General features: G+C 42.1%; 2 protein-coding genes across 5 annotated transcripts in view; both read right to left on the reverse strand.

Annotated features, from left to right (window-relative positions):
- Positions 1-20086: 20086 nt before the first annotated feature.
- Positions 20087-47634, reverse strand: LOC133633563 (beta-1,3-galactosyltransferase 1-like). Of its 2 annotated transcripts, none has more exons than XM_062026123.1 (2): positions 47435-47634; positions 20087-21732 (listed from the first exon to the last, which is right to left on the reverse strand). In XM_062026123.1, the coding sequence occupies exons 1-2, from the start codon at positions 47518-47520 to the stop codon at positions 20616-20618; spliced, it is 1203 nt and encodes a 400-aa protein (XP_061882107.1). In that variant the 5' UTR covers positions 47521-47634; the 3' UTR covers positions 20087-20615. The 2 variants fall into 2 exon arrangements, with proteins under 2 accessions (XP_061882107.1, XP_061882108.1); XM_062026124.1 differs by lacking the exon at positions 47435-47634 and adding an exon at positions 22446-22558.
- An 18037-nt stretch (positions 47635-65671) lies between these two features.
- The window catches only part of LOC133633987 (zinc finger protein GLIS2-like), an 83563-nt gene continuing 77145 nt past the window's right edge, over positions 65672-72089 (reverse strand). For all 3 annotated transcript variants that reach the window (XM_062026857.1, XM_062026856.1, XM_062026859.1), the window contains exon 7: positions 65672-70077. In XM_062026857.1, the coding sequence (XP_061882841.1) occupies positions 69395-70077 (683 nt within the window). In that variant the 3' untranslated portion in view covers positions 65672-69394. The remainder of the gene's footprint in view (positions 70078-72089) is intronic.

The raw sequence follows: 72089 nt of genomic DNA on the forward strand, positions 1-72089 counted from the left end.
TATTGGTAACAATGACAACACAGGCAGTTACTATTTAGCCCTTCATTAACTACTGTGCTATATTGTAGGATAGAATTGAGACTTTTATGTCGATGTATGATATCATAGTAATCAATTAGTCTAATTTGATATAGTGATAATATTTGGAGAAATGGACAGAAATAAAGAGTTTGTATGTTCACTTGAAATATCTTAATTTAAATGTTGAATTTCCAATTATTATTTGTATGGACGCAAAATTTGCCCATTTACAGTGAGGTCTCAGGCATAAGAAAAAGGAAGTAAAATAAACAGTTAACTTAAGACACAGACGTACCCAACAGTTAACCATGATAAATATTTTTAAGAAAATAATTTTAAATAATAATATCATTGTTTTTTTCATTTTTTATAATATGTGTTTTTGTACATAATAATAATATTATATTTTTAAATAGTATTTATTATCAAAGTCAAAGTCAAAGTCAGCTTTATTGTCAAACAACTGTTTGTACAGGACATACAGGTGGACGAAATTACGTTCCTCTCACAACCACGGTGTCTATAAATATAAAGTGTAAAAGAAGAATAAAAAAGACAACAATTTAAACAGTCGCATGAGGGGGGGGGAAAAATATACAGGGGAAGAAGATATTACCAGAATATCTATAATATCTATCTATTGTATATACAGTATTGCAACGTAAGTATTCAAGTATTTAGATGGGAGTGCAAAGTGCAATGTAAACAGTGTAAACAGTTAAAACAGTTAGCAGCATTTTGAGTCCGGAGTAAAGTGGCTAAGTGATAGATGGTGTGTGTGTGTGTGTGTGTGTGTGTGTGTGTGTGTGTGTGTGTGTGTGTGTGTGTGTGTGTGTGTGTGTGTGGGTGTGTGTGTGTGTGTGTGTGGGTGAGTGGGGGGGGGGGGGTGTAGTGTCTCAGTTCACAGTTCAGATCAGATTGCAGGGCAGAGTGAGAAGGGGGGGGGGGGGGCCGGGAGAGAGTTCAGCTTCCTGACAGCCTGATGGATGAAGCTGTCTCTCAGCCTACAGCTTCGAGCTCGGAGGCTTCTCAGTCGTCTGCCGGATGGCAGCAGTCTGAAGAAGCCGTGTGAGGGGTGTGTGATGTCGCCTGCCACGCGGAGTGCTTTGCGTGACAGGCGTGTGTTGTAAATGTCCTGGAGGGAGGGGAGGGGGGCACCGACGATCTTCTCAGCTGCCCTAACTGTGCGCTGCAGCGTCCTGCGGCAGGACGCCGTGCAGCCTCCGTACCACACAGTTATGCAGCTGGTCAGGATGCTCTCAATGACGCCCCGGTAGAAGGAGTGCATGATGGAGGCTGAGGCTTTTGCTCTTCGCAGTTTGCGGAGGAAGTAGAGGCGCTGTTGAGCCCTCTTGGCCAGTGATGCAGTGTTGGTTTTCCAGGAGAGGTCATCTGTGATGTGCACACCCAGGTATTTGGTGCTGCTCACTCTCTCCACCACCGCACCGTTGATGGTCAGAGGAGGGTGCTGGGTGTGCGCTCTCCTGAAGTCCACAACAATCTCCCTTGTTTTCTCTACATTGAGAGAGAGATTGTTGTCACCGCACCATGTGGCCAGTTGGCTCACCTCGTCTCTGTAGCCGGTCTCATCGTTATTGTGGATGAGACCTACCACAGTTGTGTCGTCCGCAAACTTGACGAAGAGGTTGGTGCTGTGCTTCGGCGTGCAGTCGTGGGTCAGCAGGGTGAAGAGAAGGGGGCTCAGCACACATCCTTGAGGGGCCCCTGTGTTCATGATGATGGTGCTGGATGTGTACCTGCCGACCCGGACTGCCTGTGGTCTCCCAGTCAGGAAGTCCAGCAGCCAGTTGCACAGCGACGTGTTCAGCCCCAGCCGGTCCAGTTTGTGAATCAGCTGCTGTGGGATGATGGTGTTAAATGCTGAACTGAAGTCTATGAACAGCATCCTGGCGTAGGAGTCTTTAGTGTCCAGGTGGGTGAGAGCTGAGTGGAGGGCTGTGGAGATTGCATCATCGGTCGATCTGTTGGCCCGATATGCAAACTGGTAGGGGTCCAGGGTGGGGGGGAGGATGGACTTGATGTGCTGCAAGACTAGCCGTTCGAAGCACTTCGTGATGATGGGCGTCAGTGCAACGGGACGGTAATCGTTGTAGCTGGATGGGGAAGCCTTCTTGGGAACCGGGATGATGGTGGTGGCTTTGAGGCACGTGGGAACAGCAGCTTGGCTCAGGGAGGTGTTGAAGATGTCCGTGAAGACATCTGTGAGCTCCGCTGCACAGTCTCTCAGCACACGACCAGGTATGTTGTCCGGGCCTCCAGCTTTGCGTGCGTTGACTCTGGAGAGGGAACGCCTCACGCTGGCCGAAGACAGGGACAGCACCTGGTCATCCGGAGGGGGTGGAGTCTTCCGTGCAGGCGTGCTGTTTTTTGCCTCAAAGCGTCCAAAGAACTCGTTCAGGCTGTTCAGCAGAGCGGTGTCACTGTCACAGGTCTGTGGTCGGGGTTTATAGTCCGTGATGGTCTGGATCCCCCGCCACAGGCTCCTGGTGTCTCTGCTGTCACTGAAGCGGTGGGCTATCCTGCTGCCGTACTGCCTCTTAGCATCTCTGATGCCACGGTTCAGGTTGGCCCTGGCTGTTCTCAGGCCAGCCTCATCTCCTGCTCTGAAGGCAGCGTTCCGGGCTCTCAGCAACCTATGGACTTCCCCCGTCAGCCATGGTTTCTGATTTTCCCGTACCGTGATGGTCCTGGTCTCTGTGACATCATCGATGCATTTAGTGATGTATGCAGTGACAGTCTCTGTATATTCCTGTATGTCGATGTGGTGGTTGTAGGTGGCTGCCTGCTTGAAAATGTCCCAGTCTGTGGTGTCAAAACAGTCCTGCAGAGCAGAGGAGGCATCCACTGGCCACACCCTCACTTGCTTCTGAACTGGTCTGGTGACTTTAGCCCTCGGCCTGTATGCTGGCATTAGCATGACAGTGAGGTGGTCAGAAGCACCCAGGTGGGGGAGGGGTGACGCCTTGTAAGCTCCTCTCTGAGTGGTGAAGACCATGGTGAAGACCATGTCCAGTGTGTTATTACCTCTTGTAGGAAAGTCAATGTGTTGATGTGTATACATAGTTTTTTAAAATTTATAATAAAGGTTACTTAAACACAGAATGGCTAGAATAATATACGTTTTTTGTTTTACTTTTTCTATTCTATACATAGATAATTTTATTTTTTGAAAAGTTACTTGAGTAAAGTGACAAGTGAATTTTAAAATACAATTACATATTTTCATGCACGTGTACACACACACGCACACACACACACACACACACACTATCACACACACACACACACACACACACACATTATTTTGTTATTTACCGGTATTATCATCTTTTTTTTACATTTAAAAACGTTATTAGAATTAAATTAAATGAAAAAAAATACTGTATAATGAAACAAAATTATTTTACATTTTCAAGTTATGTTATTTTGAATTTATATTTCTATTATGAATTAAGAAAACTACAAATGCAACATTTTTATTTTGACTTGCATTTTTTATGAGCTGAACTCTAACATCCAGACCTTATTTTACTGGACACACATTTCTCCTAAATATTGTTGACAAACATGTGGCGAGCACTTCTCCCTTGTCGAGATAACCATCCTCCTCACAGGTGTGGTATATCAAATGGCTGATTAGACATGATTATTGCACAGGTGCGTGCGGGCAACAACAATACATTTGCATGTTTATAAAGTTAACCTGTACAGGGCCGCTATTCCCTATATGGCGTAGGGCCCCGCATTTCGTGAGAGCCCCATTTTGTGTGATGAGGGGCACGTAAAATGTCAATTGATGAACGACAGGGCGCTTCATATGGAATTTTACAGTTTTCCAAGCCCCTTCCTTGTCAGTCACTGATAATAATACAATTCCAAATTTCCCTAGTAATTGTCACTATCACTCATAGCGTACGTGTGGCGTGAACATGCTGGTCTCGTAACACATACTCAGTTTTCTGTTTTAATTATGGTAAATAAACAATTGAACACTTTGTTTCTTGTTACATAATATCATCATAATAATTCAAGGTTGAGTCAGAGGATGCTTGTGGATTTTGTCTTGTTAAAGCTTGTCCTCTGCTGGATGAAAGAGGAATAACCACAATTTGACTCTTATAGGGAAAGATTATTCTTTATTTGTCACACAAATGGGCAAATATGTCACTTTCAAAACATTCAAATATTTAACAAAAAATATTTCTACACACAATAAATTAGTGAATACAGTTTGATCTGACTCTTGGGGTTTAGAATTCATGTGCACTTCACGGCACTTCATTATAAAAAGTAATTAAAGGAGTTTGAAGGTGCACTAAAATTGACTCGATGCATTTTGGGGGGCGGAGTTCAGAGGTGGCCACAAAGGTCTCAAGCCCCGGATGTTGTTTGAATTTTACTTTTGAAGGGAGGAGGGAAACATGCATTAATATGCAGTACCGGAGTCCACCAGAGAGGCCGCAGCTGCGTAAAGTAGCCTGCATACTCTGCTTGCCTGAGCCTCCCCTGAAGAAGAAGCGCTTCAGCAGCTGAGCAGGTGAGTGCATGAATATTGGAGAGGGTTTTCTTTCTACAAAAAGTAGGGCGACAGTTCGATAATGACGCTATAATGAAGCGAATTGTGAATCTTATTTGGACAACGCTTGCTAAATGTTAGCTTACTATCACTAAAGTTATGTAACAAGGTAAGTGAATTAACAAGATAATTATACAAAACCAGTGAAGTTGGCACGTTGTGTAAATCGTAAATAAAAACAAAATACAATGATTTGCAAATCCTTTTCAACCTATATTTAATTGAATAGACTGTAAAGACACGATGTTTAATGTTCTAACTGAGAAACCTTTTTTTTTTAAATGCAAATAATCATCAATTTTGAATTTAATGGTAAATGGGTTATACTCGTATAGCGCTTTTCTACCTTCAAGGTACTCAAAGCGCTTTGACACTATTTCCACATTCACCCATTCACACACACATTCACACACTGATGGCGGGAGCTGCCATGCAAGGCGCTAACCACGACCTATCAGGAGCAAGGGTGAAGTGTCTTGCTCAAGGACACAACGGACGTGACGAAGTTGGTAGAAGATGGGGATTGAACCAGGAACCCTCAGGTTGCTGGCACAGCCACTCTCCCAACCGCGCCACATATTGCAAAAAAAGTTGGCACAGGGGCAGTTTTACCACTGTGTTGTATGGCCTTTCCTTTTAACAACACTCAGTAAACGTTTGGGAACTGAGGAGACTTTTCAGGTGAAATTCTTTCCCATTCTTGCTTGATGTATAGCTTAAGTCCGGGGTCTCCGTTGTGGTATTTTAAGCTTCATAATGCGCCACACATTTTCAATGGGAGACATGTCTGGACTACAGACAGGCCAGTCTAGTACCCGCACTCTTTTACTATGATGCCACACTGTTGTCACACGTGGCTTGGCATTGTCTTGCTGAAATAAGCAGGGGCTTGGATGGCAACATGTGTTGCTCTAAAACCTGTATGTACCTTTCAGTATTAATGGTGCCTTCACATATGTGTAAGTTACCCATGTCTTGGGCACCAATACACCCCCATACCATCACACATGCTGGCTTTTCAACTATGCGCTTAGAGCAACCCGGATGGTTCTTTTCCTCTTTGTTGCGGAGGACACGACGTCCACAGTTTCCAAAAACAATTTGAAATATGGACTCCTCATACCACAGAACACTTTTACACTTTGCATCTGTCCATCTTAGATGAGCTCAGGCCCAGCAAAGCCGGCGGCATTTCTGGGTGTTGTTGATAAATAGCTTTCGCTTTGCATAGTAAAGTTTTAACTTGCACTTACAGATGTAGCGACAAACTGTAGATACTGACAGTGTTTTTTCTGAAGTGTTCCTGAGCCCATGTGGTGATATCCTTTACACACTGATGTCAATTTTTGATGCAGTACCGCCTGAGGGATCCAAGGTCACGGGCATTAAATGTTACGTGCAGTGATTTCTCTAGATTTTCTGAACCTTTTGATATTACAGACCTTAGATGGTGAAATCCCTAAATTCCTTGCAGTTTCGTTGAGAAATGTCGTTCTTAAACTGTTCGACAATTTGCTCATGCATTTGTTCACAAAGTGGTGACCCTCGCCCCATCCTTGTTTGTGAATGACTGAGCATTTCATGGAAGCTGCTTTTATACCCAATCATGGCACCCACCTGTTCCAAATTAGCCTGTTCTCTTGTGGGATTTTTTGATGAGCATTCCTCAACTTTCTCAGTCGTTTTTGCCACTTGTGCCAGCTTTTTTGAAACATGTTGCAGGCATCAAATTCCAAATGAGCTAATATTTGCAAAAAATAACAAAATGTTCCAGTTTGAACGTTAAGTATCTTGTCTTTGCAGTCTATTCAATTGAATATAAATTGAAAAGGATTAGCAAATCCATTGTATTCTGTTTTTATTTACGATTTACACAACGTGCCATCTTCACTGGTTTTGGGGTTTGTAGGTACATGTGTGACGGTCCAGAAGTGTATGTTGCAAAATGAAGCTCCATACTGCTGTCGTTTCAACATATCACTGGCATTAGGTGGATTATGAATTCATTGTATTACAGTGTCCTGCAAAACAGTGCAGACTGTGAGTCCACTGATTCTCCTTTGGAAGGCTTCACAGTTCTGAGCACTTCCTGGAGGTAGCCGCACGTACCACTTCTCGCCACCAACAGGCGCTGTTGCATCACTTCAGTCATGATTTAATGGATGTTTGTTTTCCACATCCATCCATCCATCCATCCATCCATCCATCCATCCATCCATTTTCTACCGCTTGTCCCTTTTACACCGTTACACGTGCTTAATGCAAATACCTTCATGAAAACATATTTATGTATAAATGTAATCTAGTGCATTGTGTCTGCTTTAAAGTGGACAGAATGTGAATGTTTGAGCTGCCAGTACCAGTTTGATTGATTGATGGATTGAGACTTTTATTAGTAGATTGCACAGTACAGTAAATATTCCGTACAATTGATCACTAAATGGTAACACCCGAATAAGTTTTTCAACTTGTTTAAGTCGGGGTCCACGTTAATCAATTCATGGTAGTTTGTACAGTAAATGGCAGTATTAGGTAATAGCTTTTTCGGCCACTAGATATTCTTACTGTATTTTTATTTAAAAGCTCCCCTTAAAAGAAACTAGGAATTGTAATTTTTCACATTGAATAATGTTTTTTTCTGTTCGTTTTTTGATCCCAATCTTCCACCAGTTTCTGTATGCACAGAAACTGGTGTAAATTAAAATCGTGCCTAAAAATAATAGTAATTTTATTGTCATTTTATATTATTATTTTATATTAGATACAGCATATTAAACAATTTTGATTTATGTAAATGTATCATTACAATGATAATACTTTTAATACCATACTACAATAACCCATAATTGGATTATTTTAAATGTATTGTAATTAATATATAAATGGTATTATTGTAAAAATGAGGACTGTTCCAAATCCGATACACATTATCCACGAATGAGATCGGTACCAATACTGATCACATGAATTAACGGTCCATTTTGACATTTATTTATGGTGAGTGCTATTGATAGCTTAAAAAAATCAACACAATATTTTCAGTAGTTTGTCATTCGGTTTTATTACAAACAATCGTTTGAGCAAAACAAAGTCAGCAGTACACAATAATTAAACAGGAACAAAAACTAATATTAGCCAGGGCTGCACGATAATGGGCAATATAATAATTATGATTATTTCTATAAATATTAAAATAACGATTATTAATCATTATTATTTACTCCGTTATGTTGAACAGTTTTGTCGGGGGTTGAATGTTACACAATCATGTATTTTTTAATTCAATGATTTTGATAAAAAGGCTAGCTAAATGTCCATATATTTAAAGACAAATCTCCATTTTTGTTAATTATTGGTATCACTGTGGCAGCTTTTTCTCATTATGGGATGCCTTTAAAACTATTTTTCCATTTCTTTGCTTTTTTATGTTGCCATAAAAAAACAGCCACTTGTCATGGGTGGCCCACGTGTCCTCAATTGAACCCTCCCGCTGGACTTACTTATACATTTGATCGTTTGTGAAAGATGTATAATAAAAGACAAAATACAAAAATATAGTTGGTTAGTAAAATGACTGTGGACTCTGGTGTCATAACACGATGAGGTACTGTATAAGGGGACATGTGGCTGGAGTTAGTTTGGGTTTTTATTTGCAGAAATTTTCAAATTGTCCTACCTCCCGGGGTTAATTTTTTTGCGGTAAGTTTGACACCTGTGAACTAGACATAGTTCTAGGGTTGTACAATGTACCAGTAGTACTAACAAAGTACCGCGGTACTATTTAATTAAAAACGGTCGTATACCGCTTTTGAAAAATACTATTTTTTCAGATTTTTCCCATCAACATGATGTGCGCCGCGGTGACAATGCTGGCATATAAACCGCGGCGCATGTTAGTTAACACACGCACACACAGTACTTGCAAACTGAAACAGTGTAAAGACTGAAGAGGGAGAATGAACGTAATTTGGCTTTAAACTACGGTTGTCAAATAACATTTTGTTCATAGTTAACTCAAAATTAAATCGCAATAATCGCAGCTATATATAATTTTTCATCCTTACTGAATAGCTGCACTCTATTTTGAAGCCGTAAAAGTGTGTGATTAGTTTGAGAAAGTGTCTTGACATGTTTTGATGTTAGATCGACTGTTTGCAAAAAAAAAGTCTCCTTCGACTTCCTGCCGACCGTTTTTCATTTCTGTTGAGCTTTTATGTCTTACTTACTAAAGCAGTCACAGTAACAATCTAAATGTTATGTTATCACTGCACCTTAACCATAATCTAAACACACGGAAGTGAAGCAACACCCACCTCTGAATGACGCGCACAGCAGGCGTTTGCTGCAGGGATGTCGTCTCTTCTCACGGCAAAAAGAGTCCTTTCTTGTCGGGAGAAAAACTTGCCAAGGCTTGGAACCTGATATTTCCATAATGTAGCCTTTCCTTTGTCCATTTCTGCTCGCTTGTGGTTCAGCAGTAGCAAGTGAATTGCAGCCAAGTTCCCCCGCTACTGCTTGACCGAAGAGTCAAAAAGGATGCGTGTGCGTTAATCGCCCGTTAAAAATGTGTGCCATTATTAAAATTTCTAGTTAACGCGTTAACTTTGACAGCCCTACTTTAAACCTAACGATAAAGGTGAAGCTATAAACACTGAAGCGCTGTTTCGCAAGCGATGCTTTAAAACATAGCTAGCTAGCCAGCGACTAACGTCTCTCTGTAGTATTTTAGCTTCTTCTAAATCACTAATCTTCGTCTCCATGGCGACAAACTACGTTTCTTGGAAGTATCACCCTTGCAGGACGAGGAATAGCTAAACATGCTTTACGACACACCATAGGACAGGGGTGCCAAACTCATTTTAGCTCAGGGGCCGCATGGAGGAAAATATATTCCCATGTTGGCCGAATGGGTAAAATCATATCATAATAACTGAAAAATACAATTACGACAACTTCAGATTGTTTTCTTTGTTTTACTTCAGACTAGGGTTGGGCGATATACTCTATATATCGCGGGTTTGTCTCTGTGCGATATAGAAAATGACTATATCGTGATATTCGAGTATACGTTCTCACGCAGTTGCTTTTAGCTGCTGGCATTACACTACAGGCTCTCCGCGCTCTTTCCTGTGTCTCCTTCTCACAGACAAGCAAGCGCACATTCTTACACACGTCACATACTGTCACGACATACGTCACATACGTATACGCCCTCGCACAGCAAAGGGGTAGCAGCATGGGTAACGTTAGCTGTGATGCTAGCGTAGCCGTGCGAGTGGTAATACGAGAGAGAGAGGGTGCGAATCTGGTAACAAATGAAGGAATAATTAATTCCCCCAAAAAACGGCAGGGGGTCCATCGTCTGGCGGTGGTTTGGCTTCAAGTGGGAATATGTCAAACAGACAACCGTAATTTGTCAAGTGTGGGGCAAAAGCGTTGCTATAAAAAGTAGCATTACTGCTAATATGTAGCATCATTTGAAAAGTCACCCGCTAGAGAATGAAGAGTGCTTACTCCGCATGTCAACATCTCCGTTCGGTGCCACACGCCCACACCATCAAAATGCAGAGGCAAACATTTCCAGATCAACACCGTATGAAAAAAATAGTGATTTTTTTTTGTTGTGATTTCCTTCTCTGCATGAAAGTTTTAAAGTAGCATATATTAATGCTGTATGAAGAAGAATGTTTTAATGTAGGCAGATAGAATCATCATACTGCTGTGATTATATGCATCAAGTGTTCATTCAAGGCTAAGGCAAAATATCAAGATGTATATTGTGTATCGCGATATGGCCTTAAAATATTGTGATATTAAAAAAAGGCAATATCGCCCAGCCCTACTTCGGACCAAAATAGAACAAGCACATTCTGAAAATGTACATTTCACAAATAATCCTCTTGACAAAACACTTTCAAGTTAGTTGAAAATTCTGAGGAAAAAATTGGTGTAGTTTAAAAACACATGAAGAACACAATGAACCCATCTAGGTTTGAACAAAAAACAAAATAAAACATAAATAAAAACTCTTCTCAACTATCTCATTTGTCTTTCCACATATTAATCATGGGCTAACTTAACAAACCGAGGTAGATACTATACAAGAAGGTTGAGTTACTCCCTGCCTTTGAGGCATCACTGTGTATCGATAGAAAAATAAAAGCTGTGCAATGTGTGAACAATTTCAACAAACCAGACATAAATACTTAACAGACTGACAGTATTGCAGTAAATCACACACTTTCTTTAAATTTGCACATAAGACAGTAATTTTCACAGAACCATATCAAGGTGCAGTGTCTCATGCGGCATTTTAAATGGGCTTACCAATTGTTTATTTTACTCCTGTTTGTTTTACGTTGGGTCGAGGGGGAGGAGTCACAGCCCTGCTTTACCGTGTAACTCTTGCTTGGTATAATTGCTCGCCATGGTATATAAACCAGGGGTGTCAAACGTACCAGATCAGGCCCCTGAACAGGTTCTATCTGGCCCGCGGAGTGAGTTTGCAAAATTTTTGAATTAAAGAAACTGCTGTTCTAAATGTGTCCACTATATGTCGCAATAGCAATTCTTTGTATCTTTGTGGATGATGCTACACATGTAAAACAAAAAAAAATAACCACATGATGTGAGTGCACCAGTCGAGGAAAATGAGCAAACTACATAAATAACATCCTGTAATTTGATTTTGATATTATTTTTTTATCTTGATAGATTGAAAATCAACACCAATGAGTTGACTGATGAACATTATCACATCATTTATTCAGAAAGTATAAATAACGACAACTAAAGATAGAATCCTGTTAACCGCAACATGTAAGTGTAAAAAACCCCCAACAACATTATGATTTGTACAATTTCAGAATGTGCTTGTTCTACTTTTAAACAAAGAAAATAATCTGAAGTTGTCTTTATTTTTAAGTTATCGTGCCGTGATTTTACCAGTCCGGCCCACTTGGGGTAGATTTTTCTCCATGTGGCCCCCGATCTAAAATGAGTTTGACACCCCTGGTATAAACTATATAACTAATTGCTTTTGCGACATTCAGTGGACCCAGTGATCCAGCCCACGGGCCGCATGTTAGACATCTCTGCTGTTCTCCACGGGTTGCCACCTTGTCGTGGTGGAAAGCCTTGTGTGTTCCAATAAACCTAAGAGCGATGCCGTCGGGAGCCTCGGCTCCTGGTAGGTTCAACCATGGCGGTAAGGTCGAGGGGGAGGTTCCAGACGAAGCGCGATCCAAAAACCTCAACGGCGGAACTGGCGGAGGATGACGCGTCGCCCCCGGCAGTAAAGGCGGATGAAGGTTAAGGGTGCCTCACTGCCTACTGGGTGCACCGTGTGTGTTTGGCTCCGGGAGTAAACCCCTAACGACAAATCTGTTGTGAAGACCCGCATCAGGCAGCCATCAACAGACCGGTGTGCTGGCAGTCTTCTGCAACTCCTTCCTGCAGAAGGTCGTCATGAGCCCTTCATGCCACTGGAAGACGTAGGGGGGGAGCCAAGGTAGTGAGGGTAGTGACTGCGCACCACTTCCTTCACTCTAATCTACTCCTCGCGCAGGCCTGCTCCAAACACCGCCACCCCCTCTCCCATCCCCTCCCCTCCAAGTCCTGCGGCGATGCAGAAGGGTGGCAGATACAGGTCAGGATGTGACTGGGAGTATCTAGACCAGGGGTCTCAAACTCAATTTACCTGGGGGCCACTGGATGCAGAAACTGGGTGAGGCTGGGCCGCAAGAAAAGATTTCTTTAAAAAAATCTAACATGCACTTTTTAATGAATTCACCTTCTTTGAATGGCTTTCCCGCCCTAGCAACCATCTCACTCACCATGTAGCTAGCTTTGACTGCTGCATCGCTCCTTTCGCTTGCTTTCTTGACGAAATCTTGTTGCCTCAGTAGACTGGTTTTAAAATTTGCAACCCGGTTCACTCTCTCATCTCCCTGGTATTTTGCATACTCCTCAGCATGTCTAGTTGTATAATGACGTTTCAAATTGTATTGCTTGTACACTGCAACTTTCTCTGTATCAACTACAGAAAAGAGCTATAAGGATTATTCATAAAGTAGATTACTTAAGACACACTAACATATTTTTTATTAATTCCGGTTTATTGAAATTACAGGAGCTAGTAAAGTTACAGACATTATGTGTCATGTTTAAGGCTAAAAGTAAAACATTACCAGCAAATTTACAAAAAATGTTTGTCATCACTTCTGAGAATACAGAACATAGAAGAAAAGGTCATTTCCAACATCAGTATTCAAGGACAACTTTAAAACAAATGTGGTGGGGGTTAAACTATGGAATTCTCTTTACAATGAGATAGAAGATTGTAAAAATATATTCCAAATGAAAAAATATATAAAGACAGAACAATAAAATCATATGGACAGCCATAAGTGTTTACATTTTGCTTTATATTTATTATTTTACTTATTTTTTGCCTGGTTTTGTATCTGTTTTGTATCATCCCTTGAGGTGTATATTACTTCTTTTGTTCGGTTTGTACATCATGAAGTTTTGCACATCTTGTGTTTTTTTGTTTGTTTTCGTGTAATTGAATGTAATTGTTGGTTTATATGATATCATTAAGTAAGACTACGTATTATGTTGAAGGGGGCAGAAAAATATCAGATTTTTCTTCATCCTGCTCCTTCTCAGGCATTGGTGTGTAAATGTATAATTGAATAATTGAGGTATAATTGTCTATCGATCAAAGATGCACATCAATGAAGGAGATAAATAAAAATGAAATGAAATAAGACACGTCGGGGTGCCCCTTGTGCTCAACAAAGAAATATTGCATCAAAAATCGTCTCTGTCTGGAGCCAACGGGAGGGGGAGGGGGGAGAGAAAGGAGGGGGCTGGGCGGGGCGGCTCGCCGTGGAGTTTACAGTTACGGTAGCACAATTAGCCCCGAACGGGCTAACATCACCACTAATGTGTTACACGTCTGATTCGCCCAGCGCTGGGGTCCAGTGCACCACACTTTTGTATTGTCGCTCGCTCCTTCGGCGGAGTGCTTTGGAATATCTGATAGTATATATCTGTATCATGAATCAATCAAACCAAACCAAAAGTGGACCCCGACTTAAACAAGTTGAAAAACTTATTTGGGTGTTACCATTTAGTGGTCAATTGTATGGAATATCTACTTCATTGTGCAACCTACTACTACTAATAAAAGTCTCAATCAAAGCGCTCATCTTCCCCGCCCGGACTGTTTACAGCGGGGGCGGGAGCGGGAGCGAGCAGGCGGGTGAGCGAGGGAGGCAGGGAGGGAGGGAAGAAGAGCATGTGCGGGTGTCGTGGAAAAGCGGCAAAATGTTTCTCTGCTTGCATCACGCAAGTGACGTCAATGCCTACTTGCCAACCTTGAGACCTCCGAATTCGGTAGATGGGGGGGAGGTTGAGGTGTGTGTTTTTGTAGCCCGGAAAAGTTAGGGCTGCAAAGGGTTCTGGGTATTTGTTCTGTTGTGTTTATGTTGTGTTTAGGTGCGGATGTTCTCCCGAAATGTGTTTGTCATTCTTGTTTGGTGTGGGTTCACAGTGTGGCGCATATTTATAGCAGTGTTGAAAAATAAATAAAATAAAATATGACCACCCTCAGTGTGACATGTGTGGCTGTTCCTCAAGTATGTATGCAATAACTTGCATGTGTCTGCAGAAGCCTCATACAACATGTGTCTGAGCAAGCACGCTGTTAGTATGGAGAAAAAGGTCCTCTTGACGGTTTATAGAGGATACTAAAGGCAGTGCCATCATGGCACGCCCTCAATATTGTCTCGAGTCTTATACCACACTGTGATTGGTAGATTCCATCAGCTCCGCACACAGCGCTGTTAAGCGCCATTCATTCAAAACTCGCGGGCCGCACTAACATTAAACTGTCATATTAAGGCGGGGGCCGCACAATAACGTCTTGCGGGCCGCAATTGGCCCGCGGGCCGCATGTTTGAGACCCCTGATCTAGACCAACTCTGCACGCAGGCGGCGTTTAATAGACGGTTACTGAGGTACGGGACGGAACAGCGTGTCTCTTCGGCAGCTCCCCACGTGACTGAGCAGCCCCACCCTGCTCACCCTGAGATGGGAAGGGCCTAGAAAATGTGGCCTTAAAATGGTCTGTTCCTCCACTCCCGGGCAGCCTACCGAAGCTGCCGGGTCATCCCCCCATGCGGTCGAAAACGCAAGAATAAAACCCGACTGACACTCACAGTAGCGACTTGGAACGTCCGTACGCTTTTGGATGTGCGTGATGATTCATCTCGTCCCAGCAGAAGAACAGCGTTGGTGGCGCACGAACTGAAGAGGTATAACATCGACATTGCGGCCCTCAGCGAGACCCATGGAACCCGCTTCCATGGGGAGGACTCCATAGCCGAGGTGGGAGAAGGATACACTTTCTTCTGGAAAGGGCTTCCGGAAGGCTCCCGCCGCCTCCATGGTGTAGGCTTCGCTGTGCGGACCTCCCTACTTCAGAAGCTTCCCGAATCTCCAGTTGGCATTAGCGAAAGGTTGATGACCTGGAGGATTCCCCTCACCAATAACCGTTACTGCACCCTCATCAGCACCTATGCCCCAACACTGATTGCCGACCCTCAATGTAAGGAAGAGTTCTATGCCTCCCTGCACTCCGCCATCAGCAAAACACCACTCACTGACAAGATCATCCTTCTAGGGGATTTCAACGCAAAAGTGGGCTCGGACAGTGTAGTGTGGAGGAAAGTGATGGGTCGGCACAGTGTTTGCAAGCTCAAAAACAATGGTCTCCGTCTTCTCACTCTGTTTTGAGCATCAACTGGTCATCACAAACACCTTGTTCCAACTGAAGAACAAGTACAAAACATCCTGGCAACACCCTCGCTCTAAACACTGGCATCTCCTAGATTACATCATCACCCGCCACGCGGACAGGAAGGAGGTACGCATCACTAGGGCCATGCGTGGAGCTGACTGTTGGACTGACCACCGCCTGATCAGAACAAAGATTGACTTAGAAATACGTCCTCAACAGAGAAAAACACCACCTTCCAAGAGGCTCAACTGCGATGCACTGAAGTCCACGCACTCCGTCAGCCAGCTCAGGAAAAAGGTAGCAGATCAGCTGTTCAAGATTCCTGAAGTGCCACCAGATCTGGACACTGGACCTACCTGGAGCACCCTACGCACTGCCCTCCACCAGGTGGCTGTGGAGTCTATAGGGTACACCAGAAGGCGACATCAAGACTGGTTTGACAATAGTGCGCCAGGAATCTATGACCTGCTTCAGGCAAAACACAAGGCCCTTGCAGCTCACCTATCAAACCCTCAATCCACCGTCCTGAAGGCTCAGCTCATCCTCCTCAGAAGTGAAACCTAGCGCACCCTCAGCCATGGAAAACGACTGGTGGACCCAGAAGGCCCGCGAAATACAACATAACGCAGACACCAACAACTCTCATGCCTTCTACGACTCCATCAAGTCCATCTATGGCCCACAGAGGAAGAACATCACCCCAGTTAGATCAGCTGACGGCATCATTCTCTACAAGGACAAACAACAGATCCTGGACAGATGGGCTGAGCACTTCAGGGTACTGCTGAACACCACAAACCCTGTACAGACAGACATACTCTCTGACCTCCCATGCCTGCCCCCTGTAGAGTCGCTGGACTCCTCTCCCAGCTTCTCAGAGGTACTCAAGGCCATCAAGGGTCTAAAAAAACAACAAGAGCCCAGGCCTTGACGAGATCCCGGGAGAAATCTTGAAGCACGGTGGATATCTCCTGCACCGCAGAATGCACCAGCTGATCACTGCCATCTGGTCGTCTGAAGTCATCCCACAAGATTGGAAGGATGCTAACATCATAACGATCTATAAGCGCAAAGGCGACAAAGCAGACTGCGGCAACAGCAGAGGTATCTCCCTACTATCCGCAGCTGGGAAGGTGCTAGCAAGGATCATGTTACATCGAGTAGCAACTCATGTAACCGAAAACATCCTGCCCGAATCTCAATGCGGCTTTAGACGTGATCGGAGCACCGCAGACATGATCTTTGTTGCCAGACAGGTACAGGAAAAATGCAGAGAACATCGCAAAGACCTGTACATGGCATTCATTGACCTGTCCAAGGCCTTTGATACAGTAAACCGGGACTTGCAGTGGGAAGTACTTGAAAAACTAGGTTTACCAGCAAAGTTCTGCAACCTACTGCGACAGCTACATGATGGCATGCAGGCCTGTGTGAGCAACGGCGGCCAACAATCCCCATTTTTCAGTGTGGATGTGGGGGTCAAGCAAGGGTGTGTCCTTGCCCCAACCATATTCAACATGTTCATTTCCACTGTCACCCTCCTGTCCCATAAACACCTGGACTCCGCAGATGGGATTCAGATACAATACCGGCTGGATGGTAACCTTTTTAACATCCGTCGCCTCCAAGCCACCACTAAACTCACTACCCAGCATATTCTGGAACTACAGTATGCAGATGACTGCGCTGTACTTGCACACTCACCAGAGTCTCTCCAGCGCGCACTGAATGTGGCAGCCTCCATCTACAGTGCCATTGGTCTTCAGATAAACACCAAGAAAACACAAATACTCGTGCAGGAGTTTACTACCCAGCCAAACACGCCGATCTTCACCCTTGATGGGCACCCATTAGCCACCGTCCCCCACTTCACCTACCTCGGTAGCACCCTGTCGCCATCCTGCACCACTGACGATGACGTCCAGGCCCGTATTGGCCTGGCCTCTGCTGCCTTTGGAAGGCTACGGTCCAGGATTTTCCTGAACAGGAATCTAACCATCTCCACCAAGATAGCCGTGTATAAGGCAGTCTGCCTCTCCACGCTGCTCTATAGTTCTGAAACCTGGACACCCTACCAGAGGCACATCCAGAGTCTCGAGGCCTTCCACATCCGCTGCCTCCAAAGGATCCTAGGTCTGACCTGGGAAGACAGGGTGCCCTACACTGAAATTTATGACCGGACCAACACACCCAGCATCACAGCACTCTTTGGCCAAAAACACCTAAGATGGGTCGGACATGTGATCCGTATGCCAGCCCACTGCCTACCCCGTCAGATATTGTATGGCCAGCTTTCAGTCGGTCAAAGGTCTGCCGGGGGCCAGAAAAAACGGCACAAGAACCACATTAAAACTCTCCTGAAAAAGTGTGACATCAAACCACCAGCACTGGAGTCCCTGGCTGCTGACCGCCAGACCTGGAGCTCTACCTGCCACCAGGGCATCACTCATCTTCAGGAGAAGTTCACAGAGCGGAGAGCACAGCGGCGTGCACAAAGACACCAACGTGCCACAGCACCAGCGACCATCACTGCTGCCTTCCCCTGCCCCTCCTGTGACAAAGTCTGTGGATCACGCATAGGCCTGAGCAGCCACCTGGCTATGCACAGGCGAAAGGCACAACAATAACCAACCCAATACTTCGTTTGGAGCAACGTCATCATCGACATCGATGGACTGCCATAAGCAAAAGGGAGTATACAGTAGCTCACCGCTAACAGCAAGCTAGTGCTCCTGATTGTAAACAAAGAGGTTGGTCTATCTAGATATTGATTGTAACGATGTAAAGTACAAATGCCGTATCTAATTGATACAACAATGATTACATCTTTTTTTTTTTTTTTTATCACCACAAAGACTTTTTTCCTTTTAGAAATGATTATGTATATATACTCAGGAAATACGTCCCTGGACACATGTCGACTTTGAATACGGCCAACATATGACCATGTAACTACTTGGTATCGGATTGATACCCAAATTTGTGGTATAACGCAAAACTTATGTAAAGTATCCAAACAACAGAAGAATAAGTGCATATTACATTTTAACAGATGTGTAGATAGAGCATGTTAAAGGCCTACTGAAACCCACTACTACCGACCACGCAGTCTGATAGTTTATATATCAATTATGAAATCTTAACATTATAACACATGCCAATACGGCCGGGTTAACTTATAAAGTGACATTTTAAATTTGCCGCTAAACTTCCGGTTCGAAACGCCTCTGCGGATGACGTATGCGCGTGACGTAGCCCGGGGAACACGGGTATGCCTTCCACATTGAAGCCAATACGAAAAAGCTCTGTTTTCATTTCATAATTCCACAGTATTCTGGACATCTGTGTTCGTGAATCTGTTGCAATCATGTTCATTGCATTATGGAGAAGGAAGCTGAGCAAGCAAAGAAGAAAGTTGTCGGTGCGAAATGGACGTATTTTTCGAACGTAGTCAGCAACAACAGTACACAGCCAGCGCTTCTTTGTTTACATTCCCGAAAGATGCAGTCAAGATGGAAGAACTCGGATAACAGAGACTCTAACCAGGAGGACTTTTGACTTCGATACACAGACGCCTGTAGAGAACTGGGACAACACAGACTCTTACCAGGATTACTTTGATTTGGATGACAAAGACGCAGACGTGCTACTGTGAGTATGCAGCTTTGGCTTCTAAACATTTGATCGCTTGACCGTATGTGCGCAACTTTTTTTTGCGTATGTACGTAACTTTTTTAAAATATATAAGCTTTATGAACCTTGGGTTAGGTGAACGGTCTTTTGGGCTGAGTGATTGTGTGTGTTGATCAGGTGTTTGAATTGTATTGGCGTGTTCTATGGAGCTAGGAGCTAGCAGAGGAGCTAGGAGCTAGCATAACAAACACGCAGGTGTTTTTATGCAGGATTAATTTGTGGCATATTAAATATAAGCCTGGTTGTGTTGTGGCTAATAGAGTATATATATGTCTTGTGTTTATTTACTGTTGTAGTCATTCCCAGCTGAATATCAGGTCACCCCCGGCTCTCACAGCATCTTCCCTATCTGAATAGCTTCAACTCCCCACTAGTCCTTCACTTGCACTTTACTCATCCACAAATCTTTCATCCTCGCTCAAATTAATGGGGAAATTGTCGCTTTCTCGGTCCGAATCTCTCTCACTTCATGCGGCCATCATTGTAAACAATAGGGAACTTTGCGTATATGTTCAACTGACTACGTCACGCTACTTCCGGTAGGGGCAAGCCTTTTTTTTATCAGATACCAAAAGTTGCAATCTTTATCGTCGTTGTTCTATACTAAATCCTTTCAGCAAAAATATGGCAATATCGCGAAATGATCAAGTATGACACATAGAATAGATCTGCTATCCCCGTTTAAATAAAAAAAAAATCATTTCAGTAGGCCTTTAAAACAGAACAAGTAAATGAATAAATAGATTAATACTAAATTTTCTATCGCTTATTTTGACAAAATAATACAATAAGAAATGACAAAATATGTTTTTGCATATGTCAGTAGCCAAATTAAGTTTGCTCACTTGCTACTAAAAGAGAAGTCGTCTAGTATCTTTACTATCTTATTTAATGCAAAAATTGTTCTTTGATTGCAATAAGAAACATAGGTTTAATCTTTTTGTTAAAATAAAGCCAACAATGCCATTTGTGTGGTCCCCTTTATTTAGAAAAGTATTAAAATACATTTTGGTATCGGTACCAAAATATTGGTATTGGGACAACCCTAACATGTACATTATCATCAGCCAACACTTACACAGAGCCCAGGAAATCATCAAGGACCATATATAGAAAATGCAGGGTTCATTTTTGGTGGGATTTCGGCCATTTTGGATTTTTTTCTGCGTAATATTCTAATCTGAGACGTGTTTGTTTTGTCGCCAGCCAATAAAAAAGGAGCCTGGTACACAAATGTCCCCCACGCTGCCATAAGTTATTTTTACCCTTCCGTATCGCCTCCGAGATAGTATCAGTGGCGGGGATGGTGGTAGTGTGAAAGAGTATTCCGTATCAGGACACAGAGGCATGAAGTTACGAAAACACTCAAGACTCAGATCTCCTGCCCTGTTGTGTTGGAAATAATTGTCACAGATATTCTATACATGCGATAAACCGTGTCAGTGTGGAAGTGCTTGGTTGTGCTCAGTTTATATTTACTTCAGTCTTCTTGGTGCTTCAACAAGGCGGTCCTGGCTTTTTCCTAAGGTCCATCCAGTAGTTGATCAGCTCCTGCGGGGACTGCAGGATATAGGTAATGATCCTGGAGTATTGGCAGCGATTGTATTCAGTGTTATAAGCCTGAAATTGTGATGCATCGGGCGGCGGTTTAGGCGCCAGTCCCAGCTGCTTCATGCACATTCCGATGTATGCGTCCTCGATGTTGAACGGCCGAATGGTTTTGGAGATTGCAACGATCTTTGGCGGGAGATCGTTTGAAAATACATAACCCATTCCCAGAGTGTATGTGGGGTATTTGGGATTGGGGTACATCTCCTCAGGGACATACCATTTGGAGCTCTTTACACGGATGACCGGGATGTCCCACATAATCCTCCCAGTCAGGTAGTTAGTTTTGGGGATGCCCGGCTTCTGCAGCATCAACACCAGGTTGTCGATGTTAAGGAACATGTCCGAGTCCACCTTCATGGCGTAGGCGGCCGTCGGGCAGCGCGTGGCCAACCACTCCATGATAACCATTGTCTTGATGGTCAAGTTGAGGTAAGAGTCTACAAAGTTGCTCTGTATCAGGTCGTGGTGCAGCTTGTTCTCCTGAAGCACTTTCTGCTGCTGTTCCGCACCTCCAGCCAGGCCCAGCATGAAGAGAGTCAAGATCGTCTCACCTTGGACTGAGTTCTCTTTGCCCCAAGTGAGGCGGATGGCGTGCCGGGCTTCCTTGTTTCCGGGCGCCACGGGAACCATGAGCACCAGAAAGGGCGTCTTGGTTTTGCACACGTCACCGACATCCATGATGAATTGATAGTTTGGCGCGTAGGCCTGGTGGTACAGAGTACGTGCTGTCAACGTTGAGTATGTGCTGGACGTGGTCTCAGGAAGTTCGTCTGCTTTAGCGAGATTATTTGGATCGACCCGGAAAGGGGGAGGGAGCTTGCCTTGATAGCTCTGGTTTATCAGCTTTTGGTAGTGCTGACGGAGTAAAGAATTCTCCCACCAAGGTGAGGAAGGAATGGAGTGGACGTAACACAGGAACAATAACGCCATACTCAGTAGGATCAGGAACTTAAACCAGGACAGAATCTTCTTTGGAAGACAGGGAGGACTCATTGTGAGCAGTCTGCAAAACAAAAGAGGTCACATGGGGAACATATTATAAACAGAGGGCAAGAATAGATTTAAAGAGCCACATGTACTTTAGAGTAGTCGGTGTACAACTTGTATCACAGTATAGATTTAATGTCCATGGAAACTGACTAGACATTGGATTCATTATATGAGGAAACACAGTTCTGTAGACCATCTATTGTCGGCATGGTGACCTCCTGCTGTGTTGTGTTAGCAATAGCATGGAGGCTAAGATCACTTCTCCGTTTTGGCCAAAACACCTAAAACAAAGTTAGACCCAAAGTAAATAAAGATTATTAAAGGCCTACTGAAACCCACTACTACCGACCACGCAGTCTGATAGTTTATATATCAATGATGAAATCTTAACATTGCAACACATGCCAATACGGCCGGGTTAACTTATAAAGTGACATTTAAAACTTCCCGGGAAATATCCGGCTGAAACGTCGCGGTATGATGACGTATGCGCGTGACGAAGTCAGAGTAACGGAAGTTATGGTACCCGTAGAATCCTATACAAAAAGCTCTGTTTTCATTTCATAATTCCACAGTATTCTGGACATCTTTTGCAATTTGTTTAATGAACAATGAAGGCTGCAAAGAAGACAGTTGTAGGTGGGATCGGTGTATTAGCAGCGGACTACAGCAACACAACCAGGAGGACTTTGTTGGAGCGCTAGCCGCGCTAGCCGCCGACCTCACCTTGACTTCCTACGTCTCCGGGCCGCCAAACGCATCGGGTGAAGTCCTTCGTCCTTCTGCCGCTCGCTGGAACGCAGGTGAGCACGGGTGTAGATGAGTAGATGAGGGCTGGCTGGCGTAGGTGGAGAGCTAATGTTTTTAGCATAGCTCTGTGAGGTCCCGTTGCTAAGTTGCTAAGTTAGCTTCAATGGTGTCGTTAGCACAGCATTGTTAACCTTCGCCAGCCTGGAAAGCATTAACCGTGTATTTACATGTCCACGGTTTAATAGTATTGTTGATTTTCTATATATCCTTCCAGTCAGGGGTTTATTTTTTTGTTTCTATATGCAGTTAAAGCACGATGCTATCACGTTAGCTCGTAGCTAAAGCATTTCGCCGATGTATTGTCGTGGAGATAAAAGGCACTGAATGTCCATTTCGCGTTCTCGACTCTCATTTTCAAGAGGATATAGTATCCGAGGTGGTTTAAAATACAAATCCGTGATCCACAATAAAAAAAAGGAGAGTGTGGAATCCAATGAGCCAGCTTGTACCTAAGTTACGGTCAGAGCGAAAAAAGATACGTCCATCACTGCCTCTCAAGTCCTTCACTCTAACGTTCCTCATCTACGAATCTTTCATCCTCGCTCAAATTAATGGGGTAATCATCACTTTCTCGGTCCGAATCTCTCTCGCTCCATTGTAAACAATGGGGAATTGTGAGGAATACTAGCTCCTGTGACGTCACGCTACTTCCGGTACAGACAAGGGGTCCAAAACGGCCAGATGAGCCAGGGTTTTTATGAGTCCGTTGCTGGTCCGCGGCGGGAGGTTAGGCTTTGATCTTGGGTGCGGAGCGGATGCAGCGCGCCGTCACGGCGCACCCGCCGCGGAAATAAGGCTTTGATCATGGGTGCGATGCGGATGCAACGCGCCGCCACGGCGGATCAGCTACCCGCCGCCGTGGCGGATACGTTCCTGAGTGCAAATGGACGCCGATGTGGGTCCGTTTCGCGGTTCCGTTCCGGAAAGCGCGATACCTGCGCGGGGGATCCGCCGCGGAGTGTTTTTGCTGTGTGGGTACAATGATTATATAAATATTTTTTATCATCACAAAATCTTTTTTGATTTTTTAAAATGTTTATTATGTTTATTGATATCATGTTGATACCCACATTTGTGGTATCACAAATCTATGTAAAGTATCCAAACAACAGAAGAATACGTTTTGGGTTTTTTTTGCTCAAAAGGGTTCATTATGTCTTTTTATTCATATACTTTTCAAATTTTCTTGTAATCAGACAATATTTTACGGTATATTAGATGGAATTTTTACCTGACTTGTTTCGACTGTCATTTGCAGTCTTCCTCTGAAGGGTCACCTGACCACTGTGACGTTTTTCCTATCAGCTGTTTATGGCGTCACATTAGTACCAAAAATCCAAGCGCGTAAAAACTGTTATCGCGCGCTGATTCTCCACTTCGTGCGCGCACGCGACACCCTTTTGCGCGCGCGTGGTGCCTTTGTGCGCGCGCGGTGCATTTCTGCGCGCGCGGTGCCTTTCTGCGCGTGCGCTGTCTCGGTCTGGGCGCTGTCATGTTTCATTTTGGTACTTTGGGGGCGGGCATGCTTAGACCGCCCCTTCTTTGTGATTGGCTTTGAAAAAAAAAAAGAAGAAAAATACAACTTCAAGTAGGTTGTAAAAAAAAGGCAGATGAAGTGAAACTATAGCAATGCTTTTCTTTCCACTCTCTCATGCACACCACACAGATACTCATGTTATGAGAAGTATATTGTTTAAAAAATATTAACATTAATTGTTGATATTTTAAACATCTTTCAGATTACATTGCTCGAATTCTAAAACCACTTTACTACACAAATATTAGGCCCAATGTGCAGGATTATTCTATTAGTATTAGTTATTTTTATGTTTTATCATATCTTAGCTTATTTTTATGTTTTATCATATCTTAGCCTATTTTTATATGGTCTTATTATATTTATATTTCAGTTTTTATTGTATTTTATTTTATTTTATAGTTTTTCATATTGTAGTTTATTTTTATGTTTGATTATATCTTATCTTATTTCATATTATTTTTGGACTTTTACCTGATGTGTATTTTAATTATTTTTAATCCATTTATTTGATCATCTAGTGCAGGGGTCACCAACCTTTTTGAAAGCAAGAGCTACTTCTTGGGTAGTGATTAATGCGAAGGGCTACCAGTTTGATACACACTTCAATAAATTGCCAGAAATAGCCAATTTGCTCAATTTACCTCTAACTCTATGTTATTATTAATAATTAATGATATTTATCTTTGGGGAAACACTTAAAATCTTATTGATTTCTCACAATAAATATATATAGAAACAGATAAATATCAATATGCAACACTTTATTTTTATACTTTCTCTAAGTGCACATTTTTCAAATTGAACATTTTCAAATGATCACTTCTAAGACAGTCTTGCGAAATCACAATATCCCATTTTAACTAGCTAGCCACTAACATTTTTTAACAAATCATGAATTACTTTGCACCATGTTTGTACAAATAATAACTCATGTAAAATACAAAAGTCAACTCTCAAATTTTTAAATAAATCATGTCACACTTTAAAGACCAAGTCTTTAAAATATTTTCTTGGATTTTCAAATTCTATTTGAGTTTTGTCTCTCTTAGAATTAAAAATGTCGAGCAAAGCGAGACCAGCTTGCTAGTAAATAAATAAAATTAAAAAAATAGAGGCAGCTTACTGGTAAGTGCTGCTATTTGAGCTATTTTTAGAACAGGCCAGCGGGCTACTCATCTGGTCCTTACGGGCTACCTGGTGCCCGCGGGCACCGCGTTGGTGACCCCTGATCTAGTGTTTCCTCAAAGAGCCATCTGGATCTCCACGTTCAGAGGGTTCCTGTGATTGGCTATTGTCATTGTGTTGTTATTATTATTATTGTTGTTGTTGTTGTTTGTTTATTTTTATGTACATGTTTGACTGTCTTCATGGGGTGTGGGTGTTATTTCTCATTTTGTTTTTAACTATGTAAAGCACTTTGAGCTGCATTTTAAATGTATGAAAAGTGCTTTATAAATAAAAATGTATTATTATTTTTAGTAATAGTACCCTTACAATCACTCCAAAGCAGTTCAATAACTTACCTCTTTTTCAGCCAACATTTTTTTATCCACTTCTTCCTCCGTAAATCTTGATACATATTGACGATGACCCGCCCTGCTATACTTCTGATTGCTCAAAGCCAATCAGAAAGAAGGGGCGGTCTAAGCATGCCCGCCCCCAAAGTACCAAAATGAAACATGACAGCGCACAATCCGAGACAGCGCGCGCGCGCAGAAAGGCACCACGCGCATGCAAGAAGGCGCCGCGCGCGCGCACAAAGGCACCACACGCGTGCAAAAGGGTGTCGCGCGCGCACGAAGTGGAGAATCAGCATGCGATAACAGTTTTTACGCGCTTGGATTTTTGGTACTAATGTGACGCCATAGCTGTTCTTATAAGCGTGGCCAACCAGGTAGACTTGACAATAGAAGAATAAGTGCTTATTACATTTTAACAGACGTGTAGGTATTAAACCAGGTATTAAAAATAAATCAACAAGCAGTTCAACAATCCACCCAAGAGTGACCAGGAATGGAAAAAGAACAGTCCCCTGCATACTTGCCAACCCTCCCGAATTTTCCGGGAGACTCCCGAATTTCAGTGCCTCTCCCGAAAATCTCCCGGGACAACCATTCTCCCGAATTTCTCCCGATTTCCAGCCGGACTTAAGGCACGCCCCCTCCAGGTCCGTGCGGACCTGAGTGAGGACAGCCTGTCGTCACGTCCGCTTGGCCAACCAAAAAGTAACCACAGAACACTATAGTGTTCTGTGGTTACTTTTTGATTGGCCAAAGGTTTACGTTGTATTGCGCACCCTGACGGCAAGTGTGGGAGTCGGTTCTGAAGTATGAAGTAAAGAGACGTAACTTCGTCACCTCGCCTGGTTATTGACTCCAACCCAGAATATTACACTGCCCACACCTACGCTCCTTCAAAGGCTGAGCTACTGGCTGCAAAGCATTGCACTTTCAAATACAACAATGAGTAGAGAGGAGTGTTATGTGTGTATATGTGTAAATAAATGAACACTGAAATTCAAGTATTTATTTTATTTATATGTGTGTATATATATATATATATATATATATATATATATATATATATATATATATATATATATATATATATATATATATATATATATATATATATATATATACATATATTAGGGGTGGGCAAATGAATGCGTTAATTTCGAGTTAACGCATCAATCTATTATCGCCGACAATTTTTTTATCGCGCATTTGCGTATGTTGTTTACACGCCTTTATTTTGTTAACGCCTATTGCTGTTTCTTGCGGAAAAGGAAGGAGAACGTGGAAGAAACAAAACAAGCATGGAGAAGAAGGGTAACTCAACAGAACTTTTACAGGGTCATTTTCATTATAAAGTACTTCCAGGTGGCGGATTTGACAGAAGCAAAGTGGTTTGTAGCCACTGCCAAGCTGAGTTTTCTTATCACAGGAGTACTTCCAGTCTAAAATATCACCTTAACACGAAGCACACTGTTGATGCGAGCAAACCATTCAACAAAGCAGAAAGTGGAGCCAGGCTTCGGCAGACTACGTTAAATGCAGCGTGCGGGAGAAGTATAGATAAACGAGAGCAAGAGAAGCTAACAAATGCCATAGCGAAGTGGATAGTTACAGACTGTAGGCTCATTAGTGTTGTGGAAGACGCCGGCCTGAGAAACATTGTGTGAATCACAACAAGTGACAGCACGGATGAGCCGCCATCAAGACGCACCAAGAATACACGACTTGTATGAAAAGGAGAGGACTGTAAAAGTGACAACTTTACAACCTGCAGCTGTAGTTGCTCTCAGTGGGGACTACTAGACATCAATCGGTAAGCATAATTACCTCGGAGTTACAGTGCATTATATTGATGAAAGGTGGGTGCTGCATTCACATGTTCTGTCTATAATGGAAACAGAGGAGAGGCATTATGGAAAGGAAAATTAGAGGAAAATGTTTCTGCTGTTACCTCAGAAATTGCCTGTTCGGATGTTATGATTGTGGCTCAGGGGTTTGTATGTAGATTATATTTATTTTCCATAACAAACATCCATCCATCCATTTTCAACCGCTTGTCCCTTTTGGGGTCGCGGGGGATGCTGGAGCCTATCTCAGCTGCATTCGGGCGGAAGGCGGGGTACACCCTGGACAAGTCGCCACCTCATCACAGGGCCAACACAGATAGACCACATTCACACACTAGGGACCATTTAGTGTTGCCAATCAACCTATCCCCAGGTGCATGTCTTTGGAGGTGGGAGGGGCCTATCCCCAGGTGCATGTCTTTGGAGGTGGGAGGGGCCTATCCCCAGGTGCATGTCTTTGGAGGTGGGAGGAAGGCGGAGTACCCGGAGGGAACCCACGCAGTCACGGGGAGAACATGCAAACTCCACACAGAAAGATCCCAAGCCCAAACAGGATAACTTAAATACCCTGCAGCAGCAATAAACTTCAATGTTTGTATTGATATTTTTTGAGTTGATTTTAATAAAATATGCTATTTAACTGCTACTGTTTAACAAGTACTGATTTAAATTGTGTTTGCACAACAAATGTTTTGGCGCTTTTGTCCATATGGGAGAATATTCCAATAAAGGTGCACTACACACTACTTTTGAATTCATTATTGGGTTTTGCGTATACAATGCAGTTAATCGTGATTAATCAGAGAAATAGTGCGATTAACTATGATTAAAATTTTTAATCGTTGCCCAGCCCTAATATATATATATATATATATATATATATATATATATATATATATATATATATATATATATATATATATATATATACATATATATATATATATATATATATATATATATATATATATATATATATATATATATATAAGGAATACTTGAATTTCAGTGGATTCTAGCTATAAATATACTCCTCACCCCTTGACCCCGCCTCACCATCAGCAGCTGTTAGACTAGCTCTATTGTAGTGAATCACACCTGAGCCATCATACATGAATCATATCTTTAATGGACGTGTGATAAAGAACATGTTACAACAATCGATCTAGGGATCTAGATATCTGGTCAGGACACTGTGCTTGTCGGCTGAAATTGGCGGTCGTACTTGACGGCCGCAACCACTTCATGGCTTCACAATAGTTATGCAGTACAACACTAGACGTTGAGTAATCGCTCGACATACATGCCGGACAATAACTGATAGTCTGCTTTGCCAGTCCAAATGCATTCGCTGTTTTCCGTAGTCTTCCCTCGTCCACGGGAGCCCGCATTCTCGTCGTCTCCCCTTCAACAAATGGACAAAGTTTTTCGCTAAGTAGAATCACAGCTGACCTGGACATTCGAAAGTTCTATTGGCGTTCCTCTGACACAATACACTCGTTGACAAACATATCCCACCAGACTGCCGTTCTTCCAGGCCTTATCCAAAACCGTCGCTCAACATTGCTATGTTGCCGTCTGAGATGTGTTGTATCTGAAATAGCTGCAACCGCGCATTTCCTTCTCTTAAGGTATTCATGTGTGATTTCCACAAACGTCTGTACATGTAGAAGAAGGAGAAACACGGGCTTGTCTGGATGACTCACCTCCATCTTCTCAGTGATTACCTCCGAGTTACGAAACCGCTTGTTATGAAGTTGGCTGTGGCGCGTTCTTTCTGGCGTCATTTCCTTTTGTGGGGCGCGGTCTTTCTGGCGTCACTTCCTCTCCGAACTCGGTTTGTAAACGATCGATTAGTCCATACAAAGCTAAGAGCCAGAGCTTTAAAAAATACACGCCGCACTTACCCGTGTAAAACATTATCCAAGGAGGGGAACCTTAAACAATGAATTAGTGTGGCTGACACAGGGCTTAGGCTAAACAATTATTTGTTTAAGGAGTTATTCGGCTTGATGTAAGCAGGGCCTTAGTTACTGGTCTTCCTAATGTAATGGCCTTGACGGCAGATAAAGCGTGTGAGGGAATGAGACCATAATTCAACCTTTGTAGATTACATGATTTTTATACTATTTGACTCCAAGCGGAATTTAATTAGATGCACAGGTTTTAGTGCATTACAAATACACGAGAAACAAATTGTGTAATACAATCCAAAATAACAAAATTATCAGAATAAAATACATATTTTTTCTTAAATATAAATATTTCCTGCTTAAATAACCCTTGCGCAAGCATGATATTGATTATACAGACTTACTTAGACAAATTTTATTGATCCACAAGGGAAATTGTTCCACACAGTAGCTCAGTTACAAAAGAATGGAAAGGATAAGGGTGGAAAGGATAATGCAGGTATAAAGTAGAATAAAAATGTACTATAGTAGCAATATAAAATATAACATATGTAATATTTACATATCATATATACAGTATATAACATATACTGATATATTATATTATTGTATTATATTTGTATATAATATATACAACAGTGATGTGCAGTGAGGTTTGAGGTTGGGGAGACACTTACCCACTAGTCAGATTTACAAACATACAGTATGATGCTAAGTCACTGACCCAGTAGTCAGATTTACAAACATACAGTATGAAGCAATGGCACCGGCTCAAAATCGCTAAACACACAGTATGATACTAAAATAAAACGTTTGAACACACTTAGCACACAATTAACACCGCACTGCAGAGCAGACACTAGACCATGGGTCCCCAAAAATGTTTTGACTCGGGGGGCCACATTGGGTTAAAAAAAATTTGGCAAAATTTTTCGACGACATGATTTCCTTGAGCGGCTAGGAGGCCCCGAGAGTAACAAGCGGTAGAAAATAGATTAGAAAGGACAAATTAAGAAAAAAAAATTGAGACTTCCCGCAGGCCGGATTTTGGGGACCACTGATCTAAACTTTACCGCTGCCGGGCATTTTTTTCCATATACTTTTATTGGAATATTTTCAGAATGTGTTTGTTTTATTTTTGGCCAAAGTAAGACAAAGAAAACAATCTGAAGTTGTCTTTATTTTTTTTGTTTTAATGCCATGATTTTAATAGTCCGGCCCGCGTGTGCGCAGATTTTCTTCCATGCAGTGAGCTAAAATGAGTTGGACACCCCTGATGTACAGTATTACAGTATATGTAACAGCTGCAACAACAACAACAAAAATGGCAGCATAAGATAGAGAGTAGCTCCAGCAGACAAAATACATTATAAACAAAGGGAGGTAGCTAACATGGAAGCGGTTAGACAAATAAAAAATAAAAAACTTGAGACTTCCTGTGGGCCAGATTTTGGACGCTGGCGGGCCGTATTCGGCCCGTAGTTTGGGGACCCCTGCACTGGACAGTATATCTTACCTTTAAATGTAAATAAAGTCAATTCGCCTTTCCCTCTGGACGAAGATCTCTATGACTTTGTTGTAGAAGTCCTCCTTTTTCTCTTTTTCTTTGAATTTTAAAAGTCTCTCTTTCTCAATTAAGGTCCACCTTCACTCTGACAAATCTGGCAGCATTAATCTCCTTTTAAATATAGTTTCTGATCACATCACCTACTGCTTCTCTCTAATCATTCTGTATTATGTTTGATGCGCCAGTAAACACAGTGGATGACGTTTCCAGGTGTTTAGCTAAACGTTCATCTTTCTCTGCGTAAGATGACTGGAGGAGCTTGCACTCTCATCGTCACCACCAAATGCAAGCTCCTGTTTCCCCAAAAAGCAAGTGGCGTTTATCAGGTATTTTAATATCTCAACGATTTTCCTTTACATTGGCATTGTGGATGCTGATATTTAGTCTCTGTTGTTCATTTAGAGCCAGATCAATACGTGATATCCCAAACGTTTTGAAAGAAATCTGACCTTGAATGTGGGCAGATGAGCTTTCATGTTTTTCGAGGCTTCTTGGCAGCTTTTTCAGATCAGTATATCCCATTTGGGTCCAAACACGGTCACTCGTTGAGAATAGAAGGCAGGGAAAGCAATAAAGACGTTTTTTGTAGCACAGCCACAAAGCCATTATTTTCGAGTATACCGATCCTTTTGAAATGAACAAATGGTAAATGGTAAATGGGTTATACTTGTGTAAGGAGGTGAACTGATGTGGGGAGTCTGCAGAGGTTCTTTCAAAAGGTTGGGGCAGTTGTTAGGGAAGCCTCCAGGGGGCGCCACTTCGTGGTCTGTTCACTGTTGTCTGTGAATGTTCTTCTTTGTTGGTTGTGGCCATCTTAGGTCACAACTCCATGTCTTTTCTAAAGATAAGCAGGAAGGGACCAGGCTCCCCAGTTAAAAGATGAAAAAAAGTTATTGTTTTGCACTATTAAGCCGATTTATTCACAAAATATGATGGCTAAGAGTTATATTAAGGTGGGGGTTTTGTAAATTGTGAAGAGACTGTTGATTTTGTTATGTTTTTATGCCAGTGTGTGTGGTAGCCCAGAAGCATGTTATGCTAGGACATGTTTTGGCTCTTTTCATATGATTATCCACTCACTCAGTCGTTTATGTCTACACGCACGCACGCTCGCGCGCGCGCACACACACACACACACACACACACACGTTACCTGCTGGGTATATTACTGGTCACGATGAGAGAAGTTGATTGTGTTTTAAAATATAAAGTGTTATAGTGTGACATATTTTGTATTTTGTGACAACTCCATGTCTTTTCTAAAGGTGAAGATTTGAGATAAAGACGACTCCACCCAGAGCCTATGCTTCCTTGCCTGGTCTTTCTCTCCGTCTTCCCACGCACACAAAAATACAATAGACAACGCAGAGACTTCATAGGGAGACCGAGGACTAGACAGACCCGGGATAGGGGAAGCCAGCTTCAAGGGTTACAACTGGTGCCGTGACCCGTGATCTGCGGATGCCACACAAGAGCAGGAGAAGGAGTTAAGAGGGGAAAGAAGGAAAACATTTGTGTTAAACATATCCTTTTTCTATATTTATGCTTTATGGGAATGTTTTATGGTGTCTGTGACCTATTCTGAAAAAAAAAAAAAACAACACAGTCACACAATCACAATCCAACACTACTGCCACCACATACACATACTCGCTCTCTCACACACACAATATTTACCTCAGTACATGCACCCAAGTTATCTAAGCCTGCAGCACTTTTAAATTCTGAAGATGCAAAGTCCCCACGTAGGTACCCCTAGTCGACCACCGACACAAGTTCACTCTACAGTGAGACAGACTTTAAATCGACGTGCTGGCATAGTGGACCATGGTCCTGATGGAGGGGTGTCACCTCAGTGTGTTGTCCACATGATGGCCCACTGTAAACATGACATGGACCCCCAACAGGCTGTTAGGCCCAAAACGGAGCCCCATCAAGTCAAAACTGTGCCAACCCTGTCACCCCCCATACTCAGCCCAATATATAATAGATATGAGGTCCCAGGATCATTTCAGACTCCAACAGCTACAGTACCATGTCGCCCACCCCTTTTTCAAAGTCCCACAATGGCGATACCGGATCAGATGGCCACTAGCCATGCTCCACCCCCCATACCACAAACACAGAGTGCCAGGTATGTCTCACCACTCCAGACTCAGCACCTCCCTGATGGAATGTACACTCCGGCCTCTGTGTCAGTCCCACAAGTCTCCACAAGTACCCCCATATCCAACCTTTATGATGTTGCCCCAATTACATGGCTAGACTCCGCCTCCATAGCCCATGGTGCTGCTGCCCACTTGCCCGTCCCAATTAGCCAAACCCCAGGACAGGATGTCAGGTGCACCCCACTAACCGAGCCACACCTCCCCCATGATAGAGTGTATGCGGCTCAACCTCCCAATATGTATGCACCCCAAGCGAACAGTCCCTACCCATTAGTCCCGACCCGCCCTCATGAATTCCCGCAGATTTCAGAGCCTAAATTGCAAGCCACCACTCACACCCCTAGGACTGGGATAAACAATGCTGCCTGGTCCCCGGATTGGTACACTGCCCAAGCAGCCACATATAACCCACCAAATCCCGTCCTGCCTGCTCCAGGTCCTGCCGTATCGACATCCATGCTCACATATCAACATGTGCCCCAAGTTGTGTTTCCCACCACAGGACAGGCCAGATATAGCACAATGCAACCTGCCCCTGTTGGGTTCACCCAGACACACCAGGTGAGGAATGTGCAGATCTTCAGTGGAGGCCCTGACTGTAGAGTCCTCATTGAAGACTGGATACGGGATATGCAGTATCTTCTGGAAGCGGGGGGGGCTGCCAGCACATCTCTGTTTTGCAACAATTGTGCGTCACTTGAGTGGGGAGGCCAGGAGACTGGTTCTAAATCTCCCCCTCCAAGAACAGCATCCAGAGAGAGCATTTGATGAGCTGAGAGCCGAATATGGAGACATGCAAAGGTCTCTGGATCCTTTGGCAGACTTTTATGAGAGAAGCCAGTGGCCTGAAGAAACCGCGTGCTCCTATGCTATTGCGCTAGAAGCAACCCTCCGTTCAGTTGAGGAGTCTCAGTGTGGGGGCCAACCGTACCCAGACCGTGATGCCAAACTCACACGTCAGTTCCTGAGGGGGTTAAATGATGAAGGGGTGTACCTCAGGATTGCCCCCTTGAAGCCTAGGCTCCTGAGTTTTCGTGAACTTCAAGAGGAACTACGAAGTCTGGCAAGGGAGGCAAGGAGGTTTCAGCCTCAACATAAATTAAAGAAACCATTCACCCAGGTTCACGTGGCGGCCAGAGAACACCAAGGGGCGGCAAAAGAGATGACTGATGCAGTGAAACCCTCCTCCGAGCTGTCCACACTGACTATGCTGATAGAGAAGCTAACTCTGAACCAAGAGGAACAGGTCAAAAAGCTTGCACAGCTAGAATCAAAACTAGTTTCCTTACAAACCCCTGCTCCAACCAGACCACTGTCAGCAGTGAGGAATGACAGGGAAGCTACCATGTTGGTGTGCTATCGTTGTGGGAAGGCCGGACATATGGCCAGAGTATGTAGAACTCTAATGCCTAATAATAACCCGAACACAAACCCACCGCATCCTCAGGCTGTCTCCCCAGAGGAGACAGCACAACACGGCACGACACAGGCCGGATGTTCTTTAAACGCATAAAGCCTGTGGTAGAAGGGGAAACCATGGGCAAACACTTAGGTCCCCAAGCAGAAGAGCGAGGAAAGGAGAAGAGAACACCCCTGGTGGGCCCCAAGAATGAGGGGGATGTGGAGGTCAATGGTGAAATATGTAGGACTTTAATTGACTCTGGATCACAAATAACCAGCATTACCTATGAGTTTTGGCGTAGGCACCCTGAATTGTGCCAGCAGAAGCTGCAGCCTTCCAACATTCCAGTGGAAGGGGCAGGTGGCCAGGATGTCCCTCACCATGGTGTGCTGCTTGTCCGACTGAAGGTTTTTGGAAAAGAATATGCCAGTGTACCAGCCTTTGTTGTCCCTGAAACAGAGTACAGGTCCATGGTTCCTTTGCTGGTGGGGACAAATGTCATACGAGCCTCGAGACAACACCTTCAAGACACTTATGGGCTGAAGTTCCTCCAATGCATCAAAGATACCCATCCAGAATGGCATTCTGCATTACTGGAGATGGAACAAACGGGGACTGGTGGTCTAGATGGCAGAGTGGGCCCTGTTCGGTATTATGGAGAGAAAGTATTGGTGCCTGCAGGCAGTGAGACTGTTGTGAAGTGCAAGGTAATGAAGGGACCCAAGAAACAGGCATATCCTGCCCTCATTGAAGCCAAGCCCTCTCTGAAGCTTCCAGTGGGCCTCGTTGTTGGTAGAGTCGTGGCTAATGTGACCAAGCAGCAGGTTCCGGTCCGAGTGATGAACCTGTCTGAACGAACAGTTGTTATTAGGTCCAGCACTCAGCTGGCAGAGGTCTTTCTGATTCAGGAAGTACTGCAAACAGTGGAAAGGGGCCAGGGGAGAGGTCAAAACAGCAAGATGGGAGTGCCTGGCACTGGTGTATGTCAAATACATGAACAAGGGGTGAGCAGTAATAAAGGCCTTGCATCATGTTGTGTAGATTTGAGTGGTGCCGCCATAGATTATGAGGGGCAGCATTCTAGGCTCAAAGAGCTTGTAGGGAAGAACAGTGATGTCTTCTCCCAGCACTCATTGGATTATGGACACACAACAACTGTCCAGCATGAAATACCCCTGGTAGACCCAAAACCATTTCGGCTCCCGTACCGTAAAATACCACCCGCCCAGTGGGAGGGCGTCAAGAAGGCTCTCACGGAGATGGAAGAGGCTGGCGTAATTCGTCCAAGCAAGAGCCCTTATGCTTCCCAGATGGTGGTGGTAATTAAGAAGGATGGATCCCTGAGAATATGCGTGGACTACAGGAAGCTGAATCTGTGCAGCACGAGGGATGCTTTTCCATTGCCAAGGATAGAGGATGCACTGGAAGCATTGGGGCAGTCAAAGTATTTCTCCACCCTCGACCTCACCTCTGGGTACTGGCAGGTTGAAGTAGCAGAGCAAGATAAGCACAAAACAGCTTTCAGCACACCCATGGGGCTGTACGAGGCTAACAGAATGCCATTTGGGTTACAAAATGCCCCATCAACTTTTCAGAGATTGATGACCTGTTGTTTTGGAGACCTAAACTACGTCAACCTGCTCATCTACCTTGACGACATCATTGTCTTTGCAAAAACCTTTGACGAACACCTGGAGAGGCTTCAAGTGGTGTTCAATCGGCTACGGGAACACGGGCTGAAGCTGAAGCCCTCCAAATGCCATTTGATGAAGAAGGAGGTTCAGTACCTAGGGCACCTGGTGTCAGCCGAGGGTATCAGGACTGACCCGGAGAAGATAAATACAGTGACTGACTGGAAACGCCCCACTAACCGCAAAGAGGTACAGCAGTTCCTGGGCTTCACAGGCTATACAGGCGGTTTGTGGGAGGCTATGCAAAGCTGGTGGCGCCTCTATATCGTCTCACTTCGGGAGACCCAAGAAAGAAGAAAAGGGGGGCCAAGACTTCCTTTGACCCACCTCCCCTGTTCCATTGGACGGAAGATTGCGAGGCTGCATTCCAAGGTCTGAAACAGAGACTTACCACCGCCCCAGTCCTCGCCTACCCAGACTACAACCTACCATTCTTGTTGCAGACTGATGCGTCCGGGGAAGGTCTGGGTGCCGTTCTTGCTCAGATTCAAGATGGGAAGAAGCGCGTCCTTGCATATGCCAGTAGAGGGTTGCATCCATCTGAAACGCGTTACCCGCCCCACAAGTTAGAGTTTTTAGCTCTCAAGTGGGCGGCAACAGAAAAGTTTTATGACCACCTGTATGGGCACAAATTCTCTGTCATCACCGATAACAATCCACTGAAATATGTGATGACCACGGCAAAATTGGACGCGACTGGTCAGTGCTGGGTGTCCCACCTGTCAATGCTGGACTTCGATATTCAATACCGTCAAGGAAAATGCAATGCCAACGCCGATGCTTTGTCCAGACTATCCAGTCGGGAGGTCGCACAAGCCTTGCCGACATGTCCACAGCGGGTTAAGTCCAGGAACAGTGAGAGGAAGTCTCTGAGTTCAGATGAGGTAGTCGAAAACACAGCACAGGTTGAGACAGACTATCTTCAAGGACCACAGCCAGGCAATCCTGAGGCGCTAACTGAGTCCTATGATGGTATTGGGACAGACTCACTGCCTGCAATGACAAAGCAGCAAGTTAGGATTGGCCAAAGAGATGACCCTGTGGTTGGACCAGTGCTGCACTATCGGTCTCTGAACACCAAACCTAAGAGGAGCGATAGTGTGGAAGGAGGGGCACCGGTGGGCATTCTCCTGAAGGAATGGAAGAGGTTAGTGGTCAAGGACGGCATCCTCTACCGCAAAGTTTATGATGGACAAAGAGGGTCAATTGAGCAGTTGGTGCTGCCCATGGAGCTACAGAGGTATGCTAAGACGGCCCTCCATGATGATTCAGGCCATTTGGGGTTGGACCGCACATTTGCACTGATGAGGGAGCGTTTTTACTGGCCCAAGATGTTCCAGGATATCAAAGCATGGTGCAGTGCGAGAGGTGCTGTCTCAGGAAGACTCCCACAGCAGGTCTTAGAGCCCCCCTCGTCAGTATCCACACCAGTGCACCGATGGAATTGGTCTGTATAGACTTTCTGACATTGGAGAGGTCCAGAGGTGGGATCGAGAATCTGCTGGTTGTAACGGATCACTTCTCTCGTTTCGCACAAGCTTACCCGACCAAGGATCAGAAGGCACGCACAGTGGCAAAGGTGCTGTGGAGGAACTTCCTCTGCCGTTTTGGGTTCCCGGCTAGACTTCACGCTGATCAAGGTCGAAACTTTGAGAGCACTGTTGTGAAGGAGCTGTGCAGGATCACTGGTATCACCAAGTCGCACACAAGCCCATATCATCCACAGGGAAACGGAACCACCGAAAGATTTAACAGGACCTTGATGGATATGTTGGGAACACTGAATCCTCAAGAGAAGCCCCGCTGGCATGAACATGTGGACGCTATGACGCATGCCTATAACTGTACACGCCATGACTCGACGGGTTACACACCATACTTTTTAATGTATGGCAGACATCCCAGACTGCCCATTGACCTTGTCTTAGGGCTGCCCGAGAACAACGAGCCATGTGAATACAGTGAATACGTGCAAGCCCTCATGGACTGCCTGAGAAATGCTTATGATAAGGCCAACAAGATGTCCAGGCACGCCAAAGAACAGCAGAAAAAACAATATGATCGCAAGGTGAAGCCTCAGGAATTTGAGCCCGGGGACAGGGTGCTTGTCAAAATTTGTTACATTGAAGGTCGGCAGAAGCTGGGAGATAGGTGGGAGCGCCAGCCTTACATTGTCATAAAGAAACAGCCGGACATTCCTGTGTACGTGGTCCGGACCGAAGAGGGGGACAAGGAGAGAGTGGTCCACCAGAATCTGTTGACCCAATGCATGTTCCTCCCCTTGGAGCCCCAACAGGAGTGGTGTGGGATGAGGGAGCTAGCAGTGAATACAGATTGCAGTGTTGAAAATGCGATCGAAGATGTTCAGCTGCAGGACCTTGGATATGCTGCAAGTAAAACTCAGCCTAAGGAGATACAGGATGGAGGGGATCAAAGCGAACCGGATAAAGGGGAGGACAAGGGTCAAGGACAGATGTTAGAAACTGGACATGGACCGAGGGGGCCCGGTAACCTGAGGGTGATGTCCAAAGAGCTTGTGCAGAGCAGGAGAAATCCGCCGAGACACAGATGTCCTCCCAAGAAGTTGTCCTACCATTCGGTAGCTGTGAAACCTGTCTCTGATAAGCAAAAGATTGAAATAGGACGAAGACTGTGGCTGGCGGCTAAAGAAAAGAAGATGGCTGCTGTTAAACACTGAGCATGATACATTGCACCATTGCACTTCACCTCTCATATAACAAACACTAGGTATCGTGTTGACACGGGAAGAGGGAGGGGTTGTGTATCTAATGGCTGAGACGCCATCATAGAAAGAAGGGGTGGGTGTAAGGAGGTGAACTGATGTGGGGAGTCTGCAGAGGTTCTTTCAAAAGGTTGGGACAGTTGTTAGGGAAGCCTCCAGGGGGCGCCACTCCGTGGTCTGTTCACTGTTGTCTGTGAATGTTCTTCTTTGTTGGTTGTGGCCATCTTAGGTCACAACTCCATGTCTTTTCTAAAGGTAAGCAGGAAGGGACCAGGCTCCCCAGTTAAAAGATGAAAAAAAGTTATTGTTTTGCACTATTAAGCCGATTTATTCACAAAATATGATGGCTAAGAGTTATATTAAGGTGGGGGTTTTGTAAATTGTGAAGAGACTGTTGATTTTGTTATGTTTTTATGCCAGTGTGTGTGGTAGCCCAGAAGCATGTTATGCTAGGACATGTTTTGGCTCTTTTCATATGATTATCCACTCACTCAGTCGTTTATGTCTACACGCACGCACGCACGCACGCACGCTCGCGCGCACACACACACACACACACACGTTACCTGCTGGGTATATTACTGGTCACGATGAGAGAAGTTGATTGTGTTTTAAAATATAAAGTGTTATAGTGTGACATATTTTGTATTTTGTGACAACTCCATGTCTTTTCTAAAGGTGAAGATTTGAGATAAAGACGACTCCACCCAGATCCTATGCTTCCTTGCCTGGTCTTTCTCTCCGTCTTCCCACGCACACAAAAATACAATACACAACGCAGAGACTTCATAGGGAGACAGAGGACTAGACAGACCCGGGATAGGGGAAGCCAGCTTCAAGGGTTACACTTGTATAGCGCCTTTCTACTTTCAAAATACTCAAAGCGCTTTGACACTATTTGCACATTCACACACGCACACACACGCAGATGGCGGGAGCTGCCATGCAGGTGCTAACCACAACCCATCAGGAGCAAGGGTGAAGTGTCTTGCCCAAGGACACAACGGACGTTATTTTCTATCCTCGGACCACACACGTTTGAATCAAATCTGGCAGCTCTGGCATTGGTCTCCCAGTATTAATGACTTCTTGCTTTGATTGGAAGTCCAGTCTTGAAAAATTCCTTATTTTCGAAATCAAATCCTCAATTTTTAGGGAAGTTTGCGGGAAGCGTAGCAGTTGTTGTCTGTTGTTTTCTTCTTCTACTTCTTAAGGGTTAACCGGTGTTGGCAGTTCATTAACTTTTGATATATCGCCCCCTACTTTGAGTCAGAGGTACTTGCTGCCCAATGGCCTGCCTTTACCCCGTGGCACGCACACGCTCAATACACTTTGTGTGTGTAGCCGTGGAGGCACCACCTGTGTCTGCCTCACTTCTCGTCTGCCTTGTTATTTTGATCAGGAAACACAAAATTACCATGATTTTGACCATGAAAATTATCTAAATATACAGAAACCACACCAAAATCACATAGAAAGCATAGACCAAAAGAGAAATCCATCCATCCATCCATTTTCTACTGCTTGTTCCGTTTTGGGGTTGTGGAGGGTGCTGCAGCCTATCTCAGCTGCATTCGGGCGCAAGGCGGGGTACACCCTGGACAAACGTATTTTATTTTATTACTTCGTTTTTGAACATCTAATGGTTAAGCCTTTTACCACCCCTGATGCCTCCCCTGACAGCATGTCACTGATATACAATATATAACAAAACCCAATTACCTTGTACAATATTACAGTATATGTAACAGCTGCAGCATAAAATAGAGAGTAGATCCAACAGAAAATATACATTATAAACAAAGAGAGGTAGCTAACATGGAAGAGGTCATGTAATAGACAGATATAATCTATTGCTGTATGGCGAGTGATTATACAGTTGGATGGTGTGTGGAATGAAGGAGTTCTTGAATCGAACACTGTGGGAACGAAGCTGAAGAAGCCTGTTGGAGTATGAGCTCTGCTGTCCCTTAATTGTCTGGTGGAGTGGGTGGGCAGGATTGTCCATGATGGCGAGCAGTTTATCCAGTGTCCTCCTGTCCCTCACTGACACAAACGCCTCTAACTGCATGCCAATAGTTTGGCCGGCTTTCCGGATCAGTTTGTCAATCCGGTTTAAGTCCCTTTTGCTGGTGCTGCTCCCCCAGCAGACCACTGCAAAGTACAGTGCACTGGCCACAACAGACTGAAAAAAGATCTCCAACGGCTTGCTGCACACATTAAAAGACCTAAGCTTCCTCAGGAAAAACAGACTGCTCATTCCCTTCTTGTATACAGCTTTGCTGTCGTCCTTCCAGTCCAGTCTGCTGTTCAAGTGGACTCCCAGGCAACGTTCCCTCTAAGGTGCGCACCTGCGCAATTGGAGAACTCAAAGAACATGATCCTCACAGTGCCCCTCCCACAATCCACGTGAGAGTGAGCACGATGCAGCAGGTAGATAACAGCATTGTCCACTCCTACATAGGGCTGATACGCAAACTGTAGAGGGTCCAGGGAAGGAGCCACCAGGGGTCTCAGTTGAGCCAGCACAAGTCTCCAGAGGACCTTCATGACATGAGACGTCAGGGCAACCTTACTCTTAGGATTACAAAAGGGACCCACTCATAAAACTGTCGAAAGTCAGCAACAAATAAATGTAATCTTCAACTGCAGATCTATCTATTCAATATAGAGTTTTTATATCTATTTATTTTTATTTTTTATGTTTTATGACCTTATTGTCGAAAACAAAAACTGTTTTTTTTATATAAAGGGAAAATGCTAAATATCAGTGTGGCCTTTTTATTGTATCATCAATGAATTGAGCTTCATGGAACGCACAAAAAGAGAGAATATGATATTTGCTGGACTTTGGTATGGGGATTCAAAACCATCCATGGTTACATTTTTGAGACCACTAAGTGACACACTGAGTAAGCTTGCAGACGATGGAATTATTGTGCAACCTGCAGAGTTGACATCTGAACCTTTTGTGTGTAAAGTGCTCACCATTGCTGGAACATGCGACTTGCCTGCTAAAGCATTAGTCCTTAATTCAATGCAATACAATGGGAAATTTGGATGTCATAAATGCGAACAGCCAGGAAAGACTGTGAAAACTGGGGAAAGAGGACACGCCCATGTATTTCCATTCCAACATGGAGATCCAAAGGGGCCACTGCGCACCAATGAAAAGTTTGTACTGGATATGAAAATCGCAAATGAAACCAAAACCATTGTCAAAGGGGTAAAGGGTCCCTGTTGCCTGAGCCAACTTAAAGGCCTACTGAAACCCACTACTACCGACCACGCAGTCTGATAGTTTATATATCAATGATTAAATCTTAACATTGCAACACATGCCAATACAGCCGGGTTAACTTATAAAGTGCAATTTTAAATTTCCCGGGAAACTTCCGGTTGAAAACGTCTAGGTATGATGACGTATGCGCGTGACGTCAATGGTTGAAGCGGAAGTATTCAGACACATTGTATCTCAATACAAACAGCTCTGTTTTCATCGCAAAATTCCACAGTATTCTGGACATCTGTGTTGGTGAATCTTTTGCAATTTGTTTAATGAACAATGGAGACTGCAAAGAAGAAAGCTGTAGGTGGGATCGGTGTATTAGTGGCTGGCTTCAGCAACACAACCAGGAGGACTTTGAGTTGGATAGCAGACGCGCTATCCGACGCTAGCCGCCGACCGCATCGATGATCGGATGAAGTCCTTCGTCGCGCCGTCGATCGCTGGAACGCAGGTGAGCACGGGTGTTGATGAGCAGATGAGGGCTGGCGTAGGTGGATAGGTAATGTTTTTAGCATAGCTCTGTCGAGGTCCCGTAGCTAAGTTAGCTTCAATGGCGTCGTTAGCAACAGCATTGTTAGGCTTCGCCAGGTTGGACAGCATTAACCGTGTGGTTACAGGTCCAGTGTTTGGTAGTATTGTTGATCTTCTGTCTATCCTTCCAGTCAGGGGCTTATTTCTTTTGTTTCTATCTGCATTTAAGCACGATGCTATCACGTTAGCTCCGTAGCTAAAGTGCTTCGCCGATGTATTGTCGTGGAGAAAAAAGTCACTGTGAATGTCCATTTCGCGTTCTCGACCTTCATTTTCAAGAGGATATAGTATGCGAGGTGGTTTAAAATACAAATCCGTGATCCACAATAGAAAAAGGAGAAAGTGTGGAATCCAATGAACCCTTGTACCTAAGTTACGGTCAGAGCGAAAAAAGATACGTCCTGCACTGCACTCTAGTCCTTCACTCTGACGTTCCTCATCCACAAGTCTTTCATCCTGGCTCAAATTAATGGGGTAATCGTCGCTTTCTGTGTCCGAATCGCTCTCGCTGCTGGTGTGAACAATGGGGAAATGTGAGGAGCCTTTCAACCTGTGATGTCACGCTACTTCCGGTACAGGCAAGGCTTTTTTTTATCAGCGACCAAAAGTTGCGAACTTTATCGTCGATGTTCTCTACTAAATCCTTTCAGCAAAAATATGGCAATATCGCGAAATGATCAAGTATGACACTTAGAATGGATCTGCTATCCCCGTTTAAATAACAAAATTTCATTTTAGTAGGCCTTTAAAATGTATAACCTTATCAAAGGCACTGCCGTAGATTACATGCACTCAGTCCTCCTCGGAGTAATGGGCCTTTTGATTGTGTTGTGGTTTTCTACAGCGTTTTCTTGTCAGCCCTTTAGCATGGCAAAGAATACCAAAGAAATTGACAGGCGATTTCAGGAAGTCTGTCCTCCATCCTCAACCACATATCCTCGATCAGTGGCATCTCACAGAATGTTTTTTAAAGCATCTTTTGCTGTTCTATGGAACGGTTATTTTCCGTGGAATTCTTGCAACAATGTACTACAACCACTTCCTTCTACTAAGTGAAGCCATTTTCATTTTGTTAATGGAATCTACAGGTATATCGGTTGAACCGATACATCATGCAGAAAAACTATTGTGGAATTTTTGTTCTAAAATGGCTACACTCAAATGTACACCTTCTCGTGCACCTGGCAGACGGTGTCATGGCCCTTGGTCCATTATGGACTCATACATGTTTCCACTTTGAAGACAAAAATGGATATTTGTTAAGGCTCATACATTGGTACTCAAAATATACCTATGCAGATGGTAAATGCAGTCAACCAAACCAAAAATAAACAAAAGGTGAGTGCCATTAAGAAAAAGCATTGAAGTTTAGGGATGGCTATGCAGAACAAAACTAAAACTGAACTGGCTACAAAGTAAAGAAAAACAGAATGCTGGACGACAGCAAAGACTTACAGTGGAGCAAAGACGGCGTCCACAAAGTACATCCGAACATGACATGACAATCGACGGATAAAAACAACTGAAATATTCTTGATTGCTGAAACAAAATAGTTGCGGGAAATATCGCTCAAAGGAAGACATGTAACTGCTACAGGAAAAAACCAAAAAAATAGTTAGAGGCACCAAAATAGGAGCGCAAGACAAGAACTAAAACACTACACACAGGAAAACAGCAAAAAACTCAAAATGAGTCAGGGCGTGATGTGACAGGTCGTGACAGTACACCTACTTTGAGAAAAGAGCTATAGTGATGCATGCTTGGTTATGGTTTAAAATCATATCCAACAATTGCAACAACGACTTTTTAAGGTCAACTGAGTTTTGTTTTCTAATGATTTCTGCTGGTGGTGTGCCTCCGCATTTTGTCAACGCAAAAAATGTGCCTTGGCTCAAAAAAGGTTGAAAAACACTGGTATAAGTGAAGCTGTTTATACTTACTAAACCGTCCCATGTGTGATGTCTGTAGGAGTGTTTTCATGCACATTTGTATGTGCTATCATAATGTAATGATGCTAACATTAGCTAATATGCTAACATGTCTGCAAGTGTCTGCGTTAGTATTATTAACTTGCAAGGGCATTCTTTTTGTTTTCAGTTTCACAAATTCCTCTGTAAACTCACAAAGACATCACCGTGGCGTCATTGAGTCTGTTTAGCTGATTGGAGAGCAAGCTTCCACAGCTAGTGGGTCCATGACGACGACTTTTGTTTTGTTTGATCAGCCGTTTTACTGCCGTGTTACAGCCATCGTTTGGAAACATTTATAGAATTTTTCTGTGTACATGACCATACTTGCCAACCCTCCCGTTTTTAGCGGGAGACTCCCGGTATTGAGCGCCTCTCCCGATAACCTCCCGGCAGAAATTTTCTCCCGACAAACTCCCGGTATTCAGCCGGAGCTGGAGGCCACGCTCCCTCCAGCTCAATGTGGACCTGAGTGGGGACAGCCTGTTCTCACGTCTGCTTTCCCGCAATATAAACAGCTTGCCTGCCCAATGACATCATAACATCTACGGCTTTTAGAGGGTAGAGTGCACAACTGCGCACACAACAAGGAGACGAAGCAGAAGAACGAGGAAGTTACAGACATGGCGACGCCGTCGACGAGCAAGATGAAGAAATACGCTTGCAAGTTCCAAAACAAATGGAAACAAGAATTTCAGTTCATCCAGGACAGTTCGAAGGGGAAGGGGTATGTAATTATGTTGCCTGTACATTTTGTAAAACAGACTTCTCCACTGAACACGGTGGCCGAGTCATGAACGGAGGAGAAGTTAAACAGGACAATACTGCCATCTACTGGATAGCCCCCGGAACACTGAAATTCAAGTATTTATTTTATTTATATGTATAATAAAATAAATACATATACATAAATATATAGCTAGAATTCACTAAAAGTCAAGTATTTCATACATATATATATACCTGTGTATGTATATATATATATATATATATATATATATATATATATATATATATATACATATATATATATATATATATATATATATATATATATATGTATATATATATGTATATATATATATATATATATATGTATATTGTTCAACTGTTAATTACCGATTCCGATATCAACCGATACCGATATATACAGTCGTGGAATTAACACATTATTATGCCTAATTTTGTTGTGATGCCCCGCTAGATGCATTAAACAATGTAACAAGGTTTTCCAAAATAAATCAACTCAAGTTATGGAAAAAAATGCCAACATGGCACTGCCATATTTATTATTGAAGTCACAAAGTGCATTATATTTTTTAATATGCCTCAAAACTGCAGCTTGGAATTTGGAACATGCTCTCCCTGAGAGAGCATGAGGAGGTTGAGGTGGGCGGGGTTGCGGTGGGGTGTATATTGTAGCGTCCCGAAAGAGTTAGTGCTGCAAGGGGTTCTGGGTATTTGTTCTGTTGTGTTACGGTGCGGATGTTCTCCCGAAATGTGTTTGTCATTCTTGTTTGGTGTGGGTTCACAGTGTGGCGCATATTTGTAACAGTGTTAAAGTTGTTTATACGGTCACCCTCAGTGTGACCTGTATGGCTGTTGACCAAGTACGCCTTGCATTCACTTGTGTGTGTGAAAAGCCGTAGGTATTATGTGACTGGGCCAGCACGCAAAGGCAGTGCCTTTAAGGTTTATTGGCGCTCTGTACTTTTCCCTACGTCCGTGTACACAGCAGCGTTTTAAAAAGTCATAGATTTTACTTTTTGAAACCGATACCGATAATTTCCGATATTACATTTTAAAGCATTTATCGGCCGATAATATCAGTAGCTCGATATTATCGGACATCTCTAATATTCAAGTAATTATTTGTCTGGCTTCTAAAGTTTAAATGTGGACTACCCCACCCATCTCTGTACATAAGCGAGTTCCAATGTATAAACTGTAAAATGGGTCAAAGTACGCTGGTCACATGGGCTACGAATGGGTGCGTGCGTAGATGTAGTATGTAGTATGTAGCCTCCTAAGACCTGAACTGGCAAGGCATGTAAGTTTTATTTATTTTGCTCTATGGAACACATAGAGAGTATTTTATGACAAAAAAAAAAAAAGAAAGTTGCCCTCTGAACTTTTGGATGTGTTTTCAGCCATCTTTGAATCTAACATGTAATGTGCTATACTACGTTCTATTGTGGTGATGTCCAGGGGGTCCCAGGAGGTTCAGCACTCACCTGTGCAATCCAGTGGATGGGTTGCTGTAGTAAGGACGTGTTTTGTCAAATACACAAAATCGCAGTCTTAATCTTTTCACCTCTCATCAACCTTATTAGCACTAACACTGTGATAAATAAGATATATCCATATTGCGATTGGTAGTGTCGACGTTTACCTATCAACCGGCCCGTCGCATTCCCCACATGCACACAGGTGCCATTTTCACAGGGAAAAAGCCAACAAAACGGGACAAACACTAACCTGACACCTCATTTAGAAAATAGTTAGTAAACACTCGGTGTTCAAATTTGACCTTTGGCTGCTAACGGGTGGGAAAAGTCACGCTGTAATGTATTCTTCCACTTCCGGTAATCAAAACAGTTTCTGTGGGCGATGGGGGAACATTTGTAGTCAAAATGTAGAACTATAAACAGTCAAGCAAAGCTGTCATGAATTCTGATATCATATATCCAGGTTGTAAAAAAAAACAAAAAAAAAAAACGAGCAATTACCTTTTCAGTCCAGTATTCCTACCCTGACCTTTCCCCCCCTGGTCCTCCATGGTGGTCCTCCTGTAAAGTTGCCTTCTGTCCTTCATTGGAAGTCAGGTGTTTTTCAAGTCAACACAATTCACAGGTAATAACTTGTCAAATGTCACGTCTACCCCCAACCTCTCTCTCTCTCTCTCTCTCTCTCTCTCTCTCTCTCTCTCTCTCTCTCTCTCTCTCTCTCTCTCTCTCTCTCATCTCTCTCTCTCTCTCTCTCTCTCTCTCTCTCTCTCTCTCTCTCTCTCTCTCTCACACACACACATTCTTATATTTGTTACCGTCTTGAGACCTCCGAAAAATGCCTACCTCTTTAGGACCACCCTTTCTAGATATATAAAGATTTGTATTTACAACATTAATAATATATACATACTATCCGAATATAAAAAAGGTAAGCTTTTGGTACATTTTTTTTGTTGTTGAATTTTTTGTTTGTAATTGGTTTTAATCTTTATTATTTACTTCAAGTTATTACAGTATGTCTCTATATACATATTTTAATTGTTTTAAATTAATTTTGGGGTACATTTCAATTTCTTACACACACATGTTATTACATATGTTGGCCAGAGGAGGAACACTTCAATTTTTTACACACATTGTTATATTGACCAGAGGAGGGGAAACTATCACAGTCAATTTGAAAAATCCCTCCTTTTTTGGACCACCCTAATTTTGATAGATTTCACCACCAGGGGTGGAAATGAGACATTCTCTATTACAGTGGTTCTCAAATGGGGGTACACGTACCCCTGGGGGTACTTGAAGGTATGCCAAGGGGTACGTGAGATTTTTTTTAAATATTCTAAAAATAGCAACAATTCAAAAATCCTTTGTAAATATACATAAAAACCTATCTTTTTTTCCAAATAGTTCAAGAAAGACCACTACAAATGTTATACAATTTAATAAATCAGAAACTGATGACATAGTGTTGTATTTTACTTCTTTATCTCTTTTTTTTCAACCAAAAATGCTTTGCTCTGATTAGGGGGTACTTGAATTAAAACAAAATTCACAGAGGGTACATCACTGAAAAAAGGTTGAGAACCACTGCTCTATTAGATGCAATGGTTTTCTGTAGTGGGACCATGATTTATGTCCTAACTTGTTCACCGGTCCTCATATGGAAGGTACTTTTCCTTGTTGATGTCTCAAGAAGGGTAGAAATACAAGAACACACACACACACGCACACACACAGTGAATGTTACAACAACTTCCCAGTTACATTTGAGCATAGTTTTTTTATTAAAGTATTTGTTTATCATTCTTACTTTCTCAAAAGTATTAAACAATTATTTTTTTCAAATCTTTATTCCTACCGGGTGTCGCATTGACATCGAGGTCTTCCTGCCCGTTTCCAATCAGAAGACACAGAAAGTAACATAAGCAGTTCAGTTTAGCAGAGAATCTTACTGTACAGAAAAAAATTATCATAACAATAATCATCTGATTTCAACTCTACTCAATGAATGAGGAACTCAAGTTTGAGGGTGGATTGCTGCTCATTCCAGTTAAATGGGGCGTAACACCTGAAACTGGTTCTGCCAATGTTTGTATATGTAAATGACATGTCTAACGTTAGATAGTTGCTTTTCAAGTAAAGTTTTAGTGAGATAAGAGACATTCTAAAGCAGGGGTGTCAAACTCATTTTAGGTCGGGGGCCGCATGGAGAAAAATCTACTCCCAAGTGGGCCGGACTGGTAAAATCACGGCACGATAAAATAAAAATAAAGAAAATTTCAGATTGTTTTCTTTGTTTAAAAATAGAACAAGCACATTCTGAAAATGTACAAATTATAATGTTGTTGTTTTTTTTTTTACACTTACATGTTGCGGTTAATAGTATTTTACCTTTATTTGTCGGTATTTATACTTTCTGAATAAATGATGTGATAATGTTCATCAGTCAACTCATTGGTGTTAATTTTCAATCAAGATAAAAAAATATTTTCTAAATCAAATTACAGGATGTTATTTATGTAGTATGCTCATTTTCCTCGACTGGTGTACTAACATCATGTGGTTTATTTGTTTTTACATATGTAGTATAATCTACAAAGATACAAATAATTGCTATTGCGACATACAGTGGACACATTTAGAACAACATTCAAAAATGTTGACTAATTTTTATACTTAGCAAACTCATTTCGCGGGCCGGATAAAACCTGTTCAGGCCCGCAGGCCGTACGTTTGCCACCCCTGTTCTAAAGTTTCTTGAGCAGGTACATTGTCTTGTTTTTCTTTTGGGGGATTTGTAGTTTTTCAATTTTTCCTGTCACTTCAGCCATTCTTTTTTTTTCACCTGTAGCTCTCTATGGGCATGATGAGGGGGCGGAGCCAAGAGTCACATTTGAGACTGATGAAGCAAATAGGCCTTCTTAAGCAGTGTGTTGACTTTGTTATTATTGGCAGGCTATAATTATTGACAGATTATGGCAATTATCACGTCACATTAATAGTGAAAATTCAATTAAATTAGCCGATAATAATAAATGCTTATCATCTCCGTGTTTGTCGTTGGTCTCTGTTGTGGCTCGCCAACTCCTCCCATCCCTTACGGTATGGTCGCATGTTTGTGATGTCACGGGACTGCGTGCGCGGCCTGTTGTGTACAGAGAACAGAATCGTGGCGCAGATGTATGGGCCTTCTTTAGCATGTCAAAAGAAGACATTTACTTGCAGTTTGAAAAAACGTGTTCTGCGGAAATTAAACGGGGAGGGTTTAAGCTGAGCTTCGACAAGATAAAATTTGATGTCACCTTAAAAAGCACTAATTTATAGAAGCAGTACAAAACTGTTTGTGCTGCTAAGCCGAGTGCTAACGTTAAAGGCCTACTGAAACCCACTACTACCGACCACGCAGTCTGATAGTTATATATCAATGATGAAATCTTAACATTGTAACACATGCCAATACGGCCGGGTTAACTTATAAAGTGCAATTTTAAATTTCCCGCAAAACTTCCGGTTGAAAACGTCTATGCATGATGACGTATGCGCGTGACGTCAATCGTTGAAACGGAAGTATTCGGACACCATTGTATCCAATACAAAAAGCTCTGTTTTCATCGCAAAATTCCACAGTATTCTGGACATCTGTGTTGGTGAATCTTTTGCAATTTGTTTAATGAACAATGGAGACTGCAAAGAAGAAAGCTGTAGGTGGGATCGGTGTATTAGCGGCTGGCTGCAGCAACACAACCAGGAGGACTTTGAGTTGGATAGCAGACGCGCTATCCGACACTAGCCGCCGACCACATCGATGATCGGGTGAAGTCCTTCGTTGCACCGTCGATTGCTGGAACGCAGGTGAGCACGGGTGTTGATGAGCAGATGAGGGCTGGCTGGCGTAGGTGGATAGCTAATGTTTTCGCTTAGCTCTGTGAGGTCCCGTAGCTAAGTTAGCTTCAATGGCGTCGTTAGCAACAGCATTGTTAAGCTTCGCCAGGCTGGAAAGAATTAACCGTGTAGTTACAGGTCCATGGTTTAATAGTATTGTTAATCTTCTGTCTATCCTTCCAGTCAGGGGTGTACTTCTTTTGTTTCTATCTGCAGTTAAGCCCGATGATATCACGTTAGCTCTGTAGCTAAAGTGCTTCGCCGATGTATTGTCGTGGAGATAAAAGTCACTGTGAATGTCCATTTCGCGTTCTCGACTCTCATTTTCAAGAGGATATAGGATCCGAGGTGGTTTAAAATACAAATCCGTGATCCACAATAGAAAAAGGAGAAAGTGTGGAATCCAATGAGCCAGCTTGTACCTAAGTTACGGTCAGAGCGAAAAAAGATACGTCCTGCACTGCACTCTAGTCCTTCACTCTAACGTTCCTCATCCACGAATCTTTCATCCTCGCTCAAATTAATGGGGTAATCGTCGCTTTCTCGGTCCGAATCGCTCTCGCTGCTGGTGTAAACAATGGGGAAATGTGAGGAGCCTTTCAACCTGTGACGTCACGCTACTTCCGGTACAGGCAAGGCTTTTTTTTTATCAGCGAGCAAAAGTTGCGAACTTTATCGTCGATGTTCTCTACTAAATCCTTTCAGCAAAAATATGGCAATATCGCGAAATGATCAAGTATGACACATATGCTATCCTCGTTTAAATTAAAAAAAATCATTTCAGTAGGCCTTTAAGAGAGTCAATGACTTCACTATAAAAGTGGGTGAGATTGTTATCACCAGGAAAGATGAGGTCACCTACCTAGGTTCCATTCTTGAGGCTAATCTTTCCTGTAATAAAATGGCAACCAAGGTAATCAAAAAGGTCAACCAACGAACGAGATTTCTCTATAGAATCTCCTCTCTGGTCAACAAAAGAACCATGAAGATTCTGGCGGGAACTCTCATTCAACCCTTTTTCGATTACGCATGCACCTCCTGGTACCCCAGCACCTCCAAAACCCTCAAATCTAAACTCCAAACATCCCAGAACAAGCTAGTCAGGTTACTTCTAGACCTCCACCCCAGATCACACCTCACCCCAACCCACTTCTCCAAAGTGGGCTGGCTCAGGGTGGAGGACAGAGTAAAACAACTTGCACTGAGCCTAGTCTATAAAATCCGCTACACCTCCCTGATACGAAGTACATGTCAAACTACTTCCTTAACGTAAATGACCGCCATAACCACAACACCAGAGGGAGCTCCACTAACCACGTTAAACCTAGATTCCGATCTAACAAAGGTCTTAACTCATTCTCTTTCAATGCCACATCAATGTGGAATGCACTCCCAACAGGTGTAAAAGAAAGGGCATCTCTATCCTCCTTCAAAACCGCACTAAAAGAACAACTCGAGGCAACTTCAACCCTAAACTAACACCCTCTCTTCCACATCATACCTCTTCGGATTGTAAATAATCAGATGTAAATAATCAAATGTAGACACTTTTTCTTATACTTTCTGATCTCTCTCTCTGTGTCCACTACTTGCTGTACATATCCTACCAAGTCAGACCTACACTGTTACAATGTCCATTTCTCTGATGATGCAATTGTTGATGACTGAAGTGTTGATACCAACCAATCCTAAACCCCCACCACCCCCCACCCCTCCATATCCCACACCCCGGATTGTAAATAATGTAAATAATTAATTGTATATACTCTGATGATTATCTTGTGTGATGAATGTAGTATGAAAATAGTATATATCTGTATCATGAATCAATTTAAGTGGACCCCGACTTAAACAAGTTGAAAAACTTATTCGGGTGTTACTATTTAGTGGTCAATTGTACGGAATATGTACTTCACTGTGCAATCTACTAATAAAAGTTTCAATCAATCAAAAAATCTCAATTGCTCTGCTTATTGCAGTTCTGAGTGTTGCTGGGTCGGGTTTGGTTTTGGAATTGGATTGCATTGTTATGGTATTGCTGTGTATTGTTTGGTTGGATTGATTAATTTAAAAAAAAAATTATATTTATATATATATTTATATATATATATATATATATATATATATATATATATATATATATATATATATATATATATATATATATATATATATTAACAAATTAAAAAAATCGATTTTTTAAAAATGAGAATCGATTCTGAATCGCACAACGTGAGAATCGCGATTCGAATTCGAATCGATTTTTTCCCACACCCCTATTACTTAGACATCGTGGAATGCCAAGCCACTTTTTTGCATATGAAGTGATAGTTTGCTCCATCTTCTCCACAGTTGGGACTGGGACTTAATACACAGTGAGTGGCCACATTGTCCGGGGGAGGAGTCCAAATTGTAGGCACCAAAGCTTCTGTTTCCCTGGCAATAGAGTCTTGTTGATGTTATCCAGGCTCTTTGCGAACAAAGTGTCCCCTCGCTAGGCCTTAGTTGTTCTACTTGTTGTTTGTCCTTGAGGCTTGCGTTGTACCATCTGCCCAGGCTTTTGACAGGTTGCTCAGACACCGTTGGTATTGGGTCTTTGCTGATGTAGAACCTTGTGTCTCTCAGCACCCCCTTGATTATGGAGATGCTTTGAGTTTGCTAGGCTTGAGTTTCATTCGGGCCCTCTCGATGTTCTCCTGCAGCTTTCCAAGTAGATGCTTAGTGCATGCTGCAGTAGTGGTTAGTGTTGTCATGTCGTCCATGTATGCCCTGATAGGTGGAAGACAGAGCCCAGCTCTGGTTCGTTCTCCACCCACCATCCACCTTGAGGCCCTCATAATGACTTCCATGGCCATTGTGAAAATCAAGGGTGAGACTGTGCAGCCTGCCATGATGCCTACTTCCAAGTGTTGCCATGTTGTAGTGAAGTTAGCTGTTGTGAAGCACAGCTGCAGGTCTTGGAAGTAGTTCTTGAACAGTGTGGTGATGGGCTCTGGTACAAGGAAGAAACTCAAAGATTCCCAGAGAAGTTTATGGGGAACTGAGCCAAATGCATTGGCCAGGTCGAGGAAGGTTACATGAAGATCTCTCTCGTCCTTCTTGGCTGCTTGGATCTAATGCCAGATCATGCTTGTATGTTCTAGACAGCCAGAGAATCCTGGAATTACAGCTTTCTGTACAGATGTATCAATGTATTTGTTCTTTACCAGGTAGGTGGACAGCCTCTGAGACACTACGCTGAAAAATATTTTCCCCTCGACATTGAGAAGACAGATTCTTTAGGTATTAGCACACCACCAGCCCTTCGCCAAGCCTTGGGTATTCCTTGCTTCTGCCACATTATACCCTCATGAGTTTCCACAGAAAGCGTAGTACATCCGGTGCATTCTTGTAGAGCTTCTATGGGACTCCGTTAGGTCCTGCAGCCAATGCTGTTCTGTGACTGTGTTCTCTACTTCTTTCCATTTCGGAGGGCTAGTGTCCAGGTTGAATACAGGTGGTTGAATTGGCGGGATATCAGGTGGGATGACTATCTGCTCCTGCCTTTTCGAGTCGTGGTGAACCTTTTCCAGGTGTTGCTCCAGTTCCTGCTTTGATGTTTTCAAGGTTCTGGTTTCAAGTAGTTTAATAATTCATTTTGTACCACTTGTCCTTAAAGGCCTACTGAAATGAAATGTTTTTATTTAAACGGGGATAGCAGATCCATTATATGTGTCATACTTGATCATTTTGCGATATTGCCATATTTTTGCTGAAAGGATTTAGTATAGAACAACGTCGATAAAGTTCGCAACTTTTGGTCTCTGATAAAAAAAAAACCTTGCCCCTACCGGAAGTAGCGTGACGTTGTCAGTTGTTCACTCCCTCATATTTTCCTATTGTTTTCAACGCAGCTAGAGCTATTCGGACCAAAAAAACGACGATTACCCCATTAATTTGAGCGAGGATGAAAGATTCGTGGATGAGGAACGTTGGAGTGACGGACTAGAATGCAGTGAAATACATATTTTTTTTCGCTCTGACCGTAACTTAGGTACAAGCTGGCTCATTGGATTCCACACACTCTCCTTTTTCTATTGTGGATCACGGATTTGTATTTTAAACCACCTCGGATACTATATCCTCTTGAAAATGAGAGTCGAGAACGCGAAATGGACATTCACAGTGCCTTTTATCTCCACGACAATACATCGACGAAGCTCTTTAGCATGAGCTAACATGATAGCATCTGTCTCAAATGCAGATAGAAACAAAATAAATAAATCCCTGACTGGAAGGATAGACAGAAGATCAACAATACTATTAAACCATGTACATGTAACTACACGGTTAATAGATCTCAGCCTGGCAAAGCTTAACAATGCTGTTGCTAACGACGCTAAGGCTAACTTAGCAACCGGACCTCACAGAGCTATGATAAAAACATTAGCGCTCCACCTACGCCAACCAGCCCTCATCTGCTCTGCTCATCAACACCCGTGCTCACCTGCGTTCCAGCGATCGACGGCGCGACGAAAGACTTCACCCGATCATCCATGCGGTGGGTCTGCTAGCATCGGCTAGGCGTCTGCTATCCAAGTAAGTAGTCCTTGTTGTGTTGCTACAGCCAGCCGCTAATACACCGATCCCACCTATAACGTTCTTCTTTGCAGCCTCCATTGTTCATTAAACAAATTGCAAAAGATTCACCAACACAGATGTCCAGAATACTGTGGAATTATGAAATGAAAACAGAGCTTTTTTGTATTGTATTCAATGGGGAAGGCATACCTCTGTTCCCTGGGCTACGTCACGCGCATACGTCATCCTCCGAAGGCTTTTTCAACCGGAAGTTTAGCGGGAAATTTAAAATTGCACTTTATAAGTTAACCCGGCCGTATTGGCATTGGTTGCAATGTTAAGATTTCATCATTGATATATAAACTATCAGACTGCGTGGTCGGTAGTAGTGGGTTTCAGTAGGCCTTTAATAATTTTGACAAAATAATAGAATGATAAATGACACAATATGTTATTGCATACGTCAGCAGCTAAATTCGGAGCCTTTGTTTGCCTACTTACTAATAAAAGACATGTCTTGTATGATCACTATTTTATTTAAGGACAAACTTGCAATGATAAACATATGTTTAATGTACCCTAAGATCAAAAATGCAATTTTTTGTGGTCCCCTTTATTTAGAAAAGTACCGAAATGTATTGAAATAATTTTGGTACCGGTACCAAAATATTGGTATCGGTACAACACTAGACTGAAGTTTATTTAGACATTTGAGAAAAAATAGCAAAAGTGTTTGAAGCAGTGACGTGCGGTGAGGTTCATGGCTGGTGAGGCACTGACTTCATCACAGTCAGATTTACAAACTTATGAACCCTAAAGAGTATCTTATTCACCATTTGATTGGCAGCAGTTAACGGGTTATGTTTAAAAGCTCATACCAGCATTCTTCCCTGCTTGGCACTCAGCATCAAGGGTTGGAATTGGGGGTTAAATCACCAAAAATTATTTCCGGGCGTGGCGCCGCTGCTGCCCACTGCTCCCCTCACCTCCCAGGGGGTGATCAAGGAATGGGTCAAATGCAGAGGACAAATTTCACCACACCTAGTGTGTGTGTGACAATCATTGGTACTTGAACTTTAACTTTAACATAAAACATGACGGGGGGCACTTTCCACTTTTGGCGCCAGACAGCAGCAGAGTGTTGTATAACCTTAAAATGTGTTTTGTGGCAATTCCAACTTTGACCACAGCGTCAGTTGCAATGTCGAGTGGCGCTTTCCATCATTTCATTAGACTGCATTGAAAAATATATATAGATCACCTAAGTCAAGTATAGAAACATTTGAAGAATGGATCAAGGCAACTTACATGGACAATGGTCAAAGAATAATGTTCTTATGTGGTGACTTTAATATTGACTTATTGAACCCCAACAAGCAAAAGTCTATTCATTGATACAATGTACAGCATCGGTTTATATCCTAAAATCACAAAGCCAAGCAGAATCACAGGACACTGTGCCACGCTTATTGATAATATTTTTACCAATGATTTTGATAATAACACTACAAGTGGTCTACTTATAAGCGACGTTAGTGATCATCTGCCAGTTTTTACAATATATGATGGAAACTACAAGAAGAACATGGAAGACAAAAGGACATTTCGAAGACTATGCACAGAGAAGAAGATGACTGCCTTCAAAATTGAGCTACAAAAGCAAGATTGGGACAATGTGTATAATGAAAAAGAGGTTGATGAAGCATATGAACATTTCTTAAACAAGTTCATAATACTTTATGACAAACATTGTCCATGGATACAACTCAGTAACAAGCAGAGAAAGAATAATCAACCATGGATGACAAAAGGATTAAAAAATGCTTGTAAGAAGAAGAATACACTATATAGAAAATTTATACCACAAATAACTATAGAGGCAGAAATTAAGTACAAAAAGTATAAAAACAAGTTAACAGACATACTAAGATCATGTAGAAAAGAATATTACAGTGAATTATTGGACAGGAACAAAAATAATATGAGAGCAACATGGGGCATCCTCAATAGCATTATTAAAAATGGAACTAAGAGGGACTACCCTCAATACTTCTTAGATGAAAATTAAAAAAATTACAACATAAAGGAAGTAGTTGAAAGCTTCAATAATTATTTTGTAAATATTGGACCAAAATTGGAAGAAAGGATTCCAGACCCAGTTCCAATTGAGGACTATAATGATACCATAGAGCAAAATCCCAACTCCATGTTCCTCAGTAATGTGACACAGGAGGAAATAGTTACAATTGCAAAAAAATGTAAATCTAAGACTTCAACTGATTGTAACAGAATTGATATGGAAACGATAAAAAAGGTTATTGAAGAGATCTCAGGACCATTAATGTATATTAGTAACCTATCATTTCAAACAGGTACATTCCCAAACAAAATGAAAATAGCTAAAGTTGCACCAATTTATAAGACTGGAGATAAAAATCAAATTACAAATTATAGACCTGTTTCTCTACTTCCACAATTTTCTAAAATCATTGAAAAACTGTTCAATAACAGATTAGAAAGTTTCATAAATAAAAATAGAATACTCGAAGAGAACCAATATGGATACAGAGCTAATGTTTCAACTTCAATGGCTTTAATTGAAATTACAGAAGAAATTACCAATGCAATAGATAGTAAAAAATGTGCGGCAGCGGTTTTTATGGATCTAACTAAAGCATTTGACACAATTAATCACAATATTTTAATCAAAAAACTAGAACGATATGGCATCAGAGGGTTAGTCTTAAACTGCATAAGAAGTTATCTAACGAACAGGAAACAATATGTGAAGCTAGGCGAACACACGTCTACAACGCTAAATATATCCTGTGGTGTACCTCAGGGATCAATACTAGGACCTAAATTATTCAATCTCTATATAAATGACATTTGTAAAGTTACAAAAGATTTAAAGTTAGTATTATTTGCGGATGATACAACAGCGTTTTGTTCAGGAGAGAACACACAGGAGATAATACAAATAATAACAGAAGAAATCAACAAATTAAAAAGATGGTTTGACAAAAACAGACTATCGTTGAATCTTAGTAAAACTAAAATAATGGTATTTGGTAACAGTAGAAGAGAAAATCAAACACAAATACAAATAGACTGAATAGAAATTGAAAGAGTAAATGAAACCAAATTTCTAGGTATAATGATTGATGATAAATTGAACTGGAAATCTCACGTAAAAAATATACAACATAAAGTTGCAAGAAACACGTCAATAATGAATAAAGCAAAACATGTTCTAGACCAAAAATCCCTTCATATTCTCTACTGCTCACTAGTGTTACCATATCTGAGCTACTGTGTAGAAATATGGGGAAATAATTACAAAAGTACACTTCATTCATTAACGGTGTTACAAAAAAGATCAGTTAGAATAATACATAATGTTGGATATAGAGAACATACAAACCCTTTATTTATTGAATCAAAAATACTGAAATTCCACGACATAGTGAATTTGCAAACAGCTAAAATTATGCACAAAGCAAACTATAATCTGCTACCCAAGAATATACAACAATTCTTCTCAAAAAAAGGGGAGAAATATAATCTTAGAGAAAAACGTAATTTAAAACATTTGTTTGCACGTACAACACTTAAGACCTTCAGTATATCAGTATGTGGAATTAAATTATGGAATGGATTAAGCAAAGCAATCAAACAATGTACTAATATGATCCACTTCAAGAAACTCTTCAAACTTAAAGTGTTTACAAAGTACAAAGAAGAAGAACCATGACAAACATTCTCAATTTATTTCATCCATCCATTCATTCATTCTTAAAGTAATCTTACTTATCTCATCATATGAAATATGAGTTACTTCACCAATTATTATTATTAAATTCTTACTATTATTTATTTATTTATTTTTATTGTGATTACTTATGGAGTTTATTGTGAAAAAATTGTGAACAGGAAGTGAACAAAAAGTTTTGCAACTGTTATGTAAAGAAAAGGGGTAGGATTAAATAAGCTCTGCTTCTTCCTACTCCTTTTCGAACATGTTGAAAAGAGAAACTGGAAATTGTGATGTATCATGTTGTATGCTTGCATGTTCGAAATAAACTCAAACTCAAACTCAAACAATCATTGGTACTTTAACTTAACTTTAACTTTACACATACAAACTGTGGCCCTGTGATGAGGTGGCGACTTGTCCGGGGTGTCCCCCGCCTTCCGCCCGATTGTAGCTAAGATGGGCTCCAGAACCCCCCGCGACCCCGAAGGGAATAAGCGGTAGAAAATGGATGGATGGATGGGCATACAAACTGTAGCACACAAAAAAGCACATTTAATAAAAAAAACGTTATTATGGTCTTACCTTTACTTATAAATGAAGTCAATGCGCCGCTGTTGTGCTGGATTAATGCACTCCCGCCATAGAATGCACCCCCTGACGGGAGTGTTATAACTAAAGCCCACACTTAAACTTTCCACGTGCAAGATTGAATCTATTTAAAAAAGTTATTCAATAAGAAGCCAAAAAGTGGAAAAACAATAATGTTTGTATTGGAGGAGTTGTGAATGAATGAAATATGAAATGCGTGCTGCAGTCTGCAGGTGTACCTAATGTTGTGGCCCTGCGGTCATTCACAACTCCTCCAACACGAACATTATTGTTTTTGCACTTTTTGGCTTCTTATTAAATAATTTTTTTAAATAGATTCAATCTTGCACGTGGAAAGTGTAAGTGTGGACTTTAGTTGATATAACACTCCCGTCAGGGGGTGCATTCTACGGCAGGGGTGCATTCTCTACCACCAGGAGGCGGGATTACTGCGAGCCTCAGCCAGTGCGTCTTCGCAGCAGTTTTATGATTGCTCAGCAAAAGAAATACTTTACACACATACAGTTGTTGACAAAATACACTGTACATTATATACCTCAACGAACTAAACTATGGAACTGTATAATATAATTCATATAGCAATACGGTCTCACTGCACAGCAGGCCAGCAGTTAGCCGAGTCCGCAATCCATTTTGAGGCACAACTGAGTGACGTGCCTCAACTGGCTGCTGATCACCGCACCGTCTCTTCTCAGTATTTGAACGGCAAATATGAAAATTCAGCGATTTTGAATAAAAATTATCTAAAACTGGTGAAGTTAAATGGAAAATAACTTTATAGTATAATCACTGGATACATATAACAATTTAACAATTTTTTTTTCTTTTTACATTTTTTTTTCTTTCCATGATGGCAGGTGAGTCCCCGCCTCACCTGCCTCCAGTGACTGGAAGAATTGTGTTGCTTTTTGTGTACCCTTGCCTTTTTAGATCATTTAAGGAACAGACGAGATCAAATGTTTTAAAAATGAATAGCGCAGGTCAACAACAAAAAAAAGCATTGTGCACTCACGTCCTCATTTGTTGACTTCAGTCCCCATCTTTGACACAGCTTTATGTCTGAACATTTGAGGAAACTGGTTTTATTTGGAAGAACAAGGGGAAGTACTACACAACAGAGCAGCTTTAACTTCTGGGTTCTTGTGTTGCTCGCTAACTAACCGAGCCTTTCGTCTTCCTGTCAACATGGTGATAACTTGGAATCTTTGCCTGGGAGTGTATCAACATTGTGTCAACTTTTATTAGACTAAGTACCCACTCGGCTGTTATCTTTACTGCTGCATGGGAGAAGTTAGTAAGCCTATCTCTGAAACAGAGCAAAGTATTGTTCTCTCTCGGAACATTTCGTGTTGGTTAGGAGGACTGGTTCCTCAAAGCTTATTTAATTATTACCGTTGCTTTTACCAACGCGCTGACAGCTTTTTTTGAAAGTAGAAGTCAAGGAAAACATTTTATATGATTTTCTTAAATGTTTTTTTTTCCTAGGGATGTACTTTGACTATGCTTTGACAATATATCATAGAAGTTAAAATGTTTAATAACAAGTAACTAAAGTAGATACAATAAAACATTTTTATAAAGCTTATCTAATTAAATGTAGAATTGACTAATATTGTTGTAAATCAATTGATGTATTACGTTTATGGTAATTGTTCGGCGACAGTCCTCTTCAGAGCTCGATCAGCCCACCGGAACACGTCTTTGTTTTGTTTCGCATTGATTTCTGTTTCCATAGCAGTGCAAGTCTGACTTCTGGCAACAAATGTGTGTTCCTACTTCCGGAATCAAACACGAGTGTGTTTTTTAATTATGACAGACTTGATAACAGGCAGCGAAGACGACTACTTTTGGACAAATGAGGATTTACAACCTTATTATTTTGAAGCTAAATATGCTGTTGCTTATAGAAGCAAGCATGAAGGAAGAGTGAGAGGGGGATGAAAGCGATGTTGATGCTATAAATATAGAACTTGGAGCCAAGCTATTTCGACATAAATGGATTGCTTACCCAAAATCAACAGAAAACGTCCCCGGCCAGCTGGACCAGACGCACAACTGTCCATCGAGTGAGTCACTTTAATATTGATCATGATACACGCTCCAGGCCATGCGTGTTAGTACAACTACAGTACATACGCTATCTGCCTAGATCAGCTGTGTACAAACAAAACATGAAATGTGGGCTAATACTTTACAGATACTGTGATATGATTGTTCATGTTTTTCAGTCAGTACGGCTTGGTGTCTTATCGGAGTGTTGTGCATTACAAACTCAAATGCCTTTTGTGTTATTGTAGAAGCTAGCTTATCTCTTTCCGTAGCGAGCTTTTACGGCTAATACCGAAGATGCTGATGTGTTACTACGCTAGAAAAATAGTTCCTCAGTGTTCGCTCTTACAATACCAATGTCGCTACAGCTTGGTTATTATACGGGTTACGGAAAGTAAATGAAGTAATGTTGATGGTTTTTGAATTCATTTTTAAACTGATTTAGAGGTATAATTGATTGCTCCCATTAGTTGGATTGTTAGCCACCTAGAACAAGTCGATTTGTATATGCTAGAAAAAAAACAAAAAACTTTGTCTTCTTGTCTCTCATTAGGATTGTGAACGATGGGCAAAATTTCCAAAAAAGTGCAGTTCCCCTTTAGAAGTGCATTACGGCTACCCAAAGTATTGGAGTGTGGACCAGAGTTACCCCCCTTCTCCCTCCCTCGTGTACATACATGTAAACCTTCCCATATAAATTATATTCCATAAACCTGTCTGTTCTAGAAAATTCACAGAAACAATTCTGGTTGCTGCTTAATACCCCTTTGAGAGTGACCTCCTTCTGTCCATGTCTTCAAACTTCTTACCTTAGTTTTTTTCCTTTCTCTACAGTATTTGCCACAATGAATGATTGCATGTTCCACTGACTCTATACCTCATTGCAGCAGTCACATAATCATGTTGGGTGTTTACTTACCAGGTGCTTATTCCATCTGGTGTGTCCTAATCTAATGCGTGATATAATTCCTTCCACTCTTGTGCGCCCCCTTACAGTTCTTCCCACTCCTACTGGGTTTTGTATCGCATGGAAGTGTCTTACTGTTGTACTCATGTCCCAATGTGATTGCCAATCGTTTAAAAGGTTTTCCTTTAATTCAGGATTTTGCCTTTGTCTGACTGAGAGGTGGGGATGAGCGATACCACACTTTTAGGATTCGATACGATACCGATACTTTTTCTTGTATTTTCATCGATACCGATACCAATAATTTCGTATTGGCAATTTTTTGTCCGTCAAAAATATTATTACCGTAATTTCCGGACTATAAGCCGCACCTGACTATAAGCCGCACCAGCTAAATTTAGGGGAACATACAGATTGCTCCATATATAAGCCGCACCCGACTATAAGCCGCAGGGTTTTGATGTGTAATTACCGTAGTATATAGGGGTTCCTGCTACACGGAGGGGATTGTCGGGACAGAGATGACTGTTTGGGAACGCAAAGCGTCCCATTTATTAACAATAAATCTTTCAATCATTCAATCAAACTTTCACATCTTTGACATGGCGAACAGCATTCGTGCAGAGTACAAATAATACAACGGTGCAAAGTAATACAAAGTGCTCACCTGTACGTTATCAAAATAACCAGCCTACCGGTATATGAAAAGTCAGTCTTTAATCATTGTGTCATCGTCTTCCTCCTGCGTACTAAAACCACCGAAATCCTCTTCGTCGGTGTCGGAGAAGAACAGGCCGTAAATAAGCCGCACCCTTGTATAAGCCGCAGGGACCAGAACGAGGGGAAAAAGTAGCGGCTTATAGTCCGGAAATTACGGTACTATTGTTATTATTTAAGACAAATCACAAGACAAATACAGACCATTTATACCACATTTATTATGGTCAATATATAATAAAAGTAAAATTAAAATAAATAACATAAATATGAAAAATTAATTAAATATTATATATAGTAATAACTTTTTATTATATATAATAATTAAATATTAGGGCTTCCCAATTAACAGTCAAATCCGAATTGCAAGAAGCTGCAGTTATTTTTTAAAGTTTGTGATATTAGCAATTAATGAAATATGAAATAGGCTAATGTTTTCGAAATGTAAGAAATCATGTTACAGATTAAAACCAAAATCACATTCAATCATATATTCAAGATTTTCTTGGAAAAAAATAAAACTGTAATGCAAAGATGAAGAATCTCCTAATTGTATCTCTTTCTTATCTTGTTTTAAATACTCAAGCAATTTTCCACTAACAGTAAATTCCCCTGTGTGGAAATTATTTGAATTTAGGATAATCATTTAAACAAAAATATTCAGTAAACATTACTAAAAAAACAAAAAAACAATGCCTGTTTTAAGTCAACAATTGGACAACACTGGATATGCCTGGCTGCATCGCTGTCGGCTGGCTGTGTGTGTGTTGCACGTTGACGACGCTCATTCGCTGTCTCCTGTCACGTGACTGGGCCAGCTCTATACTCTGCCAGGTACAGGGGTGTCCCAGCACATAGGAAGTTAAGTAAGTCATCAAAAACATCTGAAAGTGATGCTTGCACCCCCCACACGCCGTTTTTTGGTTTATATCGATACTTTTTTCAGAAAAGTGATGCCAAATGAGTAGCGTGTGAGTATCGATATATCGATACCACAGGATCGATACGCACATCCCTACTGAGAGGTACCTTTCTGAGCTGCTCTAGCATGTCTGCTTTGCCAGCTGATCTGCCAATTCATTGCACTTTTTTGCCTGTTTGAGCCGGAACCCATAGGAACTAGAGATGTCCGATAATATCGGCTTGACAATATTATCGGCCGATAAATGCGTTAAAATTTAATATCGGAAATTATCAGTATCTGTTTTTTTATTATCGGTATCGGGGTTTTTTTTGTGTTTTTTTTTAATTATTTTTTATTAATTTATTTTGTTATTAAATCAACATAAAAAACACAAGATACACTTACAATTAGTGCACCAACCCAAAAAACCTCCCTCCCCCATTTACACTCATTCACACTCATTCACACAAAAGGGTTGTTTCTTTCTGTTATTAATATTCTGGTTCCTACATTATATATCAATATATATCAATACAGTCTGCAAGGGATACAGTCCGTAAGCACACATGATTGTGTGTGCTGCTGGTCCACTAATAGTACTAACCTTTAACAGTTAATTTGACTAATTTTCATTAATTACTAGTTTCTATGCAACTGTTTTTATATTGTTTTACTTTCTTTTTTATTCAAGAAAATGTTTTTAATTTATTTATCTTATTTAATTGTATTAATTTTTTTTAAAAGTACCTTATCTTCATCATACCTGGTTGTCCAAATTAGGCATAATAATGTGTTAATTCCACAACTGTATATATCGGTTGATATCAGTATCGGTTGATATCGGTATCGGTTGATATCAGTATCGGTAATTAAAGAGTTGGACAATATCGGACTATCGGATATCGGCAAAAAGCCATTATCGGACATCCCTAATAGGAACCTTATGCTGGTTTCCACCCTCTGATATATATCATTAACAATATCTTGTCAGCTTTGCGAGCTAAAATTTTGAATAGAAATTAACGCTGAAGGTTTCTGCATCAACACTGAAGAGCCACACAAGTCTCTAGTGCAGGGGTCAGCAACCCAAAATGTTGAAAGAGCCATATTGGACCGAAAAAATAAAATAAAATCTGTCTGGAGCCGGAACTTCTACCTGATAAAGAAGAAAAATGGTTTCACATGAAAGTGGATTTTTTTTTATAATGGTGGGTGATTAATATTCTACTTTGGGCCCCAATTTAGCCAGGGGCCTTGTGTTTACCCCAGTGGTTTAAACATAAATGAAGCATCAACTTCTTAAACATCATTTAGAAAACACAAGACACCATTTTTTTATTTGGTCTTTTATTGACATTACGTCATCGTCAAAAAGGTCACAGTGGCCCTGATGCACAAATCGCATCTGTTGTCAGTTATAACAATTTCAGTTCCCGAAATAGACAGAATAAAAAATAGGTTTTAATGCAATGATACAAATGATACATACACTTGTTCGGGAACACAAGGCACTCGTTGAGATAGTGTTGGAGATAGCGATCGTAGATATAACAACATAACAGGCCTCATGTTGGCCAATGTCGACACTTGAAAGCAGTTGAAAGGCTTTTTTTTTTGCTTACCAAGTAAATACCTTTTTTTTTTTTGCATTACTTCAAAGTAAAAAAAAAAGGTCTTGAAACAAGTCTGAATAAATCACTCTGGCGAGACATGTTTGTAGACCTGTCGGAACACACTCCTTGTATTGTTGCTCCATCATCAAACCTCCAGGAGGAGATAAGGCAGGTCCTGAGGGGACCTTTGTCTGTGGATAATTAACATGCAAAGTAACCTGGCAAAAAAAAAAAAAAAAAAAAAGCTGCATTCTAGTGTTGGTTTTTTTTTTTTGTCCTGCGACTGTAAACGTCACACTGTCCACAACGGCGAGAGTAATGAATAGAATGCAAGAGACATATAGTTTCATGTAGGGTTTGAATCCCAAAAACGCAAGAGTTCATAGTCGACTTCTTAAAGGTCCCATATTACACGATTAAATCTCGTTGGCCCACAATAGTGGATTTGAAAATTTGGTGGTGGAGGAATTATGGTGTGGGGTTGTTTTTCAGCAGTGTGTCTCAGGTGTCTGTAGCTTTTTTGCTAATGAGCCGTGTCTCCCAAGAAGCGCTATTGTGCACTTTTGACAGACACACTGTTACTTTTGTTGCTGTATGTAAACACGGGCGCGAATGAAGTGGCAGCTCGGTGCTTTTTTTTGGTGTTCTTTAATGTTTCCCTCATTTTTTTCATGTGTTTACCTTTTGGTTTAAACCAGTTATTTCCAAATAAATGCCAGGCACGGCATGTGTGACCCGGGGGAACATGCTTTATCAGTATCATGCGTCACACCCTGCTTTGAAAAGCTGTGCATTACAAAAAGTGCTAATTAAAGTTAAAGTACCAATGATTGTCACACACACACACTAGGTGTGGTGAAATTTGTCCTCTGCATTTGACCCATCCCTTTGTTCACCCCCTGGGAGGTGAGGGGAGCAGTGAGCAGCAGCGCTGGCCGCGCCCGGGAATCATTTTTGGTGATTTAACCCCCAATTCCAACCCTTGGTAATGGGTCCCATTTTTATAGTCTTTGGTATGACTCGGCTGGGGTTTGAACTCAAAACCTACCGATCTCAGGGCGGACGCTCTAATTGTAGCCCTTCATCCTGACTTCTTCATTTTGATTTAAAAAAATGTGCACCATTTTTTTTTTTAATTGTTGTTTTGTAGGTTATAGTGTGTGATATATTGTGCTTCTGAGTTAATGTTGTGATCAACTAGAATGTGTTGTTATTAATTAACTTTATTTTATTTTCATGTTTCATTATCGGCCAACATTTTTTCCTGGAATAAATAAGGACTGAATTTTGTTTTTAATTACTTTCAGTCTTTTCTGTGACAGACTAAAAAACAATGTTAATAAAGTTATTCTTTTGGTCTGAGTTAATCTTTCTTTCTTTTTTGTTTTCTTTAATGTTAAGGATACAATGTTATGCAGAGGTGTACTTATAACAATTTTATAGACAAATTACATTATTTATAGTCACGGTGGAGAGCTGGGGAGGGGGGAGCAAAATGTTTTCTTCTTCCTGGGGGGATGGGGCGGCGTAAAAGAAAATAAAACCCTTTGGGGGCACTTTTGTACTACATTTTAATACTTTTTTGTGGACTCACATTAGTTCCCCACTGTGGGATCAATAAAAGTATACCCTATCCTAATAGATGCCATAACTTCCTAAGAACCAGCGTCCTCTGCATTGGACATTTGTGTATCGTGGCTGGGTTTTTCCACCCAAAATGTGTACTTTTGGCCAAAGAAAGACCAAAAGAAAACAAATGTCCATTGAAGAGGACACTGGTTCTCAGGAGGATATATCACATTAAGGGGTAGGACAGGAGGACACAAACGTTAACATGTTTGCTGAAGAAAAACAAAATATTCAAACATGCAGCTCCCACTGACGGATAGTTGGCAGAGCTATATTTTAAGATATGTAGCAAAGCCTACTTTTTTATTTTTATTTTTTTACAAATCAGTCCTCTGCAAATTGGTGGGCATAATCACTTCTTGGGCTTAGATGTATTTGCTCATAAACGGACTATGGGGACACATATTACTGTTAAGGTTAAAGTACCACTGATAGTCGCACACACGCTAGGTGTGGTGAAATTACCCTCTGCATTTGACCCATCCCCTTGTTCCACCCCCTGGGAGGTGAGGGGAGCTGTGAGCAGCAGCGGTGGCCACGCTTAGGAATAATTTTGGTGATTTTATAGCAGCAGGCCGGCCTCCGGGGCCCCAACTCCCCCCCTGTTGCGAGTTGTTGTGATTATATGTAACATGTTTGTGTGCTATGGCAAATGAGTTTTTTTCCCTTGAACTCAGTCTGGACCCCCTCCCGAGGGTCCAGCCTTTGACTGATATTTTTTACTCTTCCCCCCTTTCCCAATATCACCTTTTTCCCACCTTTTTTAAGGAGCGCCGTAAGTGGCTGATCCGTTTGCGGTCCTGTTCTTGTCACCCTGTAACGTATGTTATTTCAGTTAATTATGTTATGTTAATTCAATTTCAGTTCTTATATGTCTTGGACTTGTTAAATAATGGACAATAATAAAGCATCCTGATCCTGATTTAATGTCATAAAGTCAATTTTGCATAATAGGGGACCTTTAAACTCCCATAATCCACCGTATGGACAAATGTATTGGGACACCTGGCAGGAAGAAAACATTGGGGGTGGGGAAATATGGAGCTTCCACAAAATTTGGGCTTGTCTGTGAATATTTTCGAGGTCACTGATGTCAAAAGTGTTTTGATTATCTAGAGGTGAAGTTCTTCCACACCAAACCCACCTGAGCGTACAAAAATGTCCTGATGACACCAACCAGGTGTGTGCCAATACTTTTGTCCATTTGTTGCCATATCCAAAACAATCAATTTAAAGCAACGTTTTTTACACTGTACTTGCTGTTCTTGATAGATACACACTAAGTAGAGCCTAATAGTCCACTAACTGTTTAGTCCTTCATATGATACGTTAAATTATGATGTCGTATTTCCTTGTAGCCCCCCACTGTGCTTTTCCTCCCATTTATGGATCATAAAAAAGTGAATATAGGTGAGCGAAAGCATCAGTGGGGTTTGTCAAACTGATTGATTGTCCGCTGCAACACATATAACGTGGTGAATGTACATAGGAGACAAAATAAAGGAAACATTTTTTTGTTTCTAATGGGATAAAGTGCAACTTTTAACATTAAAAACTGACCGGCTTGTTTTGTTTGTAGCGCCCTTTGACCCCTAATGGATGCAGACGTCCTAAACAAACATTTCATTCATGACTCATTCAGTGGTCACCTTGTATGGCTTCAGGATCGGTCACACTTTATATCAAAATGTTACAAATTGTAAAAAGTGAACCCTTTTTGGGCAGTTCAATGACTGATTTTGAGTTACTTATTTTGACTTGGAATTATGCCTGGGTTGAACATTAAATATAATGTAGAAATGCCACTTAAGAGCACCTTCGGGGACCCACTCTAGCTGACCACGGTTGGTTTAAGCAGGAGCGCTCTAGGGGGGACGACCACCCAGGACAGGGAATCCCTCGGTCCTGGCCCCACCCCCGCAGAGAGGTTCAGAACCTTCCCCTCCCTCTCCCTCTCCCTCTCCCTCTCCCTGTCGGCCTCGGCCTCATCTGCCTCGCCGTTTGCCCCCCGGCCTCCGGTGCGCCCCACCCTTCCCAGAGCGCCCAACCCCAACATGGACGCCGCCGTAAGTCCGAAGTGGAAAAGAGGCGAGTCGGCGAGTCCGAGCGGGCCCATGGCGCCCCTTCCCCCCACGGAGAAGAGCGGAGCGTGAGGGTGGCACAGTACCGACAGAGGCAGCGATGTCCCCAGACCCCCCAGGAGGGCTGCTGCCGATGTCCCAGGAAGGATGACCTGCCCTCTCCCTGCGGAGGGAGGATCCACTGCACACTGACCACCGCGACGAGCACCCAGCCCCGGCCTGCTGGGGGCGCTCTGCTCTTGGCTCACAAAGTGCCCGTGGGCTTTGATGTGCTTGCGTAGCGAGCTGGGATCGGTGTAACGCTTCAGGCAACCCGCCATCTTGCAGCAGTACGGCTTGTCCACGTAATGTGTGCGGGTGTGCTTGAAGCGGTCACTGGAGTTGGAGTATCGCTTGCTGCAGCCCTCGTACGGACAGACGTATGGTTTCTCACCTGGAGGGGAAAGAGTATATACAGTTAGACCGCAACTCTATCAACTTTATACCAACCGAACCCCAATTATACTTGAAAAAGGATTAAATGTAGAGCTAAAACTTTGCTGAAATGCTCTAGAACAGTGTTTTTCAACCACTGAGATACAGTCTGGTGCGCCGTGGGAGATTCTGCAGTTTCACCTATTTGGGTTAAAAATATTTTTTGCAAACCAGTACCGTATTTTTCGGACTATAAGTCGCAGTTTTTTTCATAGTTTGGGTGCAGGGGTGCGACCTATACTCAGGAGCGACTTATGTGTGAAATTATTAACACATTACCGTAAAATATCAAATAATATTATTTAGCTCAATCACGTAAGAGACTAGACTATAAGATTTCATCGGATTTAGCGATTAGGAGTGACAGATTGTTTGGTAAACGTATAGCATGTTCTATATGTTATAGTTATTTGAATGACTCTTACCATAATATGTTAGGTTAACATACCAGTCTATAAAATCCGCTACACCTCCCTGATACCGAAGTACATGTCACACTACTTCCTTAACGTAAATGACCGCCATAACCACAACACCAGGGGGAGCTCCACTAACCACGTTAAACCCAGATTTTGATCTAACAAAGGTCTTAATTCATTCTCTTTCTATGCCACATCAATGTGGAATGCGCTCCCAACAGGTATTATTTTATTATTAGCCTTTATTTAACCAGGTAAAATCCCATTGAGATCAAAGATCTCTTTTCCAAGCGAGACCTGGCCAAGAGGGCAGCAGCAAGGTTACATTAAAGGCCTACTGAAACCCACTACTACCGACCACGCAGTCTGATAGTTTATATATCAATGATGAAATCTTAACATTATAACACATGCCAATACGGCCGGGTTAACTTATAAAGTGACATTTTAAATTTGCCGCTAAACTTCCGGTTCGAAACGCCTCTGAGGATGACGTATGCGTGTGACGTAGCCCGGCGAACACGGGTATGCCTTCCACATTGAAGCCGATATGAAAAAGCTCTGTTTTCATTTCATAATTCCACAGTATTCTGGACATCTGTGTTCGTGAATCTGTTTCAATCATGTTCATTGCATTATGGAGAAGGAAGCCAAGCAAGCAAAGAAGAAAGTTGTCGGTGCGAAATGGACGTATTTTTCGAACGTAGTCAGCCACAACAGTACACAGCCGGCGCTTCTTTGTTTACATTCCCGAAAGATGCAGTCAAGATGGAAGAACTCGGATAACAGAGACTCTAACCAGGAGGACTTTTGATTTGGATACACAGACGCCTGTAGAGAACTGGGACAACACAGACTCTTACCAGGATTACTTTGATTTGGATGACAAAGACGCAGACGTGCTACTGTGAGTATGCAGCTTTGGCTTTTTTTTGCGTATGTACGTAACTTTTTTAAAATATATAAGCTTTATGAACCTTGGGTTAGGTGAACGGTCTTTTGGGCTGAGTGATTGTGTGTGTTGATCATGTGTTTGAATTGTATTGGCGTGTTCTATGGAGCTAGGAGCTAGCAGAGGAGCTAGGAGCTAGCATAACACGTACCGTACCGTAAGTGCGCGTCACGTACGTAACTTTTTAAAAATATATAAGCTTTATGAACCTTGGGTTAGGTGAACGGTCTTTTGGGCTGAGTGATTGTGTGTGTTGATCAGGTGTTTGAATTGTATTGGCGTGTTCTATGGAGCTAGGAGCTAGCAGAGGAGCTAGGAGCTAGCATAACAAACACGCAGGTGTTATTATGCAGGATTAATTTGTGGCATATTAAATATAAGCCTGGTTGTGTTGTGGCTAATAGAGTATATATATGTCTTGTGTTTATTTACTGTTGTAGTCATTCCCAGCTGAATATCAGGTACCGTGAGTATGCAGCCTTGGCTGCTAAACATTCGATAACTTGACCGTATGTGCGCGTCACGTACGTAACTTTTTAAAAATATATAAGCTTTATGAACCTTGGGTTAGGTGAACGGTCTTTTGGGCTGAGTGATTGT

The sequence above is a fragment of the Entelurus aequoreus genome, linkage group LG18, assembly GCF_033978785.1.
Source record: "Entelurus aequoreus isolate RoL-2023_Sb linkage group LG18, RoL_Eaeq_v1.1, whole genome shotgun sequence".
In the NCBI taxonomy this organism is placed as follows: Eukaryota; Metazoa; Chordata; class Actinopteri; order Syngnathiformes; family Syngnathidae; genus Entelurus; species Entelurus aequoreus.

Excerpts from the sequence above, each read along its gene's own strand:
- LOC133633563 (XM_062026123.1), bottom strand. The coding sequence starts at position 47,520 with ATGAAGGACAGAAGGCAACTTTACAGGAGGACCACCATGGAGGACCAG. Across the intron at positions 21,733-47,434 it reads AGGAATACTGGACTGAAAAG|ACTGCTCACAATGAGTCCTC; the intron begins GTAATTGCTCGT and ends TTTGTTTTGCAG.